At 46.4% G+C, this 72089-nt stretch overlaps 1 long non-coding RNA gene across 1 annotated transcript; it reads right to left on the minus strand.

Moving 5' to 3' along the window:
• Positions 1-8150: 8150 nt before the first annotated feature.
• LOC309519664 lies at positions 8151-32341 on the minus strand. The gene is made up of 3 exons (XR_014213947.1): positions 32277-32341; positions 10052-10121; positions 8151-8261 (listed from the first exon to the last, which is right to left on the minus strand). It is a non-coding gene; the product is annotated as an uncharacterized lncRNA (long non-coding RNA).
• Between the last annotated feature and the right edge of the window lie 39748 nt (positions 32342-72089).

A 72089-nucleotide genomic window follows, 5' to 3' on the forward strand; every position in this document is an offset into this window, starting at 1 on the left:
CATCAGTCAACTCACACTCAAAACTCACACATACACATACACAGACCACCACTTGGCCAACTGTTTTTCAATCCAAGACAATGTGGCGCCCAGTCACATGAGGTGGAAAAAGGCCTGCCCATTTGCCCACCTATTCTGTTGAGAGCACTTACCTGGCCATCTATGGCCATTACCTTGACAAAGGAAGTGGGTTACTGGTTTCTTCTTAGAGATTCAGGGAGCGGGGATATGAATCTCTGTGACCCATGTATTTGGAAGCAATAACCAAAGAATCAGCTGAGGGCCTAGATTCAAAATGTGGGGCTAAATTCACTCCCCAGCAGGAGAGAGACCTGCTTGTAAGTTTAAACTCGCAAGAAGTTCGGTGAAGTTTGAGGAATGTAAGCTGCTAAACCTTTTGCATACAGGTGGTGACCATTTTGTGCATGTTCGATAGCTGCATGTCAGCTGATGTGCATGCCATTTTCAGCCTTGGAAGTGGGTCGGGTGGGCTTATATCCACCAACACGTGTGATAACCCTGAACACAACCCCTGTGCAAATGGGAAGTTGCCTGTATCTCATTTTGTCTGCTTGGAAAGCGCTGCCCTCTTTCTACCCCTCTTGCAATGGACAGACCACACACTGTTAAGTAAGTTTAAAATGTTTTACTTACAAAACATCCCTCTCATAGAATCATAGAATTGGAAGGGACCATGGGGGGTCACCTAGTCCAACCCTCTGAAATACAGAGGGGTTTTTTTTTTTGCCCAACTTGGGGCTTGAACCCATGATCTTGAGAGTCTTATGCATTACCAACTGAGCTATCACACAGGTCAACGGTCAGATTCAAGCAGCAGCAAGAAGACCACAGGCAGAATGCTCTTGGGTAGAAAATACAGAGAGATAGCTTCAGACACATGCTCTAAGCTTGGAGCTTGCTTAGTCTTCTTTGGTCTGTTACATAGAGACAGTGAGAAAGGAAGAAAAGCATCTTTACAGAGGTATGGGGGCATGACCTAGCTGAGCCTAGCAATACAACTCTATGGTCTTAACCCCTTTATGCACTAACTAGTACTCATGCATAATGATCTTTGTCTACAATTTCCCACAGATTCTACCCCACATACACAAAATTACATGTTTGGAAGGGACCCAAGGTATCCTCCAGACTGCCCCCCCCAATTCATAACAACATATATTTTGCAGGGACGGGGCAAATAATTTCAGCTATATCCATATCAAAAAACCTAGTGTGCCAGAATTTCAAATGGAAAGGTATTTGCTGCTGCAACAGAGTCAAAAGCTCTACCTTTCTTGCAGCTTTAGCAGCCAATTCAAGCGGCTAGAGAGAACAATCCTTTTTTTCCCCCAAAGGGAGGGGGGTTGAGAAGGTGTGGTGGGGCGTAGAGGGACCCAAAATTGCTAAGAGGAAAAGGTGCTCACATAAATGGTACAGACAAAGCCAGCAGCCTGGGCTCTCTCCGGCGCTCCGAATTGCCAGGGGGGAGTGCAAGGAAGTGTCTCATTGTCTCCAACTGTCATCCTTCACTCTGACGAGCACTCAGGAGAGCGTGACCCCTTTCAGCAGCTCCACGCAGGCAATCAGCTCCGCACATCGGTCACTGCGGTTTGCCTGCTGCATCTCCAGCTTATTATAGGGATGCGTTCAGAGAAGAGTATTATATAATAGAGAAACAGTGCATGTGGGTGGGCTGTGGCTGTCTGGGCTGTTCCAGGTGGGGCGGAGAGTGTTACTACCTTTACTGAAAGCCCCTTGCACAAATGATATATCTCCTCCACAGTGGGAGGGGAGAGAGCGTCATGGGGATGTGGGAAAGGCCATGCATGTGTGTCCCTTGTTTTCCCCCAAACAGGATCTGAGCTCTCCGTAGAGGATGGTAGGTGGTTGCATGACTGACAGATGGCTTTTGCATAATGCTGCTCATAAGCGCCACATATGGACATGCTACTCCTTGCATGTGCAATCTGCATATGAAACTTGCAATTTGCAACTCTTTATTTTCAGTTGGACAACAAAACTCTGAGGCCATCATACTCGTTGGACATATGTGGTCTATCTAGCCATATCCTGTCTACAACAGCTGTCAGGGATTAGAGGCAGGAGTCTTTCCCAGTCCTACCTTAAGATGTTTCCAGGTGTGAGATATCCAAAATGCAATCAAACCAACAATTCGTTTTTTGCTAGATAGGCACATGTTAGGAGCTGAAGCTCACAGAGTTTTTCTGTAGGTTTGCTAGAGAGGGCTCTGTGAGACACACTCCCACTGTGCCCCAACAGGGGTGGGGGGGCTAGCTATATATTTTCCTACCTGCCTAGGCACACCCTCTTCCACTTTCCCTTTTTCCCAGCAATATGAGAGCATCTGCAAAGTCTGAGCTCCATGCTTATACTACATTTTAAGCTGGACTTAAGCAGGGCTTCTTCTTTGCCCCCCAGCAGGAACTCAGTTCTGGCACTTCTCAGGTTGGTGCCATTATAACAGAACAAGGGCGGTATTCATGGTGAGTTCCAGCACCTCTTTTTTTAGGGGAAAAAAAGCACAGGACTTAAGTATGTCTTTGTAACTGAATTACCATTTAAAGCCTGCCTGAACAAAGCTGTTGTATTGGTTACTCTTCAAGAAGCATACTGAAGGGGTATATGCCGTTTTTACCTTTTACAAGAATTTTTGCGTGTGATTGTTATTTTAGGGGGGAGAAAAGGGGGTAATACTAGGAAAATGCAGTATGCCTTGAAGCATTCTGGATTACTTACACTAAAAGATGAACGCTAGCCTATCTAAGCTCCCCTTTAAGCTGCACTCTGCTGAACTCACAAACGTGAAGAAGAAAGGATAATATCTAATAGATATAGCCTTTCCTGGCATCTCTTCACATCCCAACACCGGGGACCGAACCTGGTACCTTCTGCATTCAGAGCAGGTGCTCCACCATTGAGCTATCCCCGCAAATATATTTAATATCCTTAGGGTTAACATATATTATTAGTAAATGTAAAGAAAGGTGAAGGACCCCTGGACGGTTAATTCCAGTCAAAGGCGACTATGGGGTTGTGTCACTCATCTCACTTTCAGGCTGAGGCAGCTGGTGTTTGTCCACAGACAGCTTTCCGAGTCATGTGGCCAGCATGACTAAACTGCTTCTGGCGCAATAGAGCACCATGACAGAAACCAGAGTGCAAGGAAACACCCTTTACCTTCCCACCACAGTGGTACCTATTTATCTACTTGCACTCGTGTGCTTTTAAACTGCTGGTTGGCAGGAGCTGGGACAGAGCAACAGGAGCTCACCCTGTCATGGGGATTCGAACCTCCGACCTTCTGATCGGCAAGCCCAAGAAGCTCTGGTTTAGACCACAGCGCCACCTGTGTCCCATATTATTAGTATGATTACTTGGCACATATAGAGTAGTGCATTCCACGTGTCCGAGACATGTGCTTCAGTAATCATTACAACAGCTCTTCGAGGTAGCTCCAAGGATTATTAGGCCAATACTACCTTGAGACCAAGGCAAGACTGAACCAGGGGCTTCTCTTTGCCTCTGTAGTCCATCTATTTCTGTCCTCTCTCAACAAGGTGACTGCCTTACTTTGATGCTTTGACCTTGTCTTGTAATCATCAGCCACCCTTTTTCCAAATTATGCAGAGCATTCAGCATATTATCCAAAATGGCAGCCCATGTTGTACCCAGGTTTCAGGCTACCACAGCAGGAAAGCCAACCAGGCATTTCTTAGGGTTGGCACATGGCAGGATCTAAATTTGGCTTGATAGGGCACAGCTCAGCAGTAGAGGATCTGACTTTGCATACAAACGGTCACAGTTTCAATTTCTGCATCTTCAGCCAGAGCTGGAAGGAGCCCCTGTCTGATATCCTGGGCAGCTGCTTCCAGTCAGTGCAGACAAGGCTGAACCAGATGGACCAAGAGCCTGACTCAGTTATGTGGCAGCTTCGTAAGAAATCAGTGCTTTCTTTAAAGTGTCACTCAAGTGAGCCTGTCTTATTGGGAAGAGCAATCTGGTGTGCTTTCCACCGCCATCCCCCAATTGCAACAACGACCAATTCCTTTGTGAAGTTGGTGCAACAAAAAATACATCACCTTATCTGTGTTTTTCTCCTTCAGCAGTGACACACACATGTTTTTCACAATGACAGATGATTCCCAGGCACGGAGCGTCTGAATGAATGAGTTTGTCATGGAACAGCGAACTGGGATCATTAACATTCGGGGAAAGAACAGCTCCAGTTGTGCATTGTGCTCATTTGGCTTTTGTTTCCTGCACCCCAAATACTATTTTTCACACTGAGCACTCACTCATTCTGCTGGGCTATTTGCTTATGGTGAACAACAGCCAGCACAGAACAGGAAATATTTCACTGGAATAACATCTAACATAATTAACCCCAGAAAGATTCTGCACTGTACTCTGGAGTTAAGATACAATGTTGATTTATTCAAGATAATAGCAAGTTGTTTAAAACATTAATTAAAAAAAGGAACATAGAAAACTGCCCTACACTGAGTGAGACTATTTGGTCCATCTAGTTCAGTCATATTGCAGTTTGCAAACACTGCCCCTACCCCCCACTTGGAGGCAATTCGAATCTCAATACAGACAAGTGACTATTATTTACAAGCCAGCTCTAGAATAACTCAACTCAACAATTTACGCACAGTCAGACCATCTAGGTCAGTATTGCTTACACAGACTGGCAGCAGCTCTCCATGATTTCAGGCAGGAGGTCTATCCCAGCACAACCTGAAGGTGGTGGTGGTGATTTGATTCACTGGAAGGTCCAAGGGTGAGCCACAGCAATGCAAAATACAGCATTAAAAACAGTTTAAAACAAATGTTAATCACAACTATAGCATGTCAAAGGACCAGGGTACATAGGTGCATCTTCAGGATATGATGAAAGCTATACACCAAGGATTGGACCTAGGACTTTCTGCATGTAAAACAGATGCTGTACCCAATAATTAAACATCTATTAAAAACACCAAAGACAACAGTGATAGAAAGCATTTAAGGAAACCACAGCCTTAGACTGGCCAAATACTTACATAATCAACATTCTGGTGTACATATGTTGATTTGCAAGTGAGTACAAATAGAAAAGTTGGTGTACAACTCCCACCCAAAGCTGGTTGTGCACAAATGACACTTATGCACTGAAATTTCAAAACAGCCTTCCTTCTTCAGCTATTTCTCAACTGCTTTTCTCGCCAGGTACCTGTAACATTGCCGGTATTCAAAAGAAACACTCTTTGATTCCATTGTCGCTGCAGGCTTTCCTTTTGTAAACTATAGCATGCCCACAAATTTTTAAAGCCCTGTTTACTTTTTAAAAACCCTGCTATGTCTAGTTTTGGAAATGCCAGCACATTTTGAAGACCCTCTTCAAATGTACCAATATCATTTTCCTATTTGAGCAGCTGAACTAGAGCGGAAATGTGTTTCTGAAGCAGTGGTGTGTTATGCTATATGGAGAGCTCATCCAGACTTCCTTTTGCACCACGTTTTGTAGGTCCATGTTTTACAGCTCCAGAAAAGCCCACTCTTGACTGCTGAATCGGAGCAAATGGCAATTCATGGAGAACCCATTGCCATTGTTCTGATTCAGCATTAAAGAGCAGGTTTTCTGGCAGAAAGGGACGCGGATGGCACTGTAGGTTAAACCACGGAGCCTAGGACTTGCCGATCAGAAGGTTGGCGGTTCGAATCCCCACGACAGGGTGAGCTCCCGTTGCTCGGTCCCTCCTCCTGTCCACCTAGCAGTTCGAAAGCACGTTAAAGTGCAAGTAGATGAATAGGTACCACTCCGGCAGGAAGGTAAACAGCGTTTCCGTGCGCTGCTCTGGTTCGCCAGAAGTGGCTTAGTCATGCTGGCCACATGACCCGGAAGCTGCACGCCGGCTCCCTCGGCCAATAAAGCGAGATGAGCGCCGCAATCCCAGAGCCGGCCACGACTGGACCTAATGGTCTGGGGTCCCTTTACATTTACCTTTACCTTTCTTGCAGAAAGTGGTGAAGGGGGGGAGTGTTTAGATGTGGACTGGGAAATCACAGACCTGTGGTTAGTAAGCACAGGGTGGGGGAAGGTAAGTGTGGATGAGCCCTCAGTTTACTTTGAATGGTCCTGGCTCCATTCATAGAATCATAGAATCATAGAGTTGGAAGAGACCACAAGGGCCATCGAGTCCAACCCCCTGCCAAGCAGGAAACACCATCAGAGCACTCCTGACATATGGTTGTCAAGCCTCTGCTTAAAGACCTCCAAAGTAGGAGACTCCACCACACTCCTTGGCAGCAAATTCCACTGTCGAACAGCTCTTACTGTCAGGAAGTTCTTCCTAATGTTTAGGTGGAATCGTCTTTCTTGTAGTTTGGATTCTTTAGTCTTTTTTTTTTTTTGGTGAGCAAACTTTAAAAGGGGAGAACATAAGAACCACCTGCTGGATCAGAACAATGGCCTGTCTAGTCCAGAATTCTGTTCTCACTGCAGTCAACCAGGTGCCCATGGCAAGCATGCAAGCAGGACCTGAACACAAGAACACTTTCCCATTCTGTGGTTTCAAGTAACTGGCACCCAGAAGCATACTGCCTCTGACTATCATAGCTGTCGTGGTTAGTAAACCATTGGCAGCCTTCTACTCTATGAATTTTTGTCATCCTCTTTTAAAGCCTCCAAGTTGCTGGCCATCACTGTCTCCTGTGGGGGTGAGTTCCACAGTTTATTTGGGCACTGCCTTAATAACTAGGGGAGAAGGCTGTGTGCTTCACAAAGGCATCTGGGTGACCACTGTGGGATGCAGTAGCTTGGCCTGGACTGATATAGTCTGATCTTGTATGTCCCCTCTTATTCTTCTCAAGCTCCATGCCACACCATGGCCAACTTCATTTAACTTTCATGAGACTCCTTACCAGTTTTTGCAGTCCAGGCTGCTCACACATTGCATTGCACAAGGAAAAACATTGGTCAATTGGGCAAGGTTTGGATGGGCAAGGTGATCCACTATGCCTAAGCATCAGTTGTCATTCCTCGGTTTTGAATGCCCTGCATTTAGGGTTGAGGGAGGATTTGCAAAGGATCTGTGCCAGCAAGAGAGGTTCAAGTCTGGGTTTACTATGATAGAAGATTACTCTTATTATCCTTGGTTGATTTTCTGCTGGTGATTGCCAGGAGAGGATTCCTCTTCTGTGTCATCTCTCGCAAGCAAAAATGACCCACTCCATGGTAATTCTTGCTGTTCATTCCAAGCCAATCTGTTGCTATGGCATCCTCCTCCCCATCTCCCTTTCCTCCTCCCCTTAGCCAAAAATATCAGAACAAAGGAAGCTGCCTTATCTTGAGTCAGACAATTGGTTCCATCTAGCTTTGGGTTGTCTACACTGATTGGCAGTGGCTCTCTATGGGGTTTAGAAGAGGAGGATCTTCTTGTCTTACCTGGAGATGCAATTGGAGGTGAACATAGGACCTCTTGTACACAAGGCTCTGCCACTGAGCTATGGCTCTTCCTAGTCCTAGCTTTGCCAGCTTCTCTCAAAGGAGGCAAGATATGCTCCAACTTCCATTTATGTACATTTTGCTGCATATTCATTCAGTGTCGCTTGCTTGCTGCATTATTTAATGGGACTGATGGTGTAATTAAGGCACAGGCAGGCATCAACTACCAGGCCATGGCAGAGTATCAGGATCCAATACTGCTCCGCTCCTTGGTTTTTCTAGACAGTGTTGCATTGTGTGATCAACGCTCTCACTGAAGGGTTAAGAGAGTGCAGGTGACTCTATCGGCACGGACAGAATGCAAAAGCCAGCCATCTCAATCAATGCAAGGCCTTCCCAGAAGGGCTTCCTCATGTCTCCTCTTCCCTTGGTTTGTTTTAATCTCGCTCACTTGCCTTCATGCTCTTTGGCCTGAGGTCGATTCCACAATTGCAGTTCACGCTGCAACTCCTCAGAGTAAAGCAAAGTCCAAGTCTGGACAAATTGCAGTGGGCTGCAGGGGCGGGGGGAGAAAGCAGGGAAGGTTCAGAAAAACTCCCCAGTCTTTTTGGGGGGTGGGGGTGGGGTAACACCGATGGCCATTTCACTGCAGGTTTACACCAGAGCCCCATTAAGGCTGATGGCAGAGTAGTGGTGAGGTGGCATCTGGGATACAGTCCAATTATTCGTATGACTTGCATCGCGCCAAATGTGCAGGAGTGTCATAATAACAAAAGAAGACGGCAGGTCTCTGTCTTGAGGAGTTTTCAGTCTAAATGTCAACAAAACTGGAGAGAAGGGAACGGGGAGGTTAAGGGGACACCACCAGGGATGTGTCTGAGCAAGCCCATTTACACCGGAGTAGGTCTCATTTTGACTGGGGTCAGAGGCAGGAGCCCTTTCCCACACTGGTTTAGCTCCCGATCATTTTTTAGAATCATAGAATCATAGAATCATGGAGTTGGAAGGGACCACAAGGGCCATCGAGTCCAACCCCCTGCCAAGCAGGAAACACCATCAGAGCACTCCTGACATATGGTTGTCAAGCCTCTGCTTAAAGACCTCCAAAGTAGGAGACTCCACCACACTCCTTGGCAGCGAATTCCACTGTCGAACAGCTCTTACTGTCAGGAAGTTCTTCCGAATGTTTAGGTGGAATCTTCTTTCTTGTAGTTTGGATCCATTGCTCCGTGTCCGCTTCTCTGGAGCAGCAGAAAACAACCTTTCTCCCTCCTCTATGTGACATCCTTTTATATATTTGAACATGGCTATCATATCACCCCTTAACCTCCTCTTCTCCAGGCTAAACATGCCCAGCTCCCTTAGCCGTTCCTCATAAGGCATCGTTTCCAGGCCTTTGACCATTTTGGTTGCCCTCCTCTGGACACGTTCCAGTTTGTCAGTGTCCTTCTTGAATTGTGGTGCCCAGAACTGGACACAGTACTCCAGGTGTGGTCTGACCAGAGCAGAATACAGTGGTGGTGGGGTTTTGAGATCAGCTGCCCTCCAGGCTAGATGCATCCCTCCAGGCCTCCCCTCTCTCTTTTCAGCCTCTGGGATCCTCTGCAGGTCACACTCCTCACCTGCCCTGCTCTGCTTGAGTGTTTTTGCCTGGCTGGAATCATGCCTCTGGCTTGCCTGAAGGGAGAGGTGTGTATGTAACAGGGAGCACACAATGTCCTTGGTACAGCAGCTTCACACACTACCAGTCTGTTTCCAGGCTCAATTCAAAGTGCGGGTTATGACTTATAAATTTCTAGATGGCTTAGAGACAGGCTAACTGAATGACTGTATTCTCCCATATGAATGTGCCCGGGCTCTGAGATCTTCAGGGAAGACCCTTCTCTCAGCTCCGCCTATTTCTGTTGACCCACCCACTTTTGCCTTTGGCGACAGCAATGGCATGTGGCCCCTGGAAGGTTGCTCTAAAGGGGATGTGGCCCCTAGGGCTGAAAAGGTTCCCCCATGCCTTAGGTGAGTGGGCAGGACCTGCCCTACCCCATGGCTTCACTTCTGACTCAAGCCTGTAGGATCTGTCCCCAATGCTATCCCTTCACACACAGAAAAACAAAGTTCAAGAATTGATAACCCTAATAATAATAACATGTGGAAAACACACAAAGAGAAAGAACAGGGGTGGTGAAGTTTCACACAGATAACTAAGTACCTGTAGTTATCAAATGTACATCTTAAACTTACATTTCAGCACTTCACAAGGCATGTTCTTCTGATCCACTCCACACACACACACACACACACATACACACCCCATCCCAGGCTTCAAACAAGTGGCTCATCCGTTGATCACTTTGATGAGCTGCTACTGAGCACGAAATGTGTGTCTTTATTTCCACCTGACACCAGTTGGAGAGGCTGCTGAAGAGATCAGTTCCAGGCTCCTTATCTATCTGGCAGTATCAGCACAAAGGATCTTATCAAACAGCAATTACCCGGCCCAGCTTTGCACTAATTGGCTCGCTGGAGTCCAGTCATGTTACCTCCAACCTGCATGTTGTGGGTGTTCAGAGCAGGAAGAAGAGATCAGGGAGCCAGCCCACTTACCTGCAATTGCACACCCCGGGGAGCCCCAGGAGAGGGCGGGTAGCTGTGGAACGTCCCAGGCAAAGGAGACCTGCAATTCACAGAGATGAAAAACAACTAGCTAGCTAGCTGAGAGGCCATTTTCTTGTAGCCACTGTATGGGCTTGGGGGGTGGGCAGCAACACCAGCAAGGGGGCTGGATCCAGGAGGCTTCAAGCATTCCTGTCTCCCCAGTGCCTCCAACAGACACAGGTTCTAAGGTTTCTACAGACTGGGGTCTACTGATACCACCTGTCCATAAGCATTTTTTCACTGGGTGGTGGATCTGACCCCAGAGACCTCTCTGGGGTCACTTTCCTCACCTTTGAGGAAGTGCACAGCCAGAAGTCACAGGAACTGGTGGACTTCAGCCCAGGTTTGTTCAGTACCAGCAAAATCACCAAGTATTCCCAAGGCAGTTTACTTGAAGAGTCTCTCCAGTTTTGAGATGGAATTTTCTCAGACCAACAGGAGAACCAATACCTAGAAAGTATCTTTAACCTATAGATTGGCTGTATCTTTAGCCTATGGATCGGGTTTTATTTTGGTGATTGTCTTGGAGAACCGTTATGGTTGTGGAGCAAGATACGAGGCTGTCAAAACAAATAATTCCATGGCTCTGCAGCAAGGATGGTGGAAGAGAGACATCTATTTATTGCATTTAAATTCTGCTTTTCCTGTAAGGGGTTCAGGACAGTTCTTGCCCTTCCTGCATTTTATTCTCACATCAACCCCTGAGGTAAGTTGTGCTGAGAGATGGCTGAATGATTTGAACTCAGATGTCCCTCCTTCTAGTTCAATGCTCTGATGTAGACTTCCGCAACCTGGAGGCTTCTCGATGTTGTGTGACTACAGCTCCCATCATCCATGACCATTGGGCATGTTGGTTGTGGGTTACAGTCCAACAAAGGGCACTAGGCTTAGAAAGGTTGCTCTAACGTTTGGCTCCACAGTCTCTGTTTATGCAAAATTTACTACTACCATAACTGAGGAAATGCACTCACCAGTCATACTGAAGATGGCAGACCTTTCCAGGTTTGAAATGCTTAATTCACTACTGGGGTATCTATACAAGCCATGCCAAATGGAGTAAGGTATTCTCTCTTCTCTCTCCAGCAGAAACTATTAGGGGATATGGATTACAAAGACTCTGATTTATCCAAACAAAATGTTGACTTTTTTGTTCAACTTGAATATTTTCCGCCAAATTGATCATGACATGCTGTGACATCACAGTAGCTTGGCCAATAGCTAGGGAAATCTCCCATGTGCCAGACAAAGGAAGCCTAACACCGCCATGTGGACAGACTCGTTACTACTACCAACAAGCTGTTGATTAATACCACCAAAGTGTTGTGCAGAACATGAAGGTAGCAAGACTGTTGTCTGGATGGTTTAATCATGAAAGTCCTTCGTCTCCAAAATATTATGGGCAGGAGATTACTCTCTAGATCCAACGATGCCACAATAAATGCAAGTACACAATGAGAGGAGTGGGGAGGGATGTTTGTATAAAAAGACTCTGGCCACTTTATGTGAAATAGGGTACATCGGACTCTGCACCCTCACCTTTAATATACATACAAAAGAGATCCTGTTTGGCATGCACAGATCCTCACAATTGCTGCACTGAGAGGGCTACAGTTGCAGCTATAGAATTTATCTCCATCAGGACCAGACAGTGGTGCCATCATCACAGGACTTTAGGGCAGTTGCCTGGGAGGGGGCAGGGGGCACACAACAGAATGAGCAGGAAGAACATGGCAGGACTGGCTTCCCATAATCTTAAGTAAATGAAGAAATGCATACAGTATCTAAAGAACACACACACTAGATCATTAAATCTACTGTATCATTAAATACTGCACCAGTATAAAAACACCTGGGATCACTGCCCTGTATGAACTAGGTAGCCTTCGATTCATAACCAAGCATCCATCACCCAAAAAGAGAAGCGAGGCATCTCCTTCCCACCTACTGCAATTAGTGCCTATTTGTCTCTGTGACTTCAGATAATGTTTAGAAAGAGATTGGGACCTAGGTTCCCCCCCCCCAAAAAAAAAAAATGATAAAAAGGGAAGAGAGATGTAACGGAAATGCTCCTGGGCTCCTGTGGGACTTGGGTAAGTTTCTTCACTCTGCAGAATGATAAAGATATGTTGCCCTGATCAGAAGCAGATAAGCAGGCAAGCTGATTATGTAGCGTCCCAGAGGCAAGGCCTAATCTAGGAGTCTGTTTGTTAACTACCAGCCTTTTTTGTGATATTTGGTTTGCATAATGTGATAATGTAACACAAGAGCTTTTTTAAGGTGGAAAGGAACCTAGATTCAGGAGGGAAAGGCGGGGAAAACACTCTGCTTTGCTCTCGTCGCCTGTACAGATCATCGGTTCCTATCAGTACAGATTGCTTGACTTTGCAACGCGCTTTCATGTCTTCCTGGCTTCATGTCTTCCTTGCAGTGCATATACCCTTCTCAACAGCCTTGAGAGATAGGTTCCCACTTTACAGAGGAGGAACCAGGACTGAATGATAACAGCTGCCTACAGTTCACACCTAAGGGATGCGGATGGCGCTGTGGGTTAAACCACAGAACCTAGGACTTTGTCTATCAGGAGGTTGGCGGTTCGAATCCCTGTGACAGGGGGAGCTCCCGTTGCTCGGTCCCTGCTCCTGCCAACCTAGCAGTTCGAAAGCATGTCAAAGTGCAAGTTGATAAATAGGTACCGCTCCAGCAGGAAGGTAAACGGCGTTTCCGTGCGCTGCTCTGGTTCACCAGAAGCTGCTTAGTCATGCTGGCCACATGACCCGGAAGCTGTACGCCGGCTCCCTCTGCCAATAAAGCGAGATGAGCGCCGCAACCCCAGAGTTGGTCACGACTGGACCTAATGGTCAGGGGTCCCTTTACCTTTACCTTTTCCAGTTCACACCATATACAAAAATCACAGGTATCCTGGCTCCACTCTCTGGGTGCTGGACCACCTGAGCCCCACCAAAGGTAAGAGCACCAAAACTCTAGCTAGCAGATCTGCTATGGTTTAAACCATGGGTAGGCAAACTAAGGCCCAGGGGCCAGATCTGGCCCAATCACCTTCTAAATCCGGCCTGCGGACGGTCCGGGGATCAGCGTGTTTTTACATGAGTATAATGTGTGCTTTTATTTAAAATGCATCTCTGGGTTATTCGTGGGGCATAGGAATTCGTTCATTCTCCCCCTCAAAATATAGTCCAGCCCCCCACAAGGTCTGAGGGACAGTGGACCAGCCCCCTGCTGAAAAAGTTTGCTGACCCCTGGTTTAAACTATGGGTAGGCAAACTAAGGCCCAGGAGCCGGAGACGGCCCAATCGCCTTCTAAATCCGACCCACAGACGGTCCAGTCAGCATGTTTTCAGATGAGTAGAATGTGTCCTTTTATTTAAAATGAACCTCTGGGTTTTTTGTGGGGCCTGCCTGGTGTTTTCACATGAGTAGAATGTGTCCTTTTATTTAAAATGCATCTCCTGCTGAAAACGTTTGCTGACCCCTGGTTTAAACTGTCTGGAGGGCTTAGCTATTCCTTCCATGGAATAACCTTTACCTTTACCTTTTCCTTTTTTTTATTATTCCTTCCCTATTGGTCAGTGGGCTTCGCTTGCAAACAGCCGCTCAGCTGTTGGCTCTGAGGAGTCTGGAGATTGTTCTCCACAGGCAAGATGAGCTTTACGAAAGTTGGCTCTTTATTCCCATTCAAGGCCAGAAAATACTAGCCTGGGATCATAGGTTTTCTGCAGCTGCTAATGTAAGCAAAAGGATTCCCTTCCCCCCCCCCCAGGTTATTGCAATAGCAGATACTCTGCCCTCCACTGTATGATTTTAGCCAGCCAGTTGCTACCACCCTTTGCCCATCTGCCCCCTCTCCACCCCATCGTCCCTCTGTCCCTGTTCTTCATCCCATCCATTCCACCACTGGGACTGGATTTTCAGTTACATTCCTATAAATTCTTGCCCATCTCTATATTCTAGAGCAGCCTTCGCTGCCCCTCTCCACAGTTTTGAATTACATCTTCCACCAGCCCTGTCCAACCTGGGGGGAGGGAGCGCAATTTGAGGGCACCAGGTTGTTAGATTAAACAGCCTTGGCTTATCCTTGACATTGGTCATTTCTCCACCTCCAGAATGGCCCTCCCAGGTAATGACTAACCTCTATCTGCCCCACCAGGCTAAGACACCTTCCTCCTCATCCAGTGATCAACAGAGGTCAAACACAAGTAAGTTGGTGGATCCCCTTTTACTCTTTGTTAGGTATGAACTGGAAAAGAGATTAAGAACAAAATGCCAAAATGAACTGCTTTTTAATTTATTTTTTAATTGGGATGGGGGGAATGAAAAAGTTACATATGTGTGGGGGGGTGTTAATTATAATTGTTACCTACCTGTTTCATATATGTTACCTTATCATTATATCACTTGTACAGAGCTTGCTTTTTGCCATATGGGGGAAGGAAAATATTGCTGAAGCTGCTAATAGCAACAAATTGAATTAGGCAGTGGGGATGTGGCTGCAGGGAGAAATCCAGGAATTGGCCTTGGAGTCTGGTGTTTCTCTCCACTAAGCAGGTGCAGGAGGAGACAAAACATGTCTTGTGTGTGTGTGCACGCACGCGCGCACACACACACACACACACACACACACAAAGTGCCCCAGGCAGATTTGCTTACATGGTTTTGCTATCTCACTTGCAACTTCTGCAAACTTAAAACCAAAAAGTGGTGGTGGGAGGGAGAGAGAGCCATACATGAGAAACCGGAATACAATTTGATATTCCAAATACAGACAGCATTACCACTTCCAACACAGCAGACATTCAGGCCAGCTCCGATTCTGCCAAAACAGAATAGATACTGCAATATTACCTTTGATTTAGGTCATTTAAAGCAGTGCTTTAAGCAAAAAAAAAGGGGGGAGCCAATCTAAAATTTCAACAGCATGAGACCTGATCCCTTGCATATTTACTCAGGAGTAAGCCCTCTGGTCTGCTTTCTTCTGTCAATCTAAACAATAGGTATATGTCTCCAACCGCTGCCTGTAAGTCTGAGCTCGGAATCTGCTGTTATACAGTGGTACCTTGGGTTACATACGCTTCAGGTTACATATGCTTCAGGTTACATATGCTTGCAGGGTTGTTAAGGCAGCAGAGAGCATTGTTGGCTGCCCACTCTCCACCTTAGAGCAGATTTATGCCACAAGGTGCCATAGGAAGGCACTGGACATAGTAAAAGATCCATCGCATCCTGGTCACTGTCTCTTCGAGCTCTTGCCGTCAGGACGGAGATACAGGTTGATGAAGACAAGAACGAGTCGTCTTAAGAACAGCTTCTTCTCCAGAGCGATCTTGGCCCTGAATGGGAAGCCCGGACTTTGAAAGTCATCTAATCTCTCTTGCTGTATTATATTGTATTGTTTAATTAGTGTTTTTATGGAGCAGTCAAGTAATTTCGTTGTCCCCGAAGGGGGCAATGACAATAAAGATATTCTTATTCTTATTCTTATTCTTATTCTTATTCTTATTCTTAACTCGTTCCAGAGGTCCATTCTTAACCTGAAACTGTTCTTAACCTGAGGCACCACTTTAGCTAATAGGGCCTCCTGCCGCCACGCCTCCGGAGCACAATTTCTGTTCTCACCCTGAAGCAAAGTTCTTAACCTGAAGCACTATTTCTGGTAAGTGGAGTCTGTAACCTGAAGCGTATGTAACCTGAAGCGTATGTAACCTGAGGTACCACTGTAATCTGTTCCGGAAGTCCATTCAGCTTCCAAAATGTTTGACAGCATCCTGCACACAAGCAGAAGCCATGTCGGATGGTCGGCTTCTGAAAAACTTTTGGAAATCAGATCATTTACTTCTGGGTTTTCGGCGTTCGGGAGCCGAAACGTTCCAAAATAGAGTGTTCGGGAGCTGAGGTTTGACTGCATTCATGTTCATTTCGTCATGGGCATGTGTGCTGCTCATGTATCGTATACTGTCAAATTTCGGCCGCAGGAGTGGAGGCAGGGAATGGGGTTCTGTATGGGATGGAGGAGGAGCACTCTCTTGAGGGGGTGGGGGAAACCTGGATGAGGACCAAGGGAAAATGATGAAGCCAAGAGATTGTGCACTGCTTTAAAAAGGAATTCATTATACTACTTCTCACCCCAAAGCACCTCTTCTTATCTACCTTGTTCAGAGATGTGTATATATATATATATATATATATATATATATATATATATATTCATACCTGCAGGTGGATAGGGGAGACTCTTTGATCAACTGGGATTACAGCAGCATTACGAGCTTTCAAACAACAGTAGGTGCCTGGGATACAAAACTGGGTCACGTACAGTTTGGTGCAAGAGAAATTCTTTGATGCATAACGAGGGAGGAGGGCAAAGCGAGAGAGAGAAAAGAGGACCAAGGAACTCCCTGTTGTCTAGGACTTTCTGGATACTTGGGAGGAGATGTCCTTCCTTGTGCGTGATGGATCCTGCCCCTGAGTTGTTCAGAGCTGCTTGTCCCGCCACACAGCTGAATACTATAGGGCAGGGGTGGCCAACTCCTAAAACACTGCAATCTACTCGCAGAGTAGTTAAAAACTGGCAGTGATCTCCTCACCTTTTTAGGGGTTCAGGTCAAAGTTATTGAACTTTTTTAGGGAGGAGGAAAGCCTCGGTTTTTGGGGTGTGGGGAAAACAACTTGGGCTTTTTTCAAGGCGTGCCAAAGTTGTTGAGCTTCTTTGGAGGGGAGCCAGTGATATGCCAGTGATCCACCACAGACGTCCAGTGATCTGCCGGTAGATCACGATCTACCTGTTGGGCGTGCCTGAACAGCAGCATGTCACCAGCAGCAGAAGAAGAACAGCAAGGCCTAAATCAGTGTACATCACCAAGAAACAACGCCTGTGGCACCCAGGGGGGCTGCTGCAGCTCAGTGAAAGAACACTTGGTTTGCATGCAAATGGTCCCAGGATGGATCCCGGGCAGCCCAGACAGAGCTGGGAATGTCCTCTGCCTGAAACCCTGGAGAACCATTGCTGCCAGCCATTGTAGAAAATACTGGAACAGATAGGCCAATGGAAGCTTCCTGTTTTTGCAAGGTGAGGGGAAGTCCTGCTGTGTGCTTTATTGAGAAGAACTTTTTGTCAAATTCAGGACTCATCAATGCTTTGGTATTTTTCTTCTCCCAAGTAAGGTTGAGGGATGTTAGGCCATAAAACAGTCAAATGACAGCATGGTTTGAAAATCATATGGATTTTAATGAGGATCACAGCAGCATTTTAAACAAAGCAAAAATAAAAATAAAAAATCACAGCAACAGCAACAGCAACAAAAAGTTCCTCAGACTACACTAAATTAGCCCCAGAGGTGATTTTTGGCCCACACCAAAAGGCTGGTAAAGAAGAAGACAGGTAGATCCACTCTCCATATCTCACAAGCTGTTTCTTTGCTTTTGGTCCAAGCTGGAAGTACTGCTGGAAGCACAAGAAGAGTCTGACAGGATCAGACCAAATGCCCCCCACCCATGTATTCTGTGTCCGCCAGTAGCCATTTTAGAAGCTTCCAGAAAGCAGAAAGCAGGAGGCATGGAGATAGCAGCTCTCTCCTCATTGTTTGCCTCCAGTACCTGGTATTCAAAAGCAAACTGCCATCTAGTTATCATGAGTGGTAGCCATCTCCACCTGGAATTTGTCTAAGCTATCTTTCAAAGCTATCTTAACCTATCCATTCTTAAGGAAATCAGCCCTGAGTGCTCACAGGAAGGACAGATCCTGAAGCTAAGGCTCCAATACTTTGGCCACCTCATGAGAAGAGAAGACTCCCTGAAAAAGACCCTGATGTTGGGAAAGATGGAGGGCACAAGGAGAAGGGGACGACAGAGGACGAGATGGTTGGATAGTGTTCTCAAAGCTACCAGCATGAGTTTGACCAAACTGTGGGAGGCAGTGGAAGACAGGAGTGCCTGGCGTGCTCTGGTCCATGGGGTCACGAAGAGTCAGACACAACTAAACAACAACAAGATAGTGGCCATCATCACATGTTTGGGGGAGCAAATTTCAAACACTGTCTGGTGACATTGTACTTTTTTGTGTCCATCCAGCATTGCTGCCAATTTATTCCATTGGGTAAGCTTGAGTTGTAGGAGGGGTGTTTTGAGGGAGGGAGGAGGTCTCTTTCTTCATCTTTTCCACACTGTCCCCAGTTTGCTTGCCAGGAGCAGCATGGGAATTTTGCAGCAGGGCCACCAAAAGCTACCTCATGCCAACAAAGAGCAACTTTCCTGCCCCCTCTCTGTGCTTCAAAGATATTCAAGCCCAGCTGTACCCATCTCCAATTAACCTGAGCCAACAAAATGAGTTCAAAGATCTCATTCAGGTACTTAAACAGCCGCCTTATATTTGAGCTCTGATTCTGCTCAAAGCATGACTGGGCTACCCTTGAGAAATGAGAGTCCCTTCCACATGCTCTGCCTCCTTTTTTGTATTTCCCCCTTCTCTTTCTCTCTTGGCAACAAATCAAAAACATGACACCCTCATTTGTTAATAATAATTACACAAAAGAAATTTTAAAAGGCATTTCTCTCTTGATATTTCAAATCGTCTCTCTTTTTAAAAAGTCCCATAATTATAAAGCCTCTCCCTTGCCCTCCCCCGCCTCCACATTCCCTCGGGACACTTCAGAGAGTTATTCCCACCCACTGGCTTTTTTTGTCTAAGTTTAGAGCGAGGTTCTGACAGGCTCCCAGTGACTCTGGAAAAGCAATGGTATCAATGGCTCCTTATAAGGGACTCCGAGAAAGGCAGGAAGGTGGAAGGTCAAACACAAGAGATCTTTCTGACTTGAGAAGGAACCAACAAGGCGCTAATTGGTCTGAGGAGGAGGCAGCAAGTCCAAAGCACAAAGCAGGGAGAAACAGCCTCTGGAACAAACACTCTGAAAAAGCAAAACTTTGAGGATAGCCACAGTCTCCAGAGCTGGCAAGAGACATAAAAGGCAGTGCAACCTCATTGCGGGCTCATTGATATGCAGAGGAGATTGGCAGAGGGCTTTGGAAGATGAAAGAGGGACACAGCTGCCTTGGGATAAGGACAGTTTCCAAACACCCAGTTTCATGGCCAGTCTCCACCCAAGGGATGATGTAGCCAACAGGAGGTGGCAGGTTTCAGAGTTGCCATTTTTCAGGATTCTCACTCAAAGTCTAGTATCTAAAGGTGTTTCATTAGCCTTCCAGCTGCTAGATCTCTGATCTGTTGAGCTGTCATTAAAGAAGCAAGTCTCCTGGTTTTGTAGCAGGAAGGAAGACGTGACAGAGAATGGAGTCCACATCTTTTGACACCAGTCGACACTCCCCACCCCTCTTGAAAGAGTTACTATGCCCTCCAACTTTTAGCAGAGGAAAACTGGAAGAGAAGGAGCACCAGACCAAGAACGCTTAGCTGATTACATACTTTTGTTATTGTTATATATATTTTTAATATGCTGCCTTTCAACCAATGGATGCCCTTAAACTGGCTCACAAAGTAACATGCAAATGGAAAATGCAAATGAAATTTTAGAAAATTCAAGACAACTTCTTAACCCTAAAAAAACCCCATAAAATAAAATAAAAAGTTGTAAATACAACTTTGATTAACACAACGAGAAACAATATTATGGAGAGAAGATTGCACATGGGTGAAGGGAAGCAATGGGTCGGAGGGAGGGAGGCATAGGGCAATACTTGGAAAATTGTTAAGGATACATAGGTGATTTAAGAGGCTAAGAACAAGGAGTTAAAAGAAGAAGACTAACATTAAAGACAGAAAAACAAGAGAATTTGAGAAGAATTTGGTACAAATGAAAATATGTGAGCCATATTTTTGCTTGTATTCTGGTTTATTTTGGATGTAAAGTCTTCTGTTGAAAGGACTGTACATAATAAAAATAAAATTAAAATAAAATAAAATAACACTGATGTTGGGAAAGATTGAGGGCACAAGGAGAAGGAGATGACAGAGGACGAGATGGTTGGACAGTGTTCTTGAAGCTACCAGCATGAGTTTGACCAAACTGTGGGAGGCAGTGGAAGACAGGAGTGCCTGGCGTGCTCTGGTCCATGGGGTCACGCAGAGTCAGACATGACTAAACGACTAAACAACAACAACAACAAAATAGAATGAGCAGGAATTCCCACATGCCTCGAAAGGACCAGTCCAGGACATGTTGCTGATCGATGCAAAGCAGAATATGTCCTCCACATTCTGCTCCTTTGCCTCAATGCCACCACCTGTCCTACAGTGACTAGAGGTGGCCTGGGGAAACCCCAGCAGGCCAATGGAGACCGGACAGGAACAGGTGGCAGGGGTAGGGCAGAGGAGGTGGAGAAGGAAAAGATGAACAACAAGTACAGGAGGCAGTGAGCTGCTCCTCAGGGTGTGGATCTGCCACCCCACCTGGCCCTGCACCTTGACTGCTCCATTGGGCAAGTGGTACAGCTGGGTCCAGAGGAAGAGTTAAGCAAATAGACAATCTGGCCCAATCTATAATCAGCACTAGGGCGGAAACAGTTGGAAGAACTCCAGTGCCTGTGTGTGTGTGTGTGTGTGTGTGTGTGTGTACACACATACATGAGACATCTTCCAAAGCAACTACTCTATTCCAAACTTAAAAATAGAAAGCGTAATGCCGGTGGTCGACAAAGGAGGTTTAAAGACTCTCTCAAGGCAAATCTTTTAAAAATGTAGTACAGTGGTACATACACTTCAGGTTACAGACTCCTCTAACTCAGAAATAGTGCTTCAGGCTAAGAACTTTGCTTCAGGATGAGAACAGAAATTGTGCTCCGGCGGCACGGCAGCAGCAGGAGGCCCCATTAGCTAAAGTGGTACTTCAGGTTAAGAACAGTTTCAGGTTAAGTACGGACCTCTGGAATGAATTAAGTACTTAACCCGAGGTACCACTGTATAAACACTGACAACTGGGAAACACTTGCCTGCGGGCGCTCCAATTGAAGAACAGCCTTTACCAAAGGTGTCATGGATTTTGAAGGCACACAAACTCAGGACGAAAGGGAGAAATGTGCTAAGAGGAAGGCACACTTGGCAAACCCTCACTGTGACCAACTCCCACCCAGAAACCTATGTCCCCACTGTGGAAAGATGTGTGGATCCAGAATTGGCCTCCACAATCACTTATGGACTCACTGTTAAAACCATGTTCATTGAAGACAATCTTACTCAGCTATGAGGGATTGCCAAAGAAGCAGCAGCAGCATACATACATGGGACAGTGGCCTACAGGGATGAGAAATAGGGCTTGCCCCAGGTAAATAGGGCCAGCAGTAGGGTAGAAGTTACTGATTTCTCTGTGCTAAAGGCAGCGGTCAGTAATCCATATCCTGTAGGTGGGGATGCTTCAGATGAAAGAGCCACATTTCTGTGGGTCTGTTCCTTATTTTGATGGCAGCTGTTTCTATTCTTGCAGATCCTATTAACTGCACTCGTAATTCAAGAGAGAAATCATGCAGAGATCTCACATCTGTATGCAGCACCATTTAGCTCCATGGAGGGAAGAGAGCCACACATACCAAAAAATGAGTATGTACACAGATCTGTACAATGGCTGTGTACACTGTATGTACCCTGAATAGGGCCATGTGATAAATCGCCCTATCGTTGAATACCAGTATTGAAATAACATCGTGATAAGTGTTTCAACAAGGCAATATACCGGGTAAACAAAAGGTGGAGACTTGACAGATTCCCAGGGGGTAGCTCAGTTGGATCGATACTTTACATATACTTTGCAGATAATTTGCAGGCACCGGGTGTCTCCTGATAAGAAATGAGGATAAGCCCTCTCGCAAACCAGCAAACTCTTTCAGCTTCATAGGTATCTTTCCATTTAGAGCTCAGCTAATTATGCAGAGCCTGCTAACAATCCAGGAGGAACAGCCCATGGCTAGACAATCAAAGATCCAGAGGCAAACAAAGAGTAAACAAATAATGTAAACAAAGAACTGGAAAGCACTTATTTCTTCTCTCACTCTCACCCCCTCCAGTGAAAAAAAGAGGGGGGGAGAATATTTTTTTTATTATTTTCTGATGGTTTTTATGTTGTTGGTTCCCCCTAAATAGCTTTCCTCTATATCAAAAAGGGTTAAAAAAGACTTTTTAAGGATCTATCTTTTTGCTTGCTTGCTTGCTTGCTTGCCCTCCCTTCCTCCCTTTGATAAAAAGGGAGAGATTGGTTGGATGAGGGCTGGGGGCTTCGGGGGGGGGGATGGAGGCGAGAAGTTTTAGCTAGCTGCCATGCTATGGGCAGCATTTAGAAGGCAATTGGGCCAGATCCGGCCCCTGGGCCTTAGCTTGCCTACCCATGCTCTATAGCCATGGGGTGGCTTTATTTCCCCCCTCATCCCACCCATCCCTTTGCATGCCCCCCTCCAGCTACTCTCCAATATTAACTCCAGACATATGGTGGAGCTTGAAATCTCTTCCTCGCCACCCTCCCCTTTCCCTGTTTCTCAAACGAACTCCTTCAAGAAACGAATCTTTCCTTTGCTGCTACACAAACACTGAAATTTCACAGGATCTCCCCGGGGATGAGACTCTGCCGAGTGAGCACAAGCCGCTTTCATGTCTCCAAGTGTATTTAATGTAGGGGACTCTCCGCAGTTCAAGGACATTCATATTTTTCAAGATGGGGGGAAAGAAGTAAAAAAAAAAAAAAGTATATATGGTTTGAAACAAAGTTTTGATCCCTAAAAGAAACAGACTCTTAAACAGACCTGATTGATAAAACATCACACTTCTGCCGATTAAAGCTGGAGGCTCAGAAGTTTTCGGGAAGAAAGCAGCCATTGATTTTGGTGCAGAGTTTCCATTACATTGCTGGAATAAGAGTTGGCTGTGGCTTTAAATATTTATGATTTAGAGGGGTGGGGGCAGCAACTTGTTGGTGGGGGGCAGAGGAGTGGGAACGGTAAGAAAGGAGGCTGCTCTTGCTGATCCCACCAACCAGGGCATCCATTTTACAGAAACAGCTTGGCCGCTTTGATGGCTTTGGAACCTGGTGGGATTTCCAGAAGAAAACGGACCTTTGATCGATTTTGGCCTTCACTGCACCCAGGGCAAATGCAAGCATGCTCCAAAGGAGCTCTGTGCGTTCCCAGAATGCATCTTGCCTGGGGAGCAATGCAGGCACTGTGTTGTCTGGGCTCTTCTTCCTCTGCTTTGCGAATCGTGCTCCAAAATGGTGGCCGACTTGTGGGGAGTATAAGAGAGTTCATTCCCCTGCCTGCCTGTGGGAATGCCTGGAGACTGGGTGGGATGTGGGCATTGTTGCTAACACAGTCCCTTATTGGTAGGGTTTCCAGGGAAACGGGTAGGTGAAATATCTCTTTCTTATGAATTTTGCATTTTCAAGACTTTCCCCTCCACTCCTGGGTGGAATAGGCATAGAATAAGGGAGCAGCTCTGCAATGGATAAAAGAGCAGCTCTGTTGAGCAATATCCCACTCACCCAGTGAGTAGGCAACTGGGGTACTCTGGGATAGGCAACTGGGGTACTCTAGATTATGCTGGACTATGGCGCCTAGAATCCTTGACCACCGGCCACATCAGTTGCTGGTACAGATGGGAGTTGTAGTCCAACAACACTGGGAAATCACAACTGTGGATACCCCAGAGTACCAAACTGTCCTGCTGCAGCAAGCGGTTGTGATGACTAATAAGACTGCCACGCATATCCCAAAAATGGTGGTGTGCCATATATTATTTTATCATTACTACCTGCCCTGGTGGCCAGGTGGGAAAATGGAAAGCAATCACTGCAAGACGTTTTTAAAAAGTCCCAAAGCCCATAATCAAAGACTAATCCTAAAAGCTTTCTTTTAACATTTTATTATGCTTCCAGAGCTGTTTTTTCCCTTTCATCTAAGACTCTGCCATTTAGTTATTCTAGGATTATGGAAGCCATCAGGCTATGAAAGAAAGCAAAAAGATTCAATTAATGAGCACGTAAGCAGGTGTCACCCCCCCCCAATCTATCCTTCCTTCCTTCTATAATTTTTTTTCTGAGTTAATTTGGAAGGCAGAGTCTATAACATTAGCTCTTTGGCAGGCTGGGATGCTCATTTTCCTTCTTAAATCAATCTTTTTTTCCTAAATGATGTTGAGATCCAATTTGCATAGATACATTTAACTATTGTCCAGGGTGCTCACATGTGTAAGGGAAAGTGTCTGAAAATGAGCAAATGCTCATAAACTTGCTCTTTTATGCTTTAGCGCCTTATTGCTATGCAGAGGTTCTTTCACAGTGGTCTAAGAGCATTTGATTCCCTCCTTCCCTCAGTCATTTTGCACACTACACTCTGCAGGTGATGGAACTGTGGAGTGGAAACATTACTCATAGTAGGTGACCACCCCTTCCTCCCAGGAATTAAATTTATCTCTCCTTTGATCAATGCTAACAAAGAATCTTGCAGCACCTTAAAGACTAATCCGAAATTTACACTGGCACAGGGTTTCATGAATGGAAGTCCAACAGATGTATTGGATGAAGTTGTACTCTAGTCCACTAAGGTGCATGAAATAATAAAAAGAGAAAATGTTGGTTCACAAGAAAAAAAGAAAAACAAAGTGAACTAACTATACTATAACTGTGTGTCATGTTGTAAAGGTATGGCTCCATCATAGATTATGGGGTTGATGATATTTGGTATTTGTATATAAAAAATGTAGTTTGGACTTCTTTTTTAACGTATTTTTTACTAAAGATTTCTTGGTTTACAAAAGTATGTGCAATGCCTCTTTTTTTCAAGTTACATTTTCTACAGATCAGTTTCATTTGTTGAGGCATTAGTGTTACATTAGGAAGAAAAGGGGGAAAGAGGTGGAGGGGGCATGATGAGTTGGGGTGGGGTTAGGTAGCAATGTTTCTATTTTACTTATTGTTTGTGTGGGGTTTTGTGTCAGCGTCACTTGTGCAGGTTCTCTTTACTATTCGCTTGTGTTCCTTTGGTGGTGAGAGAGGTTGGGTTGATCTAGGGCAGGCATGGCCAAACTTGGCCCTCCAGATGTTCTGGGACTACAACACCCATCATCCCTGACCACTGGTCCAGTTAGCTAGGGATGATGGGAGTTGGAGTCCCAAAACATCTGGAGGGCCAAGTTTGGCCATGCCTGACCTAGGGTGTGGTTGACTTTTGAGACCGTCAAGAACTCAGCTTCACATTGCCTCTTCCTAGGTCGTGATCCACTTTCCACCTTAGTCCCAAACCTGTCAAGCCTCTTTTTCAGTCACAGGGGTACCTACCTGAATCTGGGGCTGGTTCTGTAAAGTAAGAGCTCATCTGCGTTTGCTCCCAATCACAGTCTCCCATAACACTGGAACTTGGGAACATCCAATGAAGCTGAGGCTTAGAAGAGTCAAGATGGACAAAAACAAGTTCTTCACACAACACACATAGTTAAACGATGGGATTTGCTCCTGCAGGAGTCAGTGATAGCCACCAACTTTGTTGGCTTTAAAAGAGGATTAGACATATTAATGAAGGAGGATCCTGAAGGAGCATCTCCACCCCCATCGTTCTGCCCGGACACTGAGGTCCAGCGCCGAGGGCCTTCTGGCGGTTCCCTCACTGTGAGAAGCCAAGTTACAGGGAACCAGGCAGAGGGCCTTCTCGGTAGTGGCACCCACCCTGTGGAACGCCCTCCCACCAGATGTCAAAGAGAAGAACAACTACCAGACTTTTAGAAGACATCTGAAGGCAGCCCTCTTTAGGGAAGCTTTTAATGTTTAACAAACCATTGTATTTTAATACTCTGTTGGAAGCCGCCCAGAGTGGCTGGGGAAACCCAGCCAGATGGGCGGGGTATAAATAATAAATTCTATTCTGTTCTATTCTTATCAGTGGCTACTAACTGCAGTGGCTATGTTCTACCTCTGAATATGAATTATACAGGGACGTCAGTGGGACAAGTGCTCTTGTGCTCAGGTCCTATTTATGGACTTCCCATAGGTATCTGGTTAGAATCATAGAATCATAGAGTTGGAAGAGACCACAAGGGCCATCGAGTCCAACCCCCTGCCAAGCAGGAAACACCATCAGAGCACTCCTGACATATGGTTGTCAAGCCTCTGCTTAAAGACCTCCAAAGTAGGAGACTCCACCACACTCCTTGGAAGCAAATTCCACTGTCAAACAGCTCTTACTGTCAGGAAGTTCTTCCTAATGTTTAGGTGGAATCTTCTTTCTTGTAGTTTGGATTCATTGCTCCGTGTCCGCTTCTCTGGAGCAGCAGAAAACAACCTTTCTCCCTCCTCTATGTGACATCCTTTTATATATTTGAACATGGCTATCATATCACCCCTTAACCTCCTCTTCTCCAGGCTAAACATGCCCGGCTCCCTTAGCCGTTCCTCATAAGGCATCGTTTCCAGGCCTTTGACCATTTTGGTTGCCCTCCTCTGGACACGTTCCAGTTTGTCAGTGTCCTTCTTGAACTGTGGTGCCCAGAACTGGACACAGTACTCCAGGTGAGCAGAATACAGTGGCACTATTACTTCCCTTGATCTAGATGCTATACTCCTATTGATGCAGCCCAGAATTGCATTGGCTTTTTTAGCTGGCGCGCCACACTGTTGGTTGCTGCTGTGATAATTGGGTGCTGGACCAGGTGGTCCACTGCCTCTTCTTACATTCTTCTAGCTCCATCCTTCACAAATTCCCAAGAGGAGTTCAACATGATGCACCATCCTGGTAGGAGGAACTGCTTTGGGTGTTGTTTGTAGACTGAAGGATATACATTGAAACAAGCAAAAAACTTTTAAATTCCAGTGTTGGGTTTTCTTTATCTTAAGGTGGTCAGTGGTGCTACTCAGAGGTGTATGTTTGCAGTTTGACCTACTTAGCTGCACACCTGTGTTCTCCTGACTATTTGACTAATTAAAAGGGGAGTTACTTTCTGCACCAGATGCAGGAAGGGATGTGATAGGATAATTGATTATTTGAAAACTGTATTTAAGTTGATTAAATGTTTTGTATGCTGCTGGTGAGGAGGAGTGGCAGCTTGCAGCTTTTGACTGTTATGTTTTTGAAAATAAAAAGAAGCAAAGATATTGAGGACAGCCTTTTATTTCTTCGCCCCAGTCACTGCGCACACTCTGTGTCGGTGCTAAAGTCCAACACCCAGAACATTTGAAGGGTGGGGAAATGAGAAGCACAAGTGGGGGTTACTGAGGTGGGCGCTAATTTGTTTCTTTCACCATGTCCAGGAATTGTGCCGCATCTGAGGCATTTCACGGAAAGCAAAATGAGGGCTGCATAAATTTGAGTGTCCCTGCCTCAGCCCTGCTGGTGAAACATAGGAGATGAAGTGGGGGAGGGGAGCCAAAGGTAGATTGAGTGTCAAAATGACATGCTAGTGAACACCTAATGGGGAAAAAACGGATTTTGCCAAGCACAACACTAGCCGAATGAGGCTTCTGGCAGAAAAATAAAAGAGGAATCTCCATCATGTCCCATCTGGTTCTTCCAGAGCAGAAGATACGACTTTACCAGAGTCAACCGATCCAGAGGCCTGTCTCTCAGTGCAGGCCATTGTCATAAATTATTCACTGATTGTTGAATAAAGCAATGGCCCTTTAAGAACTGCAGGGAGCAGAGCCAAAGAACCACAAGGTTAACCAAATTTTATAAGGTCTCCGAAGGCTTTGGCACATCATTGAAGCAGCAGCTCCTCTTGCCATAAGTGTCCTTTGCCAAAGGCCAAGTAAGGGGAATTTGTGAGCCCTGAGGAAGTGGTGCTGATTGGGCCATGAAGGTTGTTAGATGTTCCCCACACTGATTGGCTGGCATGAAATGCAAGTATTTAAGTTCCATTGCTGAAGAATTTCAGCATTGTGGGTGTTCCTTCTAACAACACTACCTCCCAACCCACAATCTTCTTTGTGTTTGCCTCTCTGGCTCTGATGTTGGGGGTTTGGTGCCAGGAAGAGGGCAAGCTGCACTTTCTGCCTTCCCCAGGGCTGGGGCCAAGAGAGAGAGAGCAATTTGAATTTGGCTAATGCTTATTTTTCATCCCAACTTGGCAGCTGGAGGAAGAGCCAGTTAGAAATTGAAATGGAGTGGGGAATATCAGATTTGGCAGGTAGGAGAGGTTAGGACAGCTTGCTGAACTCTCATTGCTTTGACATCATGGCGTGAGAGAGAGAGAGAGCTGGATGGCATAGCTGGGTGGATGCTCAATGGCTGTCATTTTCCTTTGGGCATGGTTGCTGGCTTTGCCAACAGTGGCATCAGGATAACACAGGTTCTCCTCCATCATCACCTTCATTTGCTTATTTAAATGTTACGGCAATTTTAAAATATGCACAGCGATGGTATTAAGCCAGCCATTGTGGCTTGTCTGTGCATCATCCTTGCAAGTGAGAAGCCATGGTCCTGATCTGATTCTACCCTGGTTCTGCTCTATTAGCTTTGCCTGGACCTTGCAGACCAAGAATCACAAACCATTCTGCTCACACTTACTTCCATTTTACCTACTAGAACCTAGACCTCAGGAACATGACTCTACTGCACAGGCCACTATGCCACTTGCCCCAACTTCATCTCGCCTCCTGGGATGATCAGAGGACAGTGTCAGAGACTGGCAGGAGCCCAAGGAGTGGGGGGGGGTGATGATGTGTGGGCCAAGGAGACAGGTTGGGAGGAGGATGATTCTGGGGAAGGGGACCAGGAGCAGGAGACCATGCAGCCAGAGACAGGGGTGCAGGGGGCAAGAGAAGAGCTACAGAAGGTTCCAGGGCCAGGAGAACCTATGGAGCTCCAGGAGAGAGGGCGGGGCTTGAAGCAAAAGAAATAGCTAGAGCAACCTCTAAAGTGGAGCCATTAGTTGCTTGAGCAGACCACATCACCCATGGAGTGTTAAGAAGATATTGGGGTGTGAAGCTAGACTGTTGCCCCAACTGTCTGAGATGTGGTACAGGTTTGCAGTCAGGCGTCCTGGCCAGCAAGACCTCAGAATGGGGAAGGGTACACTCAAGGTCCCTCCCCAGTGACTGTAGTGGGCGGTCAGTTTCACACAATGCATCCTGGTGCTGAGCCATTTAGGGCTTTGAAGGCCTTCAATCATGCCTGCCAAGAAGGCTTGGACTTAGGCTCTGTAAGAATTAGATTTACCTGCCTTCAGAGGGAGTCCTTCCCTTGTGTTCCTGCATGAGTCACTGATATGGGCATGCCTCTCATACTGAGAGGCGACAGGCACATCCTATATTGAAGGCAGATCAATCGGCTGAATTACCTGCAATATCAAATGGCAGACGATTAGAAGGAAGGGCAGGTCAGAGCATTAAAGTACTCAGAGAGGCATCAGATAGCCTCTTCTAAGGCCTTGGAAAGCCTGTGTAAGTATTTATTTCCTCGGCCTACCATTACCTCTCCAAAAGAGCATGGTTTGAGAATGGCTGTCCTAATAAGATCAGGGTGGTCTGGGAGCCCACCCACAGCCCTGGCAGTCTTTGACGTGATCATCAGGTGCTTTCTCGCGAGGGTGGCTGTTCTTTCATGCAGAGGAGAGCTGAAGCATCAAATCAATGAAGCGTTCAGATGGAGAGAAAGCTGAGCTGGGCGCCGCATGTGATTTATGATTTCTCAGGCTGTCTGAAATGCTGTGATCGAGTTTCTTATTGTAATGGTCTCTCAGTGAGCAGTATCCAATTAGGTGACCCCCCCGGGTCTCTCCTATCGATTTCGTGCAGGGTGGGGAGAATTGGCCCATTGTTTTCTCATTACTCTTCTTTCTCTGGTAGTTGCGCTATCTTCACAGGGATGAGATGATGCTTTGCGAGGCACTGCAGGTGACCCCACAAGGAGTCAGAGAGAAAGTGCAGGAGGCTTCGGGATCTGGGAGAGGATAACTCATTGTCTGGCAGGAGTGGAAGTAATCACTGCAGCAGGGGGTGGGGGTGAGGAGGCAATACAAATGCCATCTTGCCATCTTCCTTCTTGGGTTTCTTTTTCATTATTATTATTTAATTGTGTGACTCTCAATTAGCAAAGCTGTATTTATCTGGCCAAGGATGAAGGGGCAAGAAGAACCAAAGCTGTTGGGTCTTTGTAGCCAAGACCATCATGGGAATACTCTGAGTTCTCTGAAGACACAAAGCTAGTGGAGACACATGTTGGTGAAGCTTTGAATTCTGCCATCTGTGGTTTCCAACAAATGCTATTCACAAACATTCTTTCTCCAGTTGTGGAGGCAGAACATAGTCATCAAGGCTAGTAGCCATTGATGGCTTTACCCTCTGTAAATTTATTCAATCCTTGTCAAAGCCACCTGAATTGATGGCTACCACTGCCTCCATAGTTTAACTATGTGCTGTGTAAAGTGGTACTTTCTTTAATTTGTCCCGAATCTTCCAGCATTCAGCTACATTGAATGTCCATTCAATGTGTTATATGTGATGGAGAAAAACATGTGTTTTTTTCTGTCCACTTTCTCCATGCCATGCATAATATTATACACTTATATCATGTCACCTGCTACTCTCCTTTTCTCTAAAGTAAGGAGTCCACAATGCTTCCACTTGAAAGTAACTTCAGGTCAAGCTTTCAGAACTCATTCAGATGGGCCTTTAGCTCCCTAACAATTAATCAACGAAGACAATAATAACCAGTGCTATTTTTCTAGAAAAAGAGTTGCCAGAACTCAGCATGAACACCCCTCTCATTCTCTTCAAATAGCACCCACCAGAGAGGTGCCGGAACAGAGTTCCAGCAAGTTCCAGCTGAAAAAGTGCCTTATAATAATGTGGGGTTAAAAGATACTGGGATGCACCTCCTTAACAACAATACGGTTGCTAGAACCAGTACTGCACCATTGTTGTTCTATAGAGCCCTGCAAAGATTTCTAATTGCCATCCCTGACCTCCTGCAGGGGAGTAAAGGAAAGCCTTTCCCTAATTAGGGAACCAAATGTTCATCGTAGGCTTTCCTGAATGCACTTTCTGTACATTTCAAACCATATGCTGTGGTGGTGGAAGGAAGTGGAAGGGGGATATTAAGTAAGACTTCAGAAGCCATCGCAGGTTGATTAAATAATCATGGACTACCCACTGCTGCTTAGTACAGAACAAACATGTAATAAAAAAACAAGGCTGCAATTGATTCACATAATTCCTTACAGGGAAGGTTTTCTATCAGGCTTGTGTCTGAAAAACTAAAAAGGGAAAAGGGGGTTTCCAGGGAGGAGAGCCTGAATGACATGGGTGCAGAAGGACCAGAGGCGTAGCGTGGGTTGTCAGCACCCGGGGCAAGGCAAGTAATTTGCGCCCCCTAACCCGGGGCAAGGCAAGTAATTTGCGCCCCCTAACCTGCTGCCACTGCCAGCTTCTTCTTGCTGCTGCCTGGGCTGGTCTGGTGTGGTTCTCTCCCACGCTCAGCGCTGCGCTGGGCGCCCGCTGCACTGTCCCTCCCCCAGATAGTCCCTCACTCTCTCTCTGCACCGCACGCCTGGCACCCACCCCCTCCACAGTGGGCGACGACCCAGTGGCTCGGATCGGATTCACACAGCCAGCACTGCAGTGAGAGAGAGAGAGTGAGCCAGGTAGGGGCAGAGAGCTGCGAGTGCGAGCGCACCCCCCCCCGATGTTGCGCCCGGTGCGGCCGGCCCCCCTGCACCCCCCACGCTACGCCACTGAGAAGGACACTTATCACTACTGGTCCTGTGGAGTTGCTCACAAGCAGGTCAGTTGTTGCAAAGCCACAGAGAGCTCCTAATGAGCCACTTGCTCCAAAAAGGGCAAGATGTGAACAGAGCCCCTTTGATTATCTGCCAGCAGCCCACCTTTCCAAGACTCTTCACCCCTTTGAAGAACTAGGGCCTTTAGGCCTCTTTACCTCTTAAATGGTGAAGCTTCTGGTCTGAATATGGGTAGTTCTCCTACGCTCCTTGGCCTGGGGAGACCCGTGGTGATCTCTGAGTTTTTGGATTGGTGGGGTACTGGGGGGTATAGAAGGCAACTCCTAGTGGCTGAGGTCCCTTCACCCTCCCATAAAATATTTGAGGGGACTGCCCCCCCCCAAGTTGATGGGCATTGCCAATCAAATGTTCTGCATGTGCCACATCTTGTGGCTGATTATGTGGGGCGGGGCTTACCTGCCCCCCTATATTTTATTCAAGTTGGCACCCCTGATCTCAGAAAGGCACCTGTGAGGATGCAGAATTGAGACTGTAGCCTCTATCTTGGAGTCCTGGTAACTGCTAGGCTCTGAGATTGTGATACATCTGTCCAGCCAATCCAGCACCATCATTCCTTTGGTGGTGACCATCATCCTCATTCCTAGGATGGTGGTGACCACCATCCTAGGACCAATCAACTTCCCTGGATCAAATCTGACACTTTAAAAGGTTTTGCTTTTGCCATTTCACCTGAAGTGCAAGTTGCTTAAACCAAGGATGCAGAGAACCAGCATGATTAGGGTACTTTGCGCACCACAAAATTCTTAAAGCGAGATGGGACAGTCAAACAAGATCACTCCAAGTTGAGCTATGTGTGCTCTTTTGTCAATGCTGCCTAATGCCAAGTCATGGTAAGTCCAGCATATGGGAGAGCTATATCCTTTCTCCCTCTCTCCAAGTCACAAAGATCCAGAGTAGAACTTTGCAGCTGCTGCTTTCTCTGCAGCAGAAGCTTTTTCCTTCCCAGCTGATCTGTGTCCTTCTTGGACTGAGGTGCCCTAAACTGAGAATGCTGTGCAGCTCTTGAAAAAGTAATGCTTCTTGATAGAACCTAAAGTGGTTTGGGCTTCTTCGGAGGCTGCTGTGGGATGATGGCACCTTCTAGGTTTCTTTACTACGCCCGCCCCCAGATAATTTATTTGACTCATGTTGGAAGGATGCCTCCCCTCTCTGTGCCACAGCCTGAAAATGGTATAAAGGGGAAATTTGGGTAAAGAATTACAGCTGGTGAGAAGATGTCCCAGCAGCCCACCACCCCCACTAGCCACTCTCACTAGCCTTCATCATCTCAGATATATTAATTCTATTCTTACTTAAGACTAATTACCACTTAACCCAGAGAAGGGCTGCATCTATCCAAAGGGTCTTGTCGTAGCTCAATAGATTCACCACCAAATAGCTCTAGCGGCTGCTAATTAAAAACCTCCAGAGCTAAAGGATTCTTTGGCCTCCCTGAAAACCTTGCAAGGAAACTATTATTGAGTTTTGTTCTGTTCTGCAGAGCAAGGCCTTAAGAGAAGAAGCCAGCTGGCATTCCGGCTCCCATTACATTGGGGACCTTCTCCTGCTCTAGGGGGAACAACAGAAAAGTGGAATTCTCACTTACCCAAATGATTCAGTGACAGGTCCATCCTGTCTCTCCAGTGTGCATATCTTGCCACCTTGAGACCAACTTTCTCTCATCAGATCCTGCTTCCAAGTGCTTTTCCTGCAACACTCCCACCCCTGCTGCCCACAGGACAAAAACCGCCTGGGTCCTTTTGGCAGAAGGATTGGCCCCCAGGAGTCCAGTAATTGCATTCCACTTCCTCCCAAGGCCACCCATCGTCTTCCATTTGACTCAGCCAATCTCCAAAAGCATGGACAAGCAGGTATTCAATCATAAACAGAACCTCCAATTAACGGCGAGTTACACAAACCGTCCCTTGTCTTTCAGAAAGGCCCATTTCAGATTATTTCCCTTTGCTGTTGCTTGGAAATCTTTCCCTTTGAATAACTCTTATGCACTGGACTAAGTTTTGAAGGGTTGCTTCCTGCTTTGAGAAGCTCGGTGCATGCAGAACCCTGGGAGAGAACACAGAGTCCCTTTCCCTACTTGAGACAGCCAATTTAAGACATCTTATTTATGTGACACTCTGGAGACTCGGTAGGATGAACTTAGAACCTAGTCACTTTTCTTCCTCCTCCTTTCCTCTCTCCCCCCAATCTCTCACACATGGGGGGGGGGGAGCCACTGAACAAATAATACTGAAAAGCTCCCAAGTCGACCCTCACAGTTCAATCTCCTGCAGTGGGGCAGGATTTTCACAGCCTAACACATACCACATGATTTCTTTTCCAGTCCAGGCATGATCCAAGCTCTCTCCCTGGAGGAGGGAGTTTTGCATCTGCTATCAACTGCCTGTTCTTTTGTTATTCTACTGAGCCAGTTTGATTTACATCCCAGTAATTTCAAGTCATTCCTTGCTCCTTTGCCTATTCTCTGAAAGCGGGACAACCAGTTTCCTTCTGAAAGACATTCATACATGCACTGGATTTTATCTCAACTGGAAGCCCTGGAGACATGGACAATTCTAGGCCACATGGTCCAGGAGACTCTGTCCTGGAATGAGAGTTTCTTGTGTGCCTTCATTGATAGCCTTTTTTCAATACAGATTCAAGATCTGGATCCTGGACTACAAACACATACACACATACACTTATTTTCCTTTAAAAAGGATGAGATCTGAATGGTCCGAACATAAGAAGAGCCTGTCAGTGTCCTGTCTCTGAGATATTTACAATGCAGTCTAGGGTTGCCATATTTTGAAGAGCAAAAAGGAGGACGCTATGACAACTCTAATTTTAAATACCCCCCTACTATATGTAGGCTATAGAAGCTGTGATATATTGCTGACGAGGCAGGAGAAGAGAAGAGGAAAGCAAGTCTTCAACCACCAGTTATGTCTCTGTACCATCCAGAAAGTATAGTCAGAGACATTTTGGCAAATCCACCCGGACAGAAATTTTGCCCTTGAAAAAGAGGACGTTCCCTGGAAAAAGAGGACACATGGCAACCCTGATGCAGTCAAACCAACAATGCATGTTTACTAGATAGGCACATGATAGGAGCCGAAGCTCATAAGAGTTTTTCCGTAACTAGAGAGAACTCTGAGAGACACTTCCACTGTGCCCTGATGGGGAAGGCAGAGCTCTCTTGCGCTCTCTCTCTCTTGCGCTCTCTCTCTCTCCTTACCTGCCTGGGCGCATCCTCTTTTGGCTCTCTTCACTCTGACCTCTTCATCTGTCACCAAGCCAGAAATGTGAGAACAACTGCTAAGTCTGAGTTACAGCTCAGACTCCATCCTAAGCTAAACTTAAGCCAGCCTTTGTAACTGACTGACCATTTTAAGCCAGCCTGAACAAAGCTGCTGTATCTGTTGTTCTGCAACAGAAAACTCTGAGTAAGTAAATGCTATTTTTTTTTACCTTTTACGAGACTATTTGTGTGATTATAGTTTTAAGTGGGAAGAAAAGGGGGGAAATGCCAAGAGAATCCAGTCTGCCTTAAAGCGTCCTGAATTTCTTAAACTAAAAGGCTAAAACGAGCCCATCTAACCTTCCTTTTAAGCTGAAAAGGGTTGCACTCCGCTGAACTCACAAATGTGAGAAAGGAAGGATAATATTTAGTAAATACCTCTCTTAGCATCGATACACTTCCCTACACTGTCTAGTTCCAGCATCCTGTTTTCACAGTGGACAGCCAGATCCTGAGGGAAATCCGAAAACAGGAGCTGGGCACAAGTGCTTTCCGGCAACTGTGGGGGCCTCTTGGAAGTTCCTCTACCTTCAGTAATTTAAGGTGGCAGCAGCCTGGGAGAGGGCATTCTAAGTGGCAACTCCTAAATAATGAAACCTCCTCCCCATAGAGCTGTAGCGGGCACCTTCATTATACAGCTTCTTCTGATGGCTGAAGACGTCCCTATTAGCCCTGGCTTTTGACACTTGAGGTGTATGTCTTTAGGCCCCATCTTTTTCTTTTCCTTTTTGAAATAGTTTTTATTTGACTTTACAAATATATAATTATAACAATACAACCATTCACATCCACATTTACAGATTCCTCTGAATCTCTGGACTTCCCACCTCCCCTCCATGGGTCCTATTATAAAACCTTTTCTACTGCATCTTTTCCAATAATCTATAGTTCATATAACATCATGGTCTCCATAGCACTTTCTACAAGTGTTATTGCAGTCCTGCTAATGTTTCCACCTATTTACAGTGGTCTCCAAGATAAATTATAATTTTTCCCCATTCTTCATTAAAGTTTTAGTCTCTGTGGTTCCTGAGCTTTCCGGTCAGTTTTGCCATTTTGGCATAGCCCAACAGTTTAATTTGCCATTCTTCTCTGGTAGGGACTTTATCTTCTTTCCACCTCTGGGCTAATAACATCCGTGCAGCTGTTGTCACAGGTCCCATCTTATTTCTCTACTTCTAAGTTGTTTAAAACTGTTGTGGTTTTTTTTTAATATTGTGTTGCAATCTTGTGTTTTAATGTTGTAACCTGCCCTAGGACCTTAAGGGTGAAGGACAGGTAATAATTGAAGAAGAGGAAGAGGAAAATTCAGGATCATTGCTGCCTCCTACTGTGGAAACCGAGCATAGCTGTTATGGCTTGTAGCCATCGAGAGCTTCATCTTCCATGAATTTCTCTAACCTTCTTTTAAAGCCATCAAACTTGGTGGCCATCATTGCCTCCTGTGGGAGCAAGTCCCATAGTTTAACTATTTGTTGCATTAGAGAGCTGTGTGTGGGTTTTTTATCTTCAAAAAAACTTTCAACAAAAATCCTTCCCATCAAGCCCTGGGGTTCGGTCTTGTCATCAGAGACACAAGAAGTGTCTGCTCTTCCATTCCCCGCCCTACCTCACTTCCCCAAGATAGGGAGACAGACAGACAAGTCTCCCATTTATCCTAGGAGCATCTGCCTTGCTGACACAGACACAAAGGTTTGTCTAAAGCCTGCTGGCCCCAGCAAACAGCTGGTTCTTGCGGCTCTCAGCCATCCATCATCCCTGACATCCCTTCCCCCTTGGTCAATAGTTTGGTCCTCACCTTCCTCTGAGAGGACGGCTTCCTTGCCAGTTGGAAGCTCATAAATACCACTTTGCAGGCACAGGTCAGTTAATGATAGATGGCAGCCGGCAGATAATGCCAGAGGCTTTGGCCTCCATGTCAGTGAGAAGACTCCCTGATTAACTAATAGAAAAAAAGCACAATTAAAAAAAAAGGCACCCAAATGCTTCTCTTTCTCTTTACTTCTGCACGCACACCTTTGTCTCACCTTCATTTCCAAACCTCCTACAAATGCAAAACGCAAGCAGATATTTTAGGGGAAATGAGTTGCTATCATCCGCAACAACTGGGGGAGGTGAGGATGTTTCTCTGAAGTGGAACAAATTCTTCCTGTAAATGCTGACCAGCTCATCATTTCCCAGCTTTGCTGCCTTGCAGAAAGGATTTGAATCTGGTTCCATATCCGTCATCCCTTGTAGGAGCAATGCGGAGGGTGAACAACAAGGATTTGAAGTTTAAGTCCCCCTTCCCGCTAATTCTACTCCCTGACTTTATGCTCAGAATATCTGGTTGCTCACCCAGGCGATCAAGCAGATGGAGACAGTAGATACACAATGCAGGTACATAAAGTTTAATATGGGAATACCTCCCTAAACTGTAAACTTTTTTTTAAATGCCATCAGTTTTGTTGCTACTCATAGGTTGGTTGATTTTCTCTCTGATTTGAAATTATAGTCACTCCCTGTATTTCCAAAGTGCCCTGGCTTCTGGTCAGGGACACAAAAGCTTATGATACAATATATTTGATAGTCATTAAGGTGCCTTGAGATTCTTTGCTGTCTTTACTATGCAGAGAAAACCAGGGACTGGACTTTCCATCCTCCTTGGAAGGGATTCTGAGTTCATCAGGGTATCAGAATGTTGTGTGTTTGTTTGTGTGTGTGTGTATTCCTCAACACAGAAGCAGGAGCCTGCTTAGAGCTCCCACTTTGATTCACAATAACTTAATTATTTTAATAGGTTCATCTCTCTCCCCCTCCTCTTTCTCTCCTGGCAGTGAGTCACATCAGCCATTCATACACAGACCAAATAATAATGTTTATTGCTGAAGATCCTGGTGGCCATAGTTCTAAATTTAAATCTCTCAATATATTTATAGTTACACTTACACACCATTTAACCTATTTATTCATTTGTTTCCTGGCTTGGGGAAAAGGTGGCATATAAATAAATATAATAATAATAATAATATTTTTTCTTTAAAAAATATGGTGCCTGAAAAATCTCCACAAATGCATGGTTCATTTGTATACCCAGGGCTACAGCAGACTGAGAGACAATAGTTTGTTCATACAGTGGTTAGGCAGGATTACTTTCCTGGCTACTGGAAGAGTCCCAGCCAGCAACCTTCTAGACTGAAAGGGTCAGATCTGAGAACCACCATAGCGAAACCCACTCTATCTGAGTGACAGTTCTGCAGTTCACTCTATGCCATTAAACTCAGTACATATGCTCCAGATTAAAGAGCAGCTTCCTGCAGGCATGTTGATCACAGGATTGCCCCTGATGACTGTTTAGTAGCTGAATGTGTAAGGATTTGCATTTCAGGTCATACAAGTTTCTGCGGAAGACTTGTCGATTTTCCCTGTTGCCCTGTTCATACATCCAAGTTGATGCCTAGTGGACAGTGCCGGATTTACATATAAGCTAAACAAGCTATAGCTTAAGGCCCCGCTCTCTTGGCCCCCCCCAAAAAAAATTAAAGGAAAAAATCTGGATGTACATTTCCAAAATTTAATACAATTACTTTGATAAAATACATATTTTGTTATGTGCAAATGGTTTTAGATACCTATTAGGTCCACAAATTACCATATAGCATATATTCAACACAAAAAACAGAGACAATTTGTTGTTGGCAAAGGACAGCTGGACATATAAAGGGCCCCATTACCTTCAGTAGATTAGGGCCTCATCAAATCTAAATCTGGCCCTGCAGCACCTCCCCATCCAGCCCACAGTATTCCCTCCCTGGCTTCTCTCCCAAGCAGCCTTTCACCTTTTTAAAAAGCTTCCATTGGGAGCTATTTAAGAATCCTGATTGCTGCACAGGAGGTATTTATGGGTGTGGGTCAGTCACAGTTAGTGAGAGGACAGTTAATACCTTCACCCCATGTGCTGTGGCACCCTCACTCTAATCCCCCATCACAGCAGTTCATTAAACCTTCCATTTGGGAGCTTCTGAAAAGCCTAATTATCACATGGGGATGAGTTTCAGCATTGCTGGCCATGGGCTGCAGAGGGAAATGTTAACTCTCTTTTCCACCCCTAAAAGTGCTCCCCATTCATCATTGGGAAGGGAGGGAGGATCAAACACAATACATGGATGCCATGAATGGATGGATGTCGGGGGGGGGGCAGCTGGTTCTGCCCCCCCCCCACACTGTTGGCTCCACCCACTGTTGGCATGCAGACTCAGGAAAGTTTACAAGAAGGGAATGTGGACTCAAAGAAAGACCCCCATTTGTCTAATGATGAAGGTAAAAAGCTAAAAAAAAAAGTAAAGGACCCCTGGACAATTAAGTCCAGTCAAAGGCGACTATGGGGTTGTGGCGCTTATCTCGCTTCAGGCCGAGGGAGCCAGCGTTTGCCCACAGACAGCTTTCTGGATCACATGGCCAGCATGACTGGCGCAGCAGAAAACCGTGATGGAAATCAGAGTGCACGGAAATGCCATTTACCTTCCCGCCATAGTGGTACCTATTTATCTACTTGCACTGATATATTTTCAAACTGCTAGGTTGGCAGGAGCTGGGACAGAGCAACAGGAGCTCACCCCCATCGCACAGATTCAAACTGCTGGCCTTCTGATCGGCAAGCTTGTGTGCCCTCCCACCACTCTGCAATAACTTGTGGGCCCAGGTTGGTAGGGGAGGAGGGGTGCCAGGAATCTTTGCCAATTCAAAGTTGATTTGGGGCAACTGAGAGTCAAGATCTGTATGTTGAGCCCATTTATGAAGTGAGCCATATTCATGTCCTGTAACACTTCACCCCACTGAAATTGCATTGCACCTTGAGTGATCCTCTGTGCAAAAAGCAGGAAGGGACAACTGCAAAGGTTGCAAGCTTGGGAATGTGGAAAGCAAAGCAATTTTGCCATCTCTCTGCCAGATGTTTGCTAGCAATATATTTAAGCATACTTGTTAGGCTGACAGGAACAAAGGGAATCACAGATGTCGCACAAGGTGACATATGCACACCGGAAACCTCTGTCTTTTTTTCCTGAGCCCTGCTGAGTGCTCAGACCTTCACTCAGGATTTGTAAGATGAGGCCAAGTGTCATCTTCCATGGGGCTAGAAAAAGGGGTTCTGGTGGACCGGTGTCTGGCAAGTGGGTGCCCCTCCCCACCCCATGGGAGCTAAGCAGATGAGAAGGACTTTTCCATCTCAAGAAATATGGTGCCTGTTTGGAGGACAGTGCACAGGTTCCAGAGGAGTATATGTGTTAGTCTCTTCTGCAGCAAAAGCAACAGAGCCTTTTGTGACACCTTAGACACACAGAAAGTTATAACAGCAGAAGCTTTTGCGGACTACAACCTGCTTTATCAAACACATTGAATCAACACTATGATATTATATATCCCCCCCATTTTTTTATTGATTTTCAACATTTATCACAAAAAGAACATAACAAAACACACAGCAAAGAAAAACATACTACAACAATAAACTAAACACAAAGGAAAAATGTTTTTTTTTTAATGCCTAATTCTCATTACATTGATAACTGACTTCCTCAAATCCCCTCTAACTGAATTTCATCGTATCACCTATATAACAGTTCTCCAAATTCATATTTCTAATAATATTAACTCCTTCCATGTATTAACCTCTTCTCCTTTATTAATACTCTCATCCTTAATATTTACTACTGTAGCACCCTGCTTGTGGTTAACGCTTAGCTGGAATGAAATATTCAACGCAGCAATAGAGAAATTAAAATAATAATTTATTTGTCAGACAAATAAATGAGAGGCACAGTGGTATATGGTTACCAAGCTCTGGCCTGGTCTCCTGTCATTATGGCCAGCACTTATATTCCCTCAGTCCAGCCCCCTTGCTCCTCCTTTGGCTGCCTCTGTCCAATCAGCCTGGTTGAATTTCCTATTGGCTGATTGCTATAACCAATCCTAAAAGATACACCCATTTCCTATTGCCTTTTATGGGATACAAAAAGCTATATATTCTTCTATCTATAAATGACAAATAAGTAGTCATATATCTTACATTTGTCTCAACAAGGAACCTTAATTACCAGCTCACCTCTTGCCCTCCTTGCCCTATTGCCCTCCAAAACAGATGGTTAATAGTTTTAAATTTTTATCTTAGACAGATGTCAGGGATCTTGGGTTCACATTCTCATGCATCATCAATGAAAGATCTCCTTTTTGGAGGTCTTTAAACAATGGCCTGACAACCATATATCAGGAGTGCTTGATGGCGTCTCCTGTCTGGCAGGGGGCTGGGCTCATCTGCCCCTCTGGTCTCCTACAGCAATATGACTCTATGAAATAAGAATTTAACATTTCTTTCTTTCTAGATCCTTTGCATAATTACATTTAGGCCAGTATACATTTAGGCCAGACACACTGACCAGATGTTTGGAAGCTGTGGCTGGATGGTTACGTGGGAGCCGGTTGAAGCTAAATCCTTCGAAGACAGAGGTCCTGTGGCTGGGACGGGGCGATATGGGATTGGGGGGGCAACTCCCATCTCTTGCGGGGGCGCAATTAGTGCCAGCACTGTCCGTTAAGAGTTTGGGTGTAATCTTCGACACCTCCCTTTCCATGGAGGCGCAGATTGCAGCTATAACAAAGGCGGCATTTTTCCATCTCCGCCAAGCTAAGCAGTTGGCTCCTTACCTCTCTCGCCCTGAACTAGCCACTGTGATCCACGCGAAGGTCACCTCCAGACTGGATTATTGTAACTCGCTCTACATGGGGCTGCCCTTGAGACTGACCCAGAAACTCCAGCGGGTGCAGAATGCTGCAGCGAGACTCCTTACGAGGTCTTCGCTGCGAGATCACATTCACCCGGTGCTATACCAGCTGCACTGGCTCCCGGTGGAGTACAGGATCAGGTTTAAGGTGCTGGTTTTAACCTTTAAAGCCCTATATGGCCTAGGACCCTCGTACCTACGGGACCGCCTCTCCTGGTATGCCCCACAGAGAAACCTACGTTCTTCAAATAAAAACATCTTGAAGGTCCCAGGCCACAGAGAAGTTAGGCTGGCCTCAACTAGAGCCAATTTACTTCTTTCCAATTTCCTAGTTTTATTCATTTTATTTCATGAAAATTATATACCGCTTGACTGTAGGGAAAAAAACCCCCTCAAAGTGATTTACAAAAAGAATAAAACAGTTTATTGGCCACTGAAATCAATTTAAATCCCACCCTTGTTCATAAGGAATAATGGAAATGTAGAGTTGGAACCCTCAGGATCATACAGTCCAATCCGCTGCAGTGCAGAAATATGCAACTGTGTTATTAGCAGAATACTCTAAGCCAGGCTTCCTCAACCTTGGGCCTCCAGATGTTTTTGGCCTACAACTCCCATGATCCCTAGCTAGCAGGACCAGTGGCCAGGAATGATGGGAACTGTAGTCTCAAAACATCTGGAGGCCCAAGGTTGAGGAAGCCTGCTCTAAGCAACTGCCTGCTCTGCTGCTGGCTGCAACCATACTTGAAATCACCAGGCATTGGAGGTTTGCAGCAAGTCCCTCTAGGGATGGATGGTTTGAGAGTGTACGGAACATAGCCTTATCTGAGAATTTAACCCATCACAGGAGGGTTCAAAGAGGGGTTACAAAATAAGACCATTTAGATGTTGTATGGTACCCATTTATGTGCTTTATTGTTAAAAATAACATGCTACATAAGCCCCCAATGACACATTTCTCTACGTGGCCAGGCTACCTTACTGTTACGTGACTTTCACTTCCAAAACATCCCTTCACAGGAATATGCAGTCGTCACTCTTTGTTTCTTTATTGTTTGTCTTGTTTGAATTGTTGTTATTGAAACCTCAATAAATACTTCTGGTGGGTTTTTTTAAAAAAGAAACTTTTAAACAATGATTAACAATGAGCTAAAAGCCAGATTAAAACACATGTCAACATTCTGCACATCCATATGGATAGGCTTGCCTAAACAAAAATATTTTAGCAGGCAGCAAAAAGAGCACAGTGAAGGCACCTGCCTGATGTAAATTTTTTGTTGTTCAGTTGTTTAGTTGTGTCCGACTCTTTGTGACCCCATGGACCAGAGCACGCCAGGCACTCCTGTCTTCCACTGCCTCCCGCAGTTTGGTCAAACTCATGCTGGTAGCTTCGACAACACTGTCCAACCATCTCATCCTCTGTCGTCCCCTTCTCCTTGTGCCCTCAATCTTTCCCAACATCAGGGGCTTTTCCAGAGTCTTCTCTTCTCATGAGGTGGCCAAAGTATTGGAGCTTCAGCTTCAGGATTTGTCCTTCCTGTGAGCACTCAGGGCTGATTTCCTTAGGCAGGGAGTTTCAAGGTGCAACGGGTGTTATGTGGCAGTTCCACAGATTGGAGCGGTCCAGTGGACTTATATGATGCAAGTTGATCTCGCAGTAGTTATGCATGGAAGGAGCCACTAGTTTCACCTACGTTCTGAGCAATGAAATCAGTGAGGTTTCCCCTTCCTCTCACCCACCCCTCACTCCTTAAGCCCAAGCACATTATATCTCCCTGCCCCCACAGCAATGAAGGCACTGGATAATGGTGAGGGCTGTGACAGATCTATTCCTCTGCAGAATCTGTCCGGGGTTCCCATTGGTTGACCTGAAATCCTCACTTTGCTCAGGTATCAGATTCAAGACCTTCTTTGACAAGGCAGGGGCAGGTGCCGGGGGGGCGGGGGTTGGATCACTGAGTGCCTTTGCTGCTTTTCATTGCTTCTGATGCACCGCGTCTCAGTAGGAGGCTGCAAATGACTTTATCACTGCTGTTCCTCAGAATTGGACAACCCCTTGGAACTCAGATAATATGAGATGAAACAGCCTGCAGGGGTCTTCAGTCAAGTGGCATTTGCATGGGGGAGCTCTTGTCTATCTCCCTCCACCCCCCTCTTAAACCCTGCCTCCTCCAGTTCTCTAGAAACAGCTGCTGCTGCCAGCGTGATACCTTTTGTTCAGCCTCCACGGCTTTCCTGAGTTCCAGTTCCTAACAGAACTGCACCTGGCAGAGCAAAGGTAAACTGGGATTTTGTTGCCCTAAGCCCTGCTCAATCCCCTAAGGATGAGTGGATTTTGCATGCCCGGATTCAAAGAGGAGATATTCCACCCTCAACTCTAAAGAGGACCAAGGAAGGGACAGACACGGCTTTGCCTCTTTCCAGCGCTTCCGACTGAAGTGAGGAAATGTTATTGCTGGTGAAGGAGATGTACAGTTTTATCTCCTATTTTGCCACCCAGAATCAGCAGAGGCAGATGGACATTGGAGACAGGCTGAGAAAAGGCAGCAAAGGGGTGATGGAAATAGAAAGTGATGGGAAGAAGGAAAAGGGCAGCCGAGCATCTGCTCTGCATGCGAAAAGGTTTGGTCCCTGCTGGCATCTCTAGGCAGGGTTAGCCTTGTCCCCAGTCTGACATCCTTGGGAGACTTTGCTAGTTATAGTGTGAAAACTGCTGAGCTAGGTGGACTAATGGTCTCAGTAATGGTGCCAGAGGGCACCAAGCTGTCAAAGGAAAACTTGAGGTGCTGCCACACATAGCTTCCCCCACCAAGGAAGGACCATTGCCCAGAGGTAGAGCTTTGGATGCAGAAGGTCCAAGGTTTAATCCCTGGCATCTCCAGGTGGGGCTAGGACTTCCTGAAACCCTTGAGAGACACCATTCTTCAGTATAGCCTATGCGAGGAAATGAACAGTCTGGGAGATGGTGCCAGTAAAGTAGGTGGGAGCCATGCACTTCCCAGACTTATATTCCAAATTGCAGCCATAGCGGCTGACTACTTGGGGCAGAAGTGCACACAGCCAAGGGGTCCTTTCTGGTTTCAGCTCTAGCAGCTTCTGAAATTTGGACCTGTTATGAGAATTATAAGGGCACATTTGTGTATGAACAGAGTGAGCCTGTGACCTGGACTCAGGAATTAAGTATTTATCATCACAAAAGAATGGCCAGGCTGTCCAGGTAAACCCATTAACAGGTTTCCTGTCAGACAGGATTCTGCTGTAGACCGCCCCTTCTGTGATGTATGTATGATGTATTGGGAGGTGGTGGTCTTGAGCTACAGGGTGACAATTTCAAAAGTCTATATAAGGCAGGGGTAGGCAAACCAAGGGCCAGATGCGTCCCAATCGCCTTCTCAATCCGGCCCACAGACGTTCCAGGGATCAGCATGTTTTTACATGAGTAGAATGTGTCCTTTTATTTAAAATGCACCTCTGCGTTATGGAATTCGTTCATTCCCCCCCCCATATATAGCCCGACCCACCACATGGTCTGAGGGATGGTGGACTGGCCTATGGCTGAAAAAGGTTGCTGACCCCTGATATAAGGGCTTGCACACCATTGTTCTGGGTTCCTCCTTCCTCCTGTGTGTGTGGGGTGAGCACCCTGTTGCAACAGTTTAATAAAGATCATGCTTACTAGCCGCTTTGCTTCTCAATATTCTGTGGTTGGCCTCTGTTATTTTCTCCTACTGATAGAGAACCTACATAAGGACTCTGTACAGGCTCTTGGGTTCCCCATAAGGGAAAAGGAGCAGGTTTTTTTTTCTTATAACAGACCCTCTGCGCTCAAAGCTTGTGCTTTTGAGCTGTGAATCAGACCGCTGGCTGATCAAGCCCTGTCAAGTCCTCCTACCTGGCCCTACTTTTAACAGAGGGTGCCAGGAGTGGGCTATGGGATCTTTGGAAAGCAAAGCACAGCATTTACTTCTCAGGATAACATCCAGTTAGACTGAGTGGGACAGGAATAAGACCGGTGGGGTTGTATACCTTTTTATTTCTTTAATGCCGTAGAAGATTTTTTCCTCCTTTGCATTGGCCATGAGTTTTCAGGACTATGGAGAGCTCCTATGAAATTGTTTCTTTTTAACTGGAGCAAGGGCCAGGAGAAGGAGCAGGACTCTTGACAACTTGGTCAGAGTTGACCTTAACCTAAGCAAGGCTGTCATCTGCATTGCCATACGCTCTTCCAAATTCATTCAGTCAGCTGGGTTCAACACAGGTCACTGAGTCTTTCTATCAGACTGGACAGGGATTCTGAGCTGGGGGGAAAGCAAGGAATTTTAGAGCACGTGCAGTGGAACAGAAATACTTTACTGTTGTGTTTGCCCTTTATGTTGTTTGCTGATGAATTCCTGCATTATTTTGGGCTCAGCACAGGGCAAGCATGACTCTTGGGAGACTGCTGCTTTCCAAAGCTCTGAGCAGTACAAATGCATCACTCAGAGCCCTGGTCAAAAGCAGTGAAGCTTACAGGAGGGCCACTCTGGGGAAAGAAGACAGGGTGTGCAGATCCAGCTTCTCAAAGTGGCACATCCCACTCCCCAAACCACCACACTTCAGCTGATACTCCACAAGGAGATGGAGGAGGGACAACAGTTGCTGATATCAGAGAGATGTGACGTGTTCTATTTATAGCTTCAGTGCCTGGGAGAGTCTCAGTTGTGTGGGCATTTATAAAAGAGCATAAGAAAGCAGCTTTTATGCTACTATTTTGCTAATGTTGGTTTGGGTTATGATGATGCATTATGTTTTTAATTGGTATTAGGCTACCTTGGGCAAACATTTTAAATAAATGCACATGTTTTAAGTAAATAAGACTCTAGCATGCCCAGTGGACCACAGGGCCCATTTTGCATGGGAAGCCCCCCTTCTTTCTCCAGACAAACGAGTCCCACTTGATTTCCAATGAGAGGCAGAGTGTTAAGAGACCAAAAAAATCCTGCAACAATCTCTGACATTTTTCACAGCCTGCCTTCCATTCCTGGGCAGCTGTTCCAAAGGGGAGAGTGGAGCATTGCATGAGATTACAGTCATTCTGTTTGCCTTTCTCCACAGTAGATCAGATGATTTAAATTAGGCCTCGATTCTTGTTTAAATTATAGTTTACTGTTCTGCACCCTGCTCAGAAGCGAATTACCTTAAGCAGCAGTATTAATAACACGGTTATAATTAAGCTTCATTACTGTAGGCAGTTTGCTGAAACAAATTGCTTCTTCATTATTATTATGGCACCTTTGGTAAAAAGACGATTCCCCCAGAATGCGACCTTGATGCTTTATATAGTAAAAGCCAAGCTCGGGTAGAGATGCGAGGGTGAATTAGCATCCGTTGCCTCCTATATCAAGCTCATTAAAGGAAAGGCGACTCAAGTCACAACCAGGAAGCCCGCTAGAAATTTTAATCTGTGTGAAATGGATAATGAATAGGGTTGAACTTTCCCTGACATTTTTATACTGGTGCTTTATATTATGCACACATTAAAAATATAAATATATATTGTTTAAAGAGCAAAGGGGGGAAAAGAGGGACTAGACACACTTGACAGTTGGAGCAAATCACAGAACCAGGAGTGGTGTATTTGATATGGGCTTTCCTGACTCAAGTGCATTATTGCACATGAGTAGATCCAGGACAACTTTTTTCCTCCACTTGGAAGGCTTCCATCCCAAACACTTTACAAAAGAAGTCCCATTGAACTTAGCAAGACCTATTTCTGAGTAAACATGCATACACTTGCCCTTCAAAATTGTTGTTTTTATTTTAAATTTAGTAACCTGCTGTTCCTTCAAGGAACTCAGGGCCATGGCCATGAGATTTACCCCATATTTCCTTCACAATGCCCCTCTGAGGTGGTTTAGGCTGACAGATAGGAGCTGCCTAAGATTGCCCCAGTGAGCTGCACATCTGGAGAGATTTGAACTCAGGTCACCACAGTCAGTGGCGGAGCTTCATGCACCAGGGGGGCGGAGAGCAGGCAGGGCAGGGCTGGGGCGTGTCCCGGGACGTGACGCACCACCCACAGGGGCAGGGCATGCATCCTGGGGGTGTGGCGCGCCACCCGCAGGGGTGTTGTGTGCATCCTGGGGGTGGGGCATTCCACCTGCAGGGGTGTGGTGCCCAGCGTGGGCCGGGGGGCAGCCGCGATAGCACCCTACTGGGATTGCACTGCCAGGAGCGGTACTCTTCCCCCGCACTCCTCTTCCTCTGCCAGTGACCACAGTCCCAAGTTCACACAGCAGGTCCTGAATCTGAGTCCCTCAAGAAGTTTCAGTTCAAATCGCTGAACTTCCAGAATTAAGCCCTTTCCAGGAGTTTGTGCCTTAGTGCCGTGTAAAGTGTGCCAAGGAGGATGAGTATGCTTGCCCCACCCCTGTCTGCTGCTGTCCTTGTCACACTCAATGAGTTCTTAAATTTGCAGGGAGCCTGCATGAGTAGAACAGGGTCCCTGCTGCTGATGGTCACCCTTCAATTCATTTTTGGGAATGAGACAGAGAGGGTGGGACTCCACAGGATTAACACTGTGTGGAGGAACAAGTCCCTGAATAACATATATATGATAATCGACTGTTAAAGTGGAATCACTTGCTTGTGTGAAGCCAACAACACAGATCTGCTATCACAGGCCATTTTTCTTTATCACATATGCTTGTCGCTTTACAAAAGGATTGAGCTCGGTATGTGATAAGGAAAGAAATAATGTTCTGTTATATTGGATTCATGACAGTGTCTTCCTTTTAAACAAGGCAGTGCTTGATGGCTGCAGTTAAGCATGCAAAATAATGCCAATGGATGAAACTGATGCGATGAATAGACAACTCACAGAGTTTGGAAGAGTCACAGGAAACACGGATGGAACGGTGGAGAGAGCCTGGCCAGATTCATTAGGAATACATCTGACTGTCTGGCTTTGGCAGTTCCACGTTCCACAATATTTCACACAGAATCTGTTCCCGCCATATGGATATGGATGAGAATATTTGCTTCCATTTAAAGATAAGTGTCACATCAGAAAATGCATCTGGATCAGGCCAGAGGGGGCCCATCTTGTCCAGCCTCCTGCTTCTCCCAGGGGCTGACCAGAAGCCTCTTGGGCAGCCCAGTGGTAGGACCTGAGAAGGAACCACAGTGCTTTCCCCACTTGTGATTCTTAGCCATTGGTATCCAGAGGCATCATCCTGGAGATTGTATAGAGCTCTGACCCTCTAGGACAGTGCTTCCCAAACTTGAGTCTCCAGCTGTTTGTGGACTACAACTCCCACCATCCCTAGCTACCAGGACCAGTGGTCAGGGATGGTGGGAATTGTAGTCCAAAACCAGCTGGAGACCCCAAGTTTAGGGAACCCTGGTATAGAGCCATCACAGTTCCTGACATGAATGTGACTATGAATGTGTTCACCATGGTTCATACAGCCAGCCACCATGGCACATCCTAACCATGGATAACCTCATCCTCCATGAATTTGTCTAATCCCCCCTTCAAGCCATCCAAGTTGACCATCACCTTAGTATAACTATATGCTGTGTGGAGAAGTCTCTCCTTTGCTTGCCCTGAATCTTCCAATATTCATCTTTATTGGGTAGCCCCAGGGGGCCCATCTTGTCCAGCCTCCTGCTTCTCCCAGGGGCTGACCAGAAGCCTCTTGGGCAGCCCAGTGGTAGGACCTGAGAAGGAACCACAGTGCTTTCCCCACTTGTGATTCTTAGCCATTGGTATCCAGAGGCATCATCCTGGAGATTGTATAGAGCTCTGACCCTCTAGGACAGTGCTTCCCAAACTTGAGTCTCCAGCTGTTTGTGGACTACAACTCCCACCATCCCTAGCTACCAGGACCAGTGGTCAGGGATGGTGGGAATTGTAGTCCAAAACCAGCTGGAGACCCCAAGTTTAGGGAACCCTGGTATAGAGCCATCACAGTTCCTGACATGAATGTGACTATGAATGTGTTCACCATGGTTCATACAGCCAGCCACCATGGCACATCCTAACCATGGATAACCTCATCCTCCATGAATTTGTCTAATCCCCCCTTCAAGCCATCCAAGTTGACCATCACCTTAGTATAACTATATGCTGTGTGGAGAAGTCTCTCCTTTGCTTGCCCTGAATCTTCCAATATTCATCTTTATTGGGTAGCCCCAGGGGGCCCATCTTGTCCAGCCTCCTGCTTCTCCCAGGGGCTGACCAGAAGCCTCTTGGGCAGCCCAGTGGTAGGACCTGAGAAGGAACCACAGTGCTTTCCCCACTTGTGATTCTTAGCCATTGGTATCCAGAGGCATCATCCTGGAGATTGTATAGAGCTCTGACCCTCTAGGACAGTGCTTCCCAAACTTGAGTCTCCAGCTGTTTGTGGACTACAACTCCCACCATCCCTAGCTACCAGGACCAGTGGTCAGGGATGGTGGGAATTGTAGTCCAAAACCAGCTGGAGACCCCAAGTTTAGGGAACCCTGGTATAGAGCCATCACAGTTCCTGACATGAATGTGACTATGAATGTGTTCACCATGGTTCATACAGCCAGCCACCATGGCACATCCTAACCATGGATAACCTCATCCTCCATGAATTTGTCTAATCCCCCCTTCAAGCCATCCAAGTTGACCATCACCTTAGTATAACTATATGCTGTGTGGAGAAGTCTCTCCTTTGCTTGCCCTGAATCTTCCAATATTCATCTTTATTGGGTAGCCCCAGGGGGCCCATCTTGTCCAGCCTCCTGCTTCTCCCAGGGGCTGACCAGAAGCCTCTTGGGCAGCCCAGTGGTAGGACCTGAGAAGGAACCACAGTGCTTTCCCCACTTGTGATTCTTAGCCATTGGTATCCAGAGGCATCATCCTGGAGATTGTATAGAGCTCTGACCCTCTAGGACAGTGCTTCCCAAACTTGAGTCTCCAGCTGTTTGTGGACTACAACTCCCACCATCCCTAGCTACCAGGACCAGTGGTCAGGGATGGTGGGAATTGTAGTCCAAAACCAGCTGGAGACCCCAAGTTTAGGGAACCCTGGTATAGAGCCATCACAGTTCCTGACATGAATGTGACTATGAATGTGTTCACCATGGTTCATACAGCCAGCCACCATGGCACATCCTAACCATGGATAACCTCATCCTCCATGAATTTGTCTAATCCCCCCTTCAAGCCATCCAAGTTGACCATCACCTTAGTATAACTATATGCTGTGTGGAGAAGTCTCTCCTTTGCTTGCCCTGAATCTTCCAATATTCATCTTTATTGGGTAGCCCCAGGGGGCCCATCTTGTCCAGCCTCCTGCTTCTCCCAGGGGCTGACCAGAAGCCTCTTGGGCAGCCCAGTGGTAGGACCTGAGAAGGAACCACAGTGCTTTCCCCACTTGTGATTCTTAGCCATTGGTATCCAGAGGCATCATCCTGGAGATTGTATAGAGCTCTGACCCTCTAGGACAGTGCTTCCCAAACTTGAGTCTCCAGCTGTTTGTGGACTACAACTCCCACCATCCCTAGCTACCAGGACCAGTGGTCAGGGATGGTGGGAATTGTAGTCCAAAACCAGCTGGAGACCCCAAGTTTAGGGAACCCTGGTATAGAGCCATCACAGTTCCTGACATGAATGTGACTATGAATGTGTTCACCATGGTTCATACAGCCAGCCACCATGGCACATCCTAACCATGGATAACCTCATCCTCCATGAATTTGTCTAATCCCCCCTTCAAGCCATCCAAGTTGACCATCACCTTAGTATAACTATATGCTGTGTGGAGAAGTCTCTCCTTTGCTTGCCCTGAATCTTCCAATATTCATCTTTATTGGGTAGCCCCAGGGGGCCCATCTTGTCCAGCCTCCTGCTTCTCCCAGGGGCTGACCAGAAGCCTCTTGGGCAGCCCAGTGGTAGGACCTGAGAAGGAACCACAGTGCTTTCCCCACTTGTGATTCTTAGCCATTGGTATCCAGAGGCATCATCCTGGAGATTGTATAGAGCTCTGACCCTCTAGGACAGTGCTTCCCAAACTTGAGTCTCCAGCTGTTTGTGGACTACAACTCCCACCATCCCTAGCTACCAGGACCAGTGGTCAGGGATGGTGGGAATTGTAGTCCAAAACCAGCTGGAGACCCCAAGTTTAGGGAACCCTGGTATAGAGCCATCACAGTTCCTGACATGAATGTGACTATGAATGTGTTCACCATGGTTCATACAGCCAGCCACCATGGCACATCCTAACCATGGATAACCTCATCCTCCATGAATTTGTCTAATCCCCCCTTCAAGCCATCCAAGTTGACCATCACCTTAGTATAACTATATGCTGTGTGGAGAAGTCTCTCCTTTGCTTGCCCTGAATCTTCCAATATTCATCTTTATTGGGTAGCCCCAGGGGGCCCATCTTGTCCAGCCTCCTGCTTCTCCCAGGGGCTGACCAGAAGCCTCTTGGGCAGCCCAGTGGTAGGACCTGAGAAGGAACCACAGTGCTTTCCCCACTTGTGATTCTTAGCCATTGGTATCCAGAGGCATCATCCTGGAGATTGTATAGAGCTCTGACCCTCTAGGACAGTGCTTCCCAAACTTGAGTCTCCAGCTGTTTGTGGACTACAACTCCCACCATCCCTAGCTACCAGGACCAGTGGTCAGGGATGGTGGGAATTGTAGTCCAAAACCAGCTGGAGACCCCAAGTTTAGGGAACCCTGGTATAGAGCCATCACAGTTCCTGACATGAATGTGACTATGAATGTGTTCACCATGGTTCATACAGCCAGCCACCATGGCACATCCTAACCATGGATAACCTCATCCTCCATGAATTTGTCTAATCCCCCCTTCAAGCCATCCAAGTTGACCATCACCTTAGTATAACTATATGCTGTGTGGAGAAGTCTCTCCTTTGCTTGCCCTGAATCTTCCAATATTCATCTTTATTGGGTAGCCCCAGGGGGCCCATCTTGTCCAGCCTCCTGCTTCTCCCAGGGGCTGACCAGAAGCCTCTTGGGCAGCCCAGTGGTAGGACCTGAGAAGGAACCACAGTGCTTTCCCCACTTGTGATTCTTAGCCATTGGTATCCAGAGGCATCATCCTGGAGATTGTATAGAGCTCTGACCCTCTAGGACAGTGCTTCCCAAACTTGAGTCTCCAGCTGTTTGTGGACTACAACTCCCACCATCCCTAGCTACCAGGACCAGTGGTCAGGGATGGTGGGAATTGTAGTCCAAAACCAGCTGGAGACCCCAAGTTTAGGGAACCCTGGTATAGAGCCATCACAGTTCCTGACATGAATGTGACTATGAATGTGTTCACCATGGTTCATACAGCCAGCCACCATGGCACATCCTAACCATGGATAACCTCATCCTCCATGAATTTGTCTAATCCCCCCTTCAAGCCATCCAAGTTGACCATCACCTTAGTATAACTATATGCTGTGTGGAGAAGTCTCTCCTTTGCTTGCCCTGAATCTTCCAATATTCATCTTTATTGGGTAGCCCCAGGGGGCCCATCTTGTCCAGCCTCCTGCTTCTCCCAGGGGCTGACCAGAAGCCTCTTGGGCAGCCCAGTGGTAGGACCTGAGAAGGAACCACAGTGCTTTCCCCACTTGTGATTCTTAGCCATTGGTATCCAGAGGCATCATCCTGGAGATTGTATAGAGCTCTGACCCTCTAGGACAGTGCTTCCCAAACTTGAGTCTCCAGCTGTTTGTGGACTACAACTCCCACCATCCCTAGCTACCAGGACCAGTGGTCAGGGATGGTGGGAATTGTAGTCCAAAACCAGCTGGAGACCCCAAGTTTAGGGAACCCTGGTATAGAGCCATCACAGTTCCTGACATGAATGTGACTATGAATGTGTTCACCATGGTTCATACAGCCAGCCACCATGGCACATCCTAACCATGGATAACCTCATCCTCCATGAATTTGTCTAATCCCCCCTTCAAGCCATCCAAGTTGACCATCACCTTAGTATAACTATATGCTGTGTGGAGAAGTCTCTCCTTTGCTTGCCCTGAATCTTCCAATATTCATCTTTATTGGGTAGCCCCAGGGGGCCCATCTTGTCCAGCCTCCTGCTTCTCCCAGGGGCTGACCAGAAGCCTCTTGGGCAGCCCAGTGGTAGGACCTGAGAAGGAACCACAGTGCTTTCCCCACTTGTGATTCTTAGCCATTGGTATCCAGAGGCATCATCCTGGAGATTGTATAGAGCTCTGACCCTCTAGGACAGTGCTTCCCAAACTTGAGTCTCCAGCTGTTTGTGGACTACAACTCCCACCATCCCTAGCTACCAGGACCAGTGGTCAGGGATGGTGGGAATTGTAGTCCAAAACCAGCTGGAGACCCCAAGTTTAGGGAACCCTGGTATAGAGCCATCACAGTTCCTGACATGAATGTGACTATGAATGTGTTCACCATGGTTCATACAGCCAGCCACCATGGCACATCCTAACCATGGATAACCTCATCCTCCATGAATTTGTCTAATCCCCCCTTCAAGCCATCCAAGTTGACCATCACCTTAGTATAACTATATGCTGTGTGGAGAAGTCTCTCCTTTGCTTGCCCTGAATCTTCCAATATTCATCTTTATTGGGTAGCCCCAGGGGGCCCATCTTGTCCAGCCTCCTGCTTCTCCCAGGGGCTGACCAGAAGCCTCTTGGGCAGCCCAGTGGTAGGACCTGAGAAGGAACCACAGTGCTTTCCCCACTTGTGATTCTTAGCCATTGGTATCCAGAGGCATCATCCTGGAGATTGTATAGAGCTCTGACCCTCTAGGACAGTGCTTCCCAAACTTGAGTCTCCAGCTGTTTGTGGACTACAACTCCCACCATCCCTAGCTACCAGGACCAGTGGTCAGGGATGGTGGGAATTGTAGTCCAAAACCAGCTGGAGACCCCAAGTTTAGGGAACCCTGGTATAGAGCCATCACAGTTCCTGACATGAATGTGACTATGAATGTGTTCACCATGGTTCATACAGCCAGCCACCATGGCACATCCTAACCATGGATAACCTCATCCTCCATGAATTTGTCTAATCCCCCCTTCAAGCCATCCAAGTTGACCATCACCTTAGTATAACTATATGCTGTGTGGAGAAGTCTCTCCTTTGCTTGCCCTGAATCTTCCAATATTCATCTTTATTGGGTAGCCCCAGGGGGCCCATCTTGTCCAGCCTCCTGCTTCTCCCAGGGGCTGACCAGAAGCCTCTTGGGCAGCCCAGTGGTAGGACCTGAGAAGGAACCACAGTGCTTTCCCCACTTGTGATTCTTAGCCATTGGTATCCAGAGGCATCATCCTGGAGATTGTATAGAGCTCTGACCCTCTAGGACAGTGCTTCCCAAACTTGAGTCTCCAGCTGTTTGTGGACTACAACTCCCACCATCCCTAGCTACCAGGACCAGTGGTCAGGGATGGTGGGAATTGTAGTCCAAAACCAGCTGGAGACCCCAAGTTTAGGGAACCCTGGTATAGAGCCATCACAGTTCCTGACATGAATGTGACTATGAATGTGTTCACCATGGTTCATACAGCCAGCCACCATGGCACATCCTAACCATGGATAACCTCATCCTCCATGAATTTGTCTAATCCCCCCTTCAAGCCATCCAAGTTGACCATCACCTTAGTATAACTATATGCTGTGTGGAGAAGTCTCTCCTTTGCTTGCCCTGAATCTTCCAATATTCATCTTTATTGGGTAGCCCCAGGGGGCCCATCTTGTCCAGCCTCCTGCTTCTCCCAGGGGCTGACCAGAAGCCTCTTGGGCAGCCCAGTGGTAGGACCTGAGAAGGAACCACAGTGCTTTCCCCACTTGTGATTCTTAGCCATTGGTATCCAGAGGCATCATCCTGGAGATTGTATAGAGCTCTGACCCTCTAGGACAGTGCTTCCCAAACTTGAGTCTCCAGCTGTTTGTGGACTACAACTCCCACCATCCCTAGCTACCAGGACCAGTGGTCAGGGATGGTGGGAATTGTAGTCCAAAACCAGCTGGAGACCCCAAGTTTAGGGAACCCTGGTATAGAGCCATCACAGTTCCTGACATGAATGTGACTATGAATGTGTTCACCATGGTTCATACAGCCAGCCACCATGGCACATCCTAACCATGGATAACCTCATCCTCCATGAATTTGTCTAATCCCCCCTTCAAGCCATCCAAGTTGACCATCACCTTAGTATAACTATATGCTGTGTGGAGAAGTCTCTCCTTTGCTTGCCCTGAATCTTCCAATATTCATCTTTATTGGGTAGCCCCAGGGGGCCCATCTTGTCCAGCCTCCTGCTTCTCCCAGGGGCTGACCAGAAGCCTCTTGGGCAGCCCAGTGGTAGGACCTGAGAAGGAACCACAGTGCTTTCCCCACTTGTGATTCTTAGCCATTGGTATCCAGAGGCATCATCCTGGAGATTGTATAGAGCTCTGACCCTCTAGGACAGTGCTTCCCAAACTTGAGTCTCCAGCTGTTTGTGGACTACAACTCCCACCATCCCTAGCTACCAGGACCAGTGGTCAGGGATGGTGGGAATTGTAGTCCAAAACCAGCTGGAGACCCCAAGTTTAGGGAACCCTGGTATAGAGCCATCACAGTTCCTGACATGAATGTGACTATGAATGTGTTCACCATGGTTCATACAGCCAGCCACCATGGCACATCCTAACCATGGATAACCTCATCCTCCATGAATTTGTCTAATCCCCCCTTCAAGCCATCCAAGTTGACCATCACCTTAGTATAACTATATGCTGTGTGGAGAAGTCTCTCCTTTGCTTGCCCTGAATCTTCCAATATTCATCTTTATTGGGTAGCCCCACTCAGGTTCTAGTACAGGCATCCCCAAACTCAGCCCTCCACCTGTTTTGGAACTACAACTCCCATCATCCCTATCTAACAGGACCAGTGGTCAGGGATGATGGGAACTGTAGTTCCAAAACAGGTGGAGCACCAAGTTTGGGGATGCCTGTTCTAGTATAATGTGAGAAGGGCAAAAAACTTCTCACTATTCAATCTCTACACACCACATGTCAGTTTATTCATCTCTACAATGTTCTCTTTTTATTCGCTTCCCCACAAAAAAAGAAAGAACCCTAAATGGCTCCAAATGGCGTCATATTTCTATGTGTGCTGGGGTGGGAGGGTGTTCCAGACCTCTTGCTCTTAGTCCTTTCTCTCATGCTTACAGATCCATTTCAAAAGATGCCAGTGGTCACTTTGAAAAACTCCACTTTTTAGGGCAGCCATAGAGAATGTGTGGCCCTCCAGGTGTTGATGGACATCAGCTCTCATCAGTCCCAGCCAGCATGGTCAGGGATGGTGAGAGTTGTAGACTGGCAACATCTCATGGGCCACACATTTCCCATCCCTGGTTTAGGGAATAAAACTCATACAATCCCACACTTATGGCCTCCGTGCTTCTTCAACTGCCCCTCAGATCCCTATGCCCTGTTCCTACACTGCTCTGTGCTCCAAGGTCTAAATCCTGCCCCAAACCATCTCAGAATAAAGCATGCAAATTAAAGAGTACTTGCAGAATAAGCACACTTCCTCTTTAATTTGATTTCTCCTCTTTTTAACTTTACCCATAATGAGGCTTTCCCTTTGAAAGTCAGCCTAATTTTTGATTTATGCATATATATTAACAGATGCAAATGTTATGCAAATGTAGGTCATAGACCTTTCCCCCCTCCCCGCGCAAGTCTTTTAAGGACCTAGCAATGCCTCCGATGTGTTGCGGTTAGTGCCTGAGGTCCTGTTTTGCTTTGCACCAAAATATGTTTCTTTCAGCTGACAGGAAGAGCGAAGTATGGTGTTGTTTGAAGAATCTCGGCTTCCATATGGCCATGGTTACCCAGCACAGTGGGGAAGCTCTTTGTCTAGCATGCAATTCTGGCACGGCCTGCAGAATGCAATGGAACATGGCTTCTTTTCCTTCCTTCCTCCCTTCCTCCCTTCCTCTTTCCTTCCTTCCTTCCTCCCTCCCTCCCTCCCTTCATCCCTTCTTCCCTTCCTCCCTTCCTCCTCCCTCCCTCCCTCCCTCCCTCACTTCTTTCCTTCCTTCCTTCCTTCCTTCCTTCCTTCCTTCCTTCCTTCCTTCCTTCCTTCCTCTATTCTCATTCATTATATTCTCTACATGGGTGGGCAGGGACTGTTTATTGCAATAGCAAATGTAATAATAATTGTCCATCCATACAAAAGGTCTGGTTGCTTCTCATTAAATCTTCCTTTGACTTACCTTCAGCAGGCTTCAATGGCTGGGCCAGGCCAGGACCAGAGGGTAGTCATATTCAAAAAGAGGGCCGGAGAGAGTATTCATCATTTATCCAAAGGTTCCTGAATTCAGTTTTGGGCCCTGCATTGGAAGCAGATGCTGGAATAGCAGCAAATTCTACACCTCTGTACCATCATGGGCAGAAGACCTTCGTGCTTCTGTGTCACACACCCATTTAAATGTGTCCTCCACACTTGTGGTGGGTAGGGTGCATAGCTGTCAACTTTTCCCTTTTCTTGCAAGGAATCCTATTTGGAATAAGGGAATTTCCCTTTAAAAAAGGGAAACATTGACAGCTATGGTGGGGTGGCAAAGCCTCTGAGAGTTAAGATATACATACATACATACATACATACATACATACATACATATAATTTTATTTGTATGCCACCTTCCCACAGTTCAAATCATTCTCAAGGTGGTTTACAACTTGAAAAAAATACATAACTGCAATATAACAAAAATAGTCATAAACCGTAAATAAAGCATCAAAAAACACACAACCAAACTGAACAGTTTCCACATAAATCACAAGTTCTAAAATAAAGATGCAAAAAAACCCCAACATCAACAACACCCCCCAAACAACAACACTGCCCCATACTGAGCACCCATTCCCAAGCAGCAGTCATGGCCAGGTCCCAGCCTCAGCCTTCAAGAGTCACAGTTCAAAGCCCAGAACCTTTGGCACTAAAGAGCACCTCATGGTTGTCTAAGGTCTTAAATGTATTTGGATGGCAGTCTAGTAGTGCCCATACCAGGAATAACAGAGCCCAAGAAGTCCCGCCGAACTGAGAGATGGCTCAGAATATGGCAAGGTGAGTGGGGAGGAGTAGCAGCCACCGTTCACCATAGAATCCCAGGGCAGGTTACAGCAATATAATCATACAAGTAAAAACAAGTAAAAGATGAAAAAGCGTCTATATACCGTTACAAAATCAGGTAAATCAATTACAGTCAAAAAAGGGCACAGAAGAGGTGGGTCTCTGAGCGGGGAGGGGAACCAACCTTAATTGATAAAGGCCAGGGAAAGAGGTGTATCTTCAGCCTGCAACAAAAGCTGTATAATGAAGATGCTAGATGCAAGTCTGTAGGGAGGGAGTTTCACAGTTTAGGGGATGCCACAGAGAAAGCTCTCTAAAAAGCTTCGGGATCATTTCCAGGATGGAAGGTATTGGAAAAAGCAATTCCAATTAGCAATACAGGCAACCCACTCTTTCCAATGGATTCTTTCTACACCCCCCAGTCTTTAAGCCACCCCATCTTGCTGCTTCTGGACTCTGCCTGGGAGTGACTTCGCGTGCAGCGAACAAACAATCCAAATAATTTAATTAAATTTGCAATCACAGTGTGCTGCGCCGGGTTCCCAGTCTGTAAAGAGCAGCCGTGTATATGGTCTTAAAGGAAATCATTGCAAATGATGGACGAGCTTATTTCTGTTAAGCAAATTATGAGGAGGCGGGCAATGTCCTGAGTGTAATAATTCCCCTCCCCCTCCCCTCCCCTGCTTGCATTATTTATAGGGAATCAGCAATTAGATTGCGGAAAACAGTTTGTCTGCATAAAGCACGCTTAATTATCCAACCAGCCGCTATAAATCTGGGCACAGCCAATCAGGGTCTTCCTGAATAAATTACCACAGGGCTTCAAAGACAGGGACTGGGGAGGGTGACTAGGAGAAGGGAAACAATGGTGAAAGAACAGCTTCTCATTGGCTGAAGGAGTCCACCAGCTGCTTCTGCAGAAGACCATGGTTCAAACAGACCCATGGGGTGAGCTTAGCACATCTTGACAAGGTCCCTTGACTGCTGCCTTGGAGCTTCCCATGTAATAGGACATCTGGGAGCAGCCAACCTTGGTCCAAGCATCAGGCAGAGAAGGAGCAGTTGCAGCAAGCTGGTTCTCTCCTTCTACTCCTGCCACTGCCTGAAGGAAGAACGCTCAGGATTGCAGAAACTAGGGAAAGTATCCTTTGATCTCTGGGGTTGACTGGAGGGAGAGGGAGATAGAGGGAGATAAAGGCCACTGGGAGTTTGCAGCCCCCGCCTGCCAGGAAGAAAATCACAGCATGCAAGGGAGATCAGCTTGGCCCAACCCAGAGAAAGAGCAGCTGCAGAAAGTCTGTTTCCCATCACCTGCAAGAGGACTCAGCTCTGACTACCACTTAGTCTGGGAGTGCAGAAGCAGGGAAGAAAGTCAGATTGGCCCCATCCATTGGCCAAGAGTCACCCATTGCTATTTGAGCAGGAAAACCAGTAAGGGAAAATCAGCTTGGCCCCAACCGGATTTAAATGCCTACAGATGGTGCACAACACTGAAGAACTGAGCTTCCTTCTCCCACCACTCCTCTTTCCTTGTGTATCTCATCCTTTTGGTTTCCACATCTCTCTCTCTCTCTTGATATGAGATGTTTTGAGATACAGTACCGTAATTGTCTAAAAGCAGGATTAAGAAATACAGTAAACGCATAAATATTATGAGCACAGCACAGTTGCTTCGCTACTGAATAACTACCACCAGTCCCCACAGAGACCTACAGAAAGTCCCATATTCAGTGTGTGGCATCACAGGTGGCAAACCCTGGGAAAGAGTTGGGCTACTTGTTATGATGACTGTTTACTACCTCCAGTGTCAGAGGTAGTATAGAATTATTGAATTGTCAAGTTGGAAGGAACCCCAAGAGTTATCTAGTCCAACCCCCTGCAGTGTAGGAAATCCTGCCCACAGCTGTCCCTGGGTGGGCTTGAACCACCAACCTTTGGGTTAACAGTCAGGTGCACTGACCCATTGCACCATGCGGTAACTCTGTTTCAGTATTGAGAACGAACACTTATGTACTGTTTCCACACTCTTCACATAACGCAACATCCTAGGGTTCCATGTCATTCAACCTGGGTCCTCCAGTTTGAAGTGCAGCTCAACAACTTTGAGGTTTATTCTGAGAAACAGGAATAAGCTCCTCCTGCTCTTGGCCTCCCCCAATTTCAGCCCATTAAGGCCCAGGGCTCTGCCTTCCTCATTACTATCTCTGCCAGCTTGCCCGGTCATGTCACAATTCTTTTCCCTAAGTACTTTCCTTCCAAAGTTACTAGTCCATATGATTATCATTTAACAAATGTTGCCCTGCCTGTCAACCGGCATAGTGTATCAGCACTCTCCTTTATTCTTTGGTGGGGGGACAGGACAGCTGGTCCACAAATGCAACCTGTTTCATGATGTCTAAAGGACCAGCATGGTGTGTAATTCACTGATGGTGTGTAATTCATGATCTGCACCCAGACTCTAGAAAAAGCAATCGCCTGCATTTTCTGCACCAGACACTGACTGGGCTGCTCCTGAATCTTTAATAGGAGAGAAATGAGTGTTTTTTTCCTTTAAAGATTTACCATGTATAAATGTATGAGAATATTAAAGGCAACAATTAACTTTATTGGAAACCTTATATTCTCCAGCCTCATTAGAACTGTCAGCAAGATCTATTATTAGTATTACTATGCAGATAATGTAATAAAAAGGGTATTTAAAGTGGATAGTTTTGTGCGGAAATAAAATACCCCCTTTCGTTCTTTCTTTTAAAGTTACAGCACACCGGAGGGCAGAAATGAATTTGGGGTCTCCTCCGGAGCTCAGGCTAGAGTGGAAGGATCAAGTTGGCACATGCCTTACAATGCATTTCCCAGGCACAAGAAACTATGGTTAACCACTAACCTGGTGAGTAATAAGTATCCTGGGGCTTACCAAACATCTCACTCCAGAGAGCCTGGATGATCCCAGGATGTAGGGGGGAGACAACCTAATCACACTCTGTGTGTGTGTGCGTGTGTGTGTGTGTGTGTGTGTGTGTTGGGGGCAGGTGAGGTATTGAACCACATAGAACTGTAGAGTTGGAAGGGACCACAAGGGCCATCTAGTCCAACTCCCTGCAATGCAGGAATATTTCACCCAGTGTGGGACTTGAACCCACTACCCTGAGATTAAGAGTCTCATGCTCTAGCGACTGAGCTATCTCAGCTCAAGCTTCTCTATGAGGCATGTAAGGAACTCAGAGCTCAGCTGGGCAGACTCTCCAGTGCTGGACTGAAACTAGAGCAGGCATAGACAAACTCGGCCCTCCAGATGTTTTGGGACTACAACTCCCATCATCCCTAGCTAACAGGACCAGTGGTCAGGGATGATGGGAATTATAACCTCAAAACATCTGGAGGGCTGAGTTTGCCTATGCCTGAACTAGAGGCTGAAATCAGAGTAGTGTGAAAAGCACTTTCCAAGGGCTCAACACTAGAGGGGAGCCATGCTCCTCAAAGAAACATCAGAGTATTTTTGCACCCACAGAGGAAAGGAGAGGTAGTTTTTCCCCATATGCATACCTCCAAGCTTGGATTGGACTAAGGGGGGCATCTTTCAGTCCAACACCTGCCTTCAGATGCCCCTCAGGGAAAGAGCTGTAGCTTGGTGGGAGAGCATCTAGTTTGTAAGCAGAAGGTGTGAGGTTCAGTTACCAACATCTTCAGGTAGGCCTTGTCTGAAATCCTGGAAATCAACTGCCTGTTAGTGTATAGGTAATTTTGAACTAGAGTTCTTTAACACACTAGACGTTCCAAAAGGTGCCCCCTGCTGCACAGCCCCCCTACCTCACTGTCAACGGTATGCTCTGCCTGAATATGGAGGTTCCATCACTAGCTACCATAGCTCATGGTCACTGATAGACTCATTTTCCAGGAATGTATCAAAGCATTTAGAAGGTCACTGATGCTAGGGCCCATCTCCACATCCCATAGCAGATTCCATAATTAAACCATGCCATAATAACTTTTGCCTTTTGGAAGAGAAGGGGAGACTTCCAAGCTCCAGAAGACTCAAGCAACTGAGCTCAACTACAGGCTACAGAGGGAAGGAAAATCAAACAAAATATGGTTGTATATGTTGCTTATCAATCAGTGGTTTGTGAATCCCATGCACAACATTTTGATGGGGCTTGCACAGCAACCTGCTGTGTAGAGTATGTCCAATGTGTATCTTGCCTATGTAGACCATCTGAGAGCCTTGTCTGTAGGATCTGTGCCTGGGTTGTGTTTGTGTGTCCCCTGCAGATGCAAAGGTGGCACATCTGGGTGCCATGATGGGGCAGGTACACACATCACAACATGACTGCAAAGGGGTAGGCAACGGTGCATGTGTGTGTGTGCTTCTTGTGTGTGCTTACTCGTAAACACAGACAACCGCCAGACACCTTATTATCATCCCTAAGTGAGGAACTCATTTGCATAACTTAATTAAAATTTTACAGTAATCTTCAACCAGAGTCAAACAAACAAACAAAACACCCTCCTCCTTAAACCTCAAGGTTAATTAGCCTCTCTTAGGTGTCTGGCACCTTCCGGAAAGCAAAGCAGCAAAAGAGCAGTCATCAAGTCTTCTTGGGTCTCTATCCTTGTCTGTCAGAGATAACTGGATTGTGTCAGTTGGAGAGAAAAGAGCAGTGAGGGTGGGGAGCTGCCTGGGGTCTGGAGGCAGAGATCTTGGGCCTTGTAGAATTCTTCCTGTCACTCTTGACCTGTGCAGCCCTCCTTTTAAGGAAAGAAAATCCTTCCAATGGCATCAGAATAAATTTGCAAAAGGTTGCTTCTTTATGCAAGTCTCAGCCTTTGCAACTGTTTACGCCGAGTACACAAACTGTCTTCTTTTTGGTTCAGAATCTGCTCCTGCAATAGGGAGCAATGGTCACCAACTTGCAGGGCTTTAAAAGAGAATTGAACAAATTCATGCAGAATAAGAATATCTATGGCTGCTAGCCACGATGGCTAGGTTCCACCTCACCTCCACTGTCACAAGCACTATACTTCTCAATACCAGTTGCAGGAAACTGCAGGAGGGGAGAGTTGCTGTTGACCTGCTTGTGGGCTTTCCATTGGCATCTGGGTAGCTCAGTTGGTTAGAACGTGGAACTGATAATGCCAAAGTTGCAAGTTTGGTCCCTGTATGGGACAGCTGCATATTCCTGCATTGCAGGGGGTCAGCGATGTCCAGTTCCCAAGAGACTGCAATCTACTCCCATAATAAAAAACTGGCAGTGGTCTGCCCATTGGGGGGGGCACCCAAAGTTGTAGAGTTTTTTAGGGGGCATGAATCTATTGCCTGATGCAGGGTTGGAACCCTGAGATTAAGAGTCTCATGGTGAACTGACTGTACCTACAATACCAAGTAAAAGGGCTTCTGGGTTTTTTTTACAAATGTATACCTATTTCAACATTTTTAAAATCTCATTATAAATCATTTCCCAAAAGTCCTTCACTTTCTAACATTCCCACCACATATGGTAAAAAGTACCTTCTTTTTCCTTACATTTCCAACATTTTTATTTATTTTATACATTTTAGCTAATTTCACTGGTGTTATGTACCATCTATACATCATTTTCATTATATTTTCCTTTAAAGCACTGCAGGCGTGACATTTGTTCCTTCTTTCCATAATTTCCCCCAGTCTTCTAATTGTATATTATGACCAACATACAAGGATTCTCACCACATACTGAAATTCCCATCATGCCTGGATGTTCACTAGCTCGCAATAAATTCACATTCCATTTTGTTCGAGGACCTTTTGGGACTTCACCACCCAGAATAATTTGGACTCATCAGCAGCAAACATGGGTCTCTCGCTGCTCACCCCTGACTCCTAGCTCATTTCAGAAGAAGTTAAGTACCACCCGCTTCAGGGGAGGCAGTTAGACAAGCTGATCCATTGCTCCACTTGCATGCCTGTTGCAGAGGGGGATGGATGACCTGAAAAGGCAGAAGGGCCAGACAGCAATGAAGAGAGTGGCTCTCACAATCAACAAGCTCTCTTCAAGCAGCCAGTATAATGGGAGCCGTATTCAACCTCTTCACCAGGCTGGGCAAAGTGAAGGAGCATTTAGGGACCCGGAACATAGATCTTTATCATCATTAAAACCAAATGTGTTCAGATTTGTGGTTTGGACGTCTTAAATGGCATCAGCAGGGCAGAGCTGCTTCAGGGCCCTTCACAGGCTTGCATGGCTCCCTTCCAGGCTCAGCAGCCACTTTGGGGTCAGAGCTCTCAGTTGGGGCTCCAAGTGCTGCTTCAATGAGCTCACTTCTCCTTCCACTTCTCTGGTAACACCTCTGGGCTGCTGCAGCTGGGCAGACTTTGCATGGGCGATCTTAAGTAGTGTCTGGATGCACACCAGGGCAAGCAAACCAGCTCTGCTGAAGGGTTAAGACCTGCAAGTAGCAAAGGCACTTTAGCATCCATTTTGGATACAACAGACATGTAGGCAAATCCCATCATCATGTGCCACAGCAGCAGCAGCATTGCCATAGTGTTCATGTGGCAAATAGGATCGTCCATCAGCCTTTGGTCTCTGCTAAGGCTCAATATCTGACTACTGCTGCTTCATCATCTCATTGGCCATGCAGTGCATTTGGGGGCCCTGGGGACTGTGGGAAACCTCATCACTCTTGGTCAGGCATAGGCAAACTCAGCCCTCCAAATGTTTTGAGAGTACAATTCTCATCATCCCTTACCACTGGTCCTGTTAGCTAGGGATGATGGGAGTTGTAGTCCCAAAGCATCTGGAGGGCCGAGTTGACCTATGCCTGCTCTTGGTGGTTGTGGATTTGGGCAGAGCTGCCCACCAGTCCTGCTTTTTTTTTCAAGCCTCTTACCTACCCGCCTGGAGGCTATCAGATGCCAGATTGGCCCTGCCTCTTCCATAATTTGGAAGAATGGAGACTGTATTCACCAGCAATCTGTATTTCCTAATCCCTGTCAATCTCTCTCCCTAGTTTTGGCCCAATGAGACAAAATGTCTGTGAACATTTTCATGCATGTGAGATGCTGGAGTTGTCATTCTTTAAGATTCCTCCCCAGGGTGTCTAGAACTAAAATCTCTATAGAGAGGGAATGGGTGAATTTTTGGAACATGCCCAAAGGAGGACAACAAAGGTGTTGAGATGCCCAGAAACCATCCAGCAAGGATATGGTGAAGGTGTTGAGTGTGTTTAGCCTGGAGGAGAGTCAATTAATAGGTGATATGAAAGCGATCTCCAGATATTTGAAGAGCAAATTGGTGGAGAAAATTAGTTTTCTGTTGATCCAGAGGGTAGGACCCAAACCGAATCACAATATCTCAGCGTAATGTTAGGAATATTTTCCTGGTGCTTGCTTAAACACCTTCAAGCTGGTGGGCTTTCCTTCATTCAAGGCTTAGAAACAGAATGTGGATGGCCCACTCAGCAGGGATGCTGTAGTGGTTAATCTCCTGCATGGTGTGGAATGTGGACAGCGTGTCCAAAGAGGTCCCTTCTGACTCTGTGCTTCTGTGATGATAGTGCCCACCCAGAGTCTAGAAAAGGAAAGCTGAATGGCAGGTAAACCTGAGCTGATTAGGAAGTTATGAGAGCAAGTGGGAGTTATTAAATTAACAGTGATGATGCAAAATCAAGTGAACTATAAAGAAGTTTTAAGTAGCTGGAACCCAGTGGTCCCTTATATTAAGAGAGAACTTGGAATTTCATGAGCAGGAATTGATTATATGCTGCTGTAAAAGATAGGCTTGTATTACTAATTAAGCAACAGATGTCTGTGGGTGAGAAAGAGATGGAGATTGCATGATATAGAGAGTGGGGGTGGGGTGGGCGTCTGTAGCTATGACTATGTGTAATGGGATGCATCATCAGCTATTGTCGCATTACGTGCTTTTGTGCTTGTGGTTGTTCTTGAAATACAAAAGAAATATCCCAGTGTTCCTCCACGCCAGTGTGTAAATATGAACTCCAAGGCACCGCATAGTGCACAGACTCCCATTTCACAAGCTGCAGCTGCTCAGATCTCTTCTGAACAGTTGATAAACCTGTTAAAGAGTTGGGGGAGTGTGTTCAATAGTGGACATGCTGTCAGGGCAAGAGCATCCCTTGCAGCACAGAACACCCCCCCTTCCTTCTCCATTCATGCACCCCTAAACCTGTTCTGGGAGCTCCTTCAACCCTCCACGGCAGATTGGGGTATGGTGTGGTGGGCACATTGGGAAAGGAGAGGAGGGAAATCCTGTTGTGCTACAACAAATGCTTCTTTGAATATTGCTGTTGTTTCTTTACTAAAGCAACAAAACAAATACAGTGGTACCTCGGGTTACATACGCTTCAGGTTACAGACTCCGCTAACCCAGAAATAGTTAAGGTTATGTTAGGTAAAGTTAAGGCTTCAGGTTAAGAACTTTGCTTCAGGATGAGAACAGAAATCGTGCTTCGGCGGCGCGGCAGCAGCGGGAGGCCCTGTTAGCTAAAGTGGTGCTTCAGGTTAAGAACAGTTTCAGGTTAAGTACAGACCTCCGGAACGAATTAAGTACTTAACCCGAGGTACCACTGTACTGTCTTGGCTTCTAAGTCTGTATTGAGAGTGTGGCTGCAGAGTAGATGAATTCAACTACCACAGTGGAGCCTTCATTGAGGTGTAGTAATGAGCCGTAGCTCAGTGGTAGAGCACTTTGCATCCAGGAGGTCCCAGGTTCAGTCCCAAACAACTCCACGTATGGCTGTGGAAACCCTGGGAAGCCTCTCCCAGTCTTTGTGGACCATTCTGAATTATTAATGGTCTGACTCAGTGATCAGACAGCTTCCCATGTTCCTCAGGGGACATGAGGCCAGCGCCCCTTGTTATGAACAGAATCCCGATGTTTCAAGCATGGCTGCTTTTGTTTTGTTAAAATGTTGGAGAGTATGTTGCAGACAGGTAGGGTTAAGTACAGCATTACCCCTGTGCATCTTTTGTGTCTCAGGAGATGTCTTCCTGCCTGGGAAGGTGCTAACAATGACATGAGAGGGGTGGAGAGGTCCAGAGGGACACAGAGTGATCTACCTAGTCTTCCATCCCCTGTGCTGCCCATGGCAAAAAGAGATAAGCACAACAAGCAGCAAGATTCAGGCTCGGATGCCCTGCCATCTGCAGCTAGACCTGGCAAGTTTTGGCCCAGGTTCAGTGGCTTGGTGATCAGAGGCTGCTCACGGGCCCATGCAATTATCTGTGGAGAGGTTGGCTTTGCTGATAATTTGTTAGCTCTGCACATATTCTGCACTAATTATAAATCTCAGCTGAGATTTGCATTTTTATGAAATCTTTATATTAAAAAAGGTACATATTAATTCAATCTAATCTTGGTCATTTCAGGTTCCATAAGGCAGACCACTTTCATAAAGCTACAAAGTGAACATCTATAACCCTCCAGTTTTCCTAGATGACACACACCTCTGCATGAACTTCTGCATTTCCCTTTGAGGGTAGCTAATCATCCTTTATTAAAAGGAGCCAACAAAGGAGCGAGCCTTCCCTTCTGCCACAAAAATAAAAGGACGGTTCTGCTGTGGGGGAGAAAGAGAGAGTGCAGATGAGAGAGGAGGGCCCCGGCTCCATCAAAGTCAAGGGTTTGGCACAGCTGCCTTTGGCAAAGGCTAGATAACCATGAAGCAAGGTTAAAAGTGGCAGGGGGGAATCCATCTTGGCTTGTGGATAGAGCATAGCTCAGAGGCAGAGCACACACTTTGCATGCAAAATGTTCTAGGACCAGAGGTGCCATCTTCTCAAGATGATTGAGGGGGCCCAAAGCGACGTCCCAACATCACACATGTGATGTCACTAGGAGGCAAGGGGCAGAGCCGAATGCCCTCTGGACATTGAGAGGGGACCAAAACTGCTTCAGCCCCTAGAAGCTGGTGCACCTGCCCTGGACAAATCCCTGGCATCTCAAGTTTTAAAGAATCAGGGTCACAGGTTGTGGGGTGGCTTCTCGGCCTGAGAACTCGAGGTAGTAGTGGACTAAAGTTGGCCTTGGGAACCTCTGGCCTGAGAAGCTAATGAGGCCCAGTGTGGGTCCCAATTTGGTTCTGGCTATTTCCCCATACCAGAAGACTGCCAGTAGCTCTCAACCAGTAACCTGGAAGTGCACTTCTGATGGTTCACAAGAAAGGAAGCTTGCAGTCCATGCTTACTAGCTATGATTAGCATGCTCTGCCTCCATAGTTATTATTCAGTGATGTTGAATGCCAGTGGCTGGAAACCACAGGAGAGAGCGCTCTGGTGTTCTTGTGGATTTCTCACAGGCATCTGCTTGACCAGTGTGAGAACAGGATGCTGGGCTATATGGGCCACTGGCCTGGTGCAGCAGGTTCTTCCTATGTTCTTATGCTATGTTCCTATCAGGTGGTGACAGCAAGCCCACTGTGATCGGCCGCCCTATGGAGTTCTGCAGGAAATGGGGCTTGAAGTCAGTGCCTGGCAGATGATAGGAAGTGACTTCCAGACTGCTGGAAGCTGTGCTATGCAGTTTCCCATGGGGAACATGCCCAAAGCCGGGTTTGAAGTCAGTGCCCATCAGCTTGGCTAGGCTTACATCTTCCTTTGTAGCATAGCCAGCCACACTATAAAGCAAAAATGGGTCACCTGGTATCATGGTGACATCAGGTGATTGACAGATGGGCAAAGCTCCACTCACCTGTCAAAATCACTCAGTATAGGTGAGGGAACAGCACTGACTGGTTCCAGTTCTATACCATTAGACTAGATTAGTGTTTCCCAAATCTAGGCCTCCAGACATTTTTTTGGACTACAATTCCCATCATCCCTGACCACTGGTCCTGCTAGCTAGGGATAATGGGAGTTGTAGTCCAAGAACAGCTGGCGCTCCAAGTTTGGGAAACACTAGACTAGATAAAAAATAGTACATCATCTTATTAAGGTTCCTTCCAACTCCACAATTCTATGATTCTAAGTCAGCTTTCTTTGTGATGGGAAAGACTTTTGCCTAAGATCTCAGAGAGCTAGTCAGTGTAGACAGGTCTGGGCTAGACAAATAATCTGACCTGGCAGCAGGACTGGATCCATGTTTTGGAGGGGCCTTGTTGTCCACTAAGGGGATTCTACATTGCATGATGCTCTTCTCCATGACACCCCTGCTGGGATGGGAGTCCTGAGCAGCTTCCTATCTCCATGTTCTTCAACAATCCATCAGTGCAAACAGCCCTTGCTTAACCTAAGCCACGTCCTGGTCAGAATGAAATTGTCCTGATGGAGGCAGGTGCCAAGGGTCCCAGAATGATTTGGATAAACTTTCCTGACCCCTACCCCCCAAACCCCCTCCCCTGATGATGTATCTGGGAAGTCTCTTCCTGCCATGCCTTGGGTCCCTTTGCAGTTTGCCTATTCCTCAAAATCAGTCATAACTTCCCATTATCTGCCCTGGCTTTAGTTGACATTTGACTCTGACAGCTGCTCCTCAGTAATCCCATCAGCCTGACACAGGCAGCGTTGGGCTGCCCTCCTGGCACACCCCTCTGCTGCTAAGGCGAGGCCCCTGCTCCATCTTCAAAGAGAGGTGAGAAATTAAGGATGGCTTTTGCAGAAGAAAGCAGGCAATCGGGGAAATGACAATGTGCCAGCAGGGCTTAAATAAGCACCAGCTATTTCAAACAAAAGCAAATCTGCATTGGAAGCAGACACTTTTCCCCTGGACTATATCCCTGCTTTAAAGCATCTTTGAATTCTCAGTGGTGCGTTTAGAGTCATCTTCCCTTCACAACCTCTCCATCTCATTGTTTTACATTTTCCAAGGGAGGGGGGAACGAGCTTGGAACCTTCAAAGAAAGCTCCCCTATTAATACCCATCCAGATGCTTTCTAAACATTCTGACTTTTCAAGCTGATTCCAATAACTGTTTTGACCCTCAAGGCTCTGGAGACATGGGATGGTGGAGCTGACTGTCACTCCTCAGTGAGGAGACCAAGGTGCTCTGCACATGCTCAGAGGCAGACATTCTTGTAACTTGACGCAGTCATTCTGAAAAGTGACCTGGCTGTCCAAGACATCGCCCAAGCATCCATCATGAATTTGCACTGGCTCCCAATCTGTTTCAGGGCATTGTTCAAAATTCTGGTCTTGGCCTTGACCTCTGGGTTTCAGGGACTTCAGCCTTTGAGTCTGGAGGATGAACTGATTCCTGGTATGTCTGCTTGTACTTAGAAGCCCTTCTCTGAGTTCCTCCACCACCTGAGATGCTTAGAGTGGCGACATCTATGTCTCTATGTTTTTTTTAAAAAAATATTTTTAATTGTTTCATCATTGATGTATTTGCTGCTTTGAGAGGATATAAATTGAAGAAGAAGAAGAAGAAGAAGAAGAAGAAGAAGAAGAAGAAGAAGAAGAAGAAGAAGAGCCTTTTCAGCCACTGGTGCCCCAAATGTTGATTCCTTCCCCAAGAAAAGCTCACCTGGCACCCACTCCAGTGTACTTCTGTCCCCAGGTGTCCTGGACTGGCTGGATGCAGAGGAGTGGTGAGTGGGAGGCACCAGCTGGGGAACCCCCAAGGGAACCCCCAAGGGAAGAAGGCTCAGAGCCAGAGCATTGGTGGTGGGTTGGTGGTGATTGGTTAGAGGGAGAAGAGGAAGCAGACTAGGTGGAGGATGAAGCTGAAGAACCAACAGGATTTTGTAAGCAGGAAGAGGATGGGGCACAGAGCAGGCCTGATTCAGAGGCTGGAGTGGAGGGGCGGCCAGTAGACAGAGATGAGGTAGGCTGCTGGGTAATCCAGGGGATCTCCCCCTCCTGCCCCTGGTCTCCCAGAACATGCAGAGAAATTGAGAGGGTGGAGCAAAGAAAGACAAGGTTGTCCTCACAACTGCCTCATTGGGACAAGAGCTACTGGGAAGAGTTGCTGTCATCACCAGGCCTGCATTGTTTGGTTCCTTTGAATAAAGAGTTAATTTCACTGACGCGGGGTGTTTTGTTAATGACCTGTTCCTGAGTCTGGCTCCTGACACCAGGGAAAGACCTTTTTTAAAACAACAACAACATTTTAAAAAGCTAATAATAATAATAATAATAATAATAATAGTTGTTGTTGTTGTTAGCCGCCCTGAGCCCGGCTTCGGCTGGGGAGGGCAGGAT

This window comes from Podarcis vaucheri (assembly GCF_965113315.1).
Source record: "Podarcis vaucheri genome assembly, chromosome: 15".
Classification (NCBI taxonomy): Eukaryota; Metazoa; Chordata; class Lepidosauria; order Squamata; family Lacertidae; genus Podarcis; species Podarcis vaucheri.